Source organism: Stylophora pistillata, chromosome 3, assembly GCF_964205215.1.
Source record: "Stylophora pistillata chromosome 3, jaStyPist1.2, whole genome shotgun sequence".
Lineage (NCBI taxonomy): Eukaryota > Metazoa > Cnidaria > Anthozoa > Scleractinia > Pocilloporidae > Stylophora > Stylophora pistillata.
This window is the reverse complement of record NC_142521.1, coordinates 31797632-31865964: the sequence shown is the minus strand read 5'-3', so window position 1 is coordinate 31865964 and position 68333 is coordinate 31797632. Positions and strand designations below refer to the sequence as shown.

At 37.0% G+C, this 68333-nt stretch overlaps 5 protein-coding genes and 1 long non-coding RNA gene across 10 annotated transcripts in view; all 6 read left to right on the top strand.

Annotated features, from left to right (window-relative positions):
• LOC148735653 (death domain-containing ATP nucleosidase-like) overlaps positions 1-198 on the top strand; it is a 24786-nt gene extending 24588 nt beyond the window's left edge. The window contains exon 6 of the mRNA XM_088754306.1: positions 1-198. This exon is cut by the window's left edge and continues 278 nt beyond it. The gene's annotated coding sequence lies outside the window, so the exon portion shown is untranslated.
• Positions 199-8361: 8163 nt separating this feature from the next.
• LOC148735652 (death domain-containing ATP nucleosidase-like) lies at positions 8362-20532 on the top strand. Of its 4 annotated transcripts, none has more exons than XM_088754283.1 (5): positions 8362-8500; positions 15472-16162; positions 17716-17901; positions 18426-18476; positions 19223-20532. In XM_088754283.1, the coding sequence occupies exons 2-5, from the start codon at positions 15484-15486 to the stop codon at positions 19504-19506; spliced, it is 1200 nt and encodes a 399-aa protein (XP_088610409.1). In that variant the 5' UTR covers positions 8362-8500; positions 15472-15483; the 3' UTR covers positions 19507-20532. The 4 variants fall into 4 exon arrangements, with proteins under 4 accessions (XP_088610409.1, XP_088610406.1, XP_088610410.1 ...); XM_088754280.1 differs by having other exon boundaries at positions 17611-17901; XM_088754281.1 differs by lacking the exon at positions 8362-8500 and adding an exon at positions 14603-14752 and having other exon boundaries at positions 17611-17901.
• Positions 20533-21654: 1122 nt separating this feature from the next.
• Positions 21655-27834, top strand: LOC148735651 (cleavage and polyadenylation specificity factor subunit 3-like). The gene is made up of 6 exons (XM_088754285.1): positions 21655-21813; positions 22205-22268; positions 23246-23343; positions 24333-24378; positions 24996-25048; positions 25464-27834. Exons 1-6 carry the CDS (start codon positions 21737-21739, stop codon positions 25567-25569), a joined length of 444 nt encoding a protein of 147 aa, XP_088610411.1. The 5' UTR covers positions 21655-21736; the 3' UTR covers positions 25570-27834.
• A 3161-nt stretch (positions 27835-30995) lies between these two features.
• LOC148735650 (uncharacterized) lies at positions 30996-34716 on the top strand. Its single transcript, XR_015999013.1, has 2 exons — positions 30996-31873; positions 33289-34716. It is a non-coding gene; the product is annotated as an uncharacterized LOC148735650 (long non-coding RNA).
• A 434-nt stretch (positions 34717-35150) lies between these two features.
• On the top strand, positions 35151-48507 carry LOC111347255 (death domain-containing ATP nucleosidase). The gene is made up of 5 exons (XM_088754279.1): positions 35151-35324; positions 43545-44286; positions 44715-44900; positions 45531-45596; positions 48049-48507. The coding sequence occupies exons 2-5, from the start codon at positions 43557-43559 to the stop codon at positions 48327-48329; spliced, it is 1263 nt and encodes a 420-aa protein (XP_088610405.1). The 5' UTR covers positions 35151-35324; positions 43545-43556; the 3' UTR covers positions 48330-48507.
• A 7454-nt stretch (positions 48508-55961) lies between these two features.
• On the top strand, positions 55962-68047 carry LOC111329614 (death domain-containing ATP nucleosidase). Of its 2 annotated transcripts, XM_088755134.1 has the most exons (5): positions 55962-56101; positions 62981-63671; positions 65229-65414; positions 65939-65989; positions 66739-68047. In XM_088755134.1, exons 2-5 carry the CDS (start codon positions 62993-62995, stop codon positions 67020-67022), a joined length of 1200 nt encoding a protein of 399 aa, XP_088611260.1. In that variant the 5' UTR covers positions 55962-56101; positions 62981-62992; the 3' UTR covers positions 67023-68047. The 2 variants fall into 2 exon arrangements, with proteins under 2 accessions (XP_088611260.1, XP_088611261.1); XM_088755135.1 differs by lacking the exon at positions 65229-65414.
• The last annotated feature ends 286 nt before the right edge of the window (positions 68048-68333 follow it).

Here is a 68333-nt window from a genome sequence, read left to right as displayed (position 1 = left end):
TTAACATGCGATTTTATAACACTTTTGCACACAGGATAATACGTGGGTGCGCGTAGATATGGAATTTACGAGTGAGTGCAAATAAAATCATTTATAGTTCGATCGATCAGCGCGTAAACTGCATGTTATAACTCACGCGTTCGCGATTTCAATCAGTAAAGAAGTTTACAATTAAGTAAATGAAGTGTGCGTTCCTAATGGTTGTCTAACTTCAATCAGATTGGTAAAAAAGAGCTCATGCTCATTTGATCAGTCAGACGCATGGCCAAATCTAGTTTATCATCTATCAGGAGCTGTAATAGTTTAGTCACATTACACCGCCTTACACGTGATCCTCTGAATGTCTACAGAGTACACCAAAACCTTAAAAATAACTTTTATTTTTACGTTTTGGTCTTTGTTCGGCATCCTCACTGATTTCGGTGGATGAGAGCTCAAATAACTGCTTTTTAAATTGTCCTTGAAGGTCAGTATCACTTTTTTTTATCCATTTTTCTATTTTGTTGTATTTTCCTTCCTTGTCAGGGTTTAGCAAGTTTTATTTTCGATATGGAGAGTAACATTGCCTCTGACTTCATCATCTCCCTATGGTTTAAAGTGACCAACGACGATTGCTTTCTTTCCCTGACAAAATTTAGGGAGTAAACATCTAACAAGAGCAATAACTTAGCGAGCAGCAATGAAAACGTACTGCGACCATGCATGTGTTTCACGCGTGTGTTACACGAGACAAGTGGAGAAATGAAGTGGAGAAATGTAACCGCTGACCGCGTTCGCAACGATCACATAACAATGAACAATAAACAACAGTTTACACGAGAAAGTGTCAAAATTATCAGTTTCTACTCTAGAGTCTCTTCGACACTTGTTCATGTTTCGTGAAGAGACAGTAATGTATTCTTAGTATAAGCGGGGGTGTGGAGATGAATGATTTAACCACTATCTATATCTCACTGATACGATCTGTTCTTGAATATTGCTGTGTAATATGGCACCACGCCCTCCCATCCTACCTTTCACAAGAGCTAGAACGAATACAGAAGCGTGCTCTTAAAATCATAGTACCTACTTTATCTTACCCAGAAGCTCTGCAATTCCTTAATTTAAGAACATTAGTTGAAAGACGTAGTGAACTTTGTGTTAAAACTCTTGAAAATATCTCAAGAGGAGGGCCACTTTTTAAACATCTCCTGAAAGAAAGAAAGCAAGTGCATCAGTATCAATTGAGGAACGCTAGCAATTTTTCAGTGACTAAATGCAGGACCGCAGCTTTTTCCCAAGGACTATTTTAGCCTTCAACAAATAAGAGTTTCTTTTCATATATATTTGCATACCCACATAGTTAAATGTTAGTTCTTAGTTATTTAATTAATTATCTTGTATTTTTAAACCCATTGTAGCCCAGTCCCTATCCACGCATGTAATTTTATATATTTGTTAAATAATTGTAACCACTTTGTAATTCAGATTTTCTGTGAAAATAAGAGAAATAAACTTATCTACCTACCTACCTACCTAAGGTCTTTTACTCCGGGGGGACTTTTCAAGATATCTCAGTATTTGATCACATTTCATGCAGCGGACTGGAAACGTTATTGCTGAAAATTTCAGCTGACTTTGAATTTCAGTTGACCAAAATTTTAATTCATTTCATGGAGTAGTATGAGATAAATTGCTTTTAAACTGTTATGATAACATTCATTAGCAATGGGTTTTATTCCTTCAGCTTTATCATATTGCGAGTCAACCAAACACCTCACTTTATACACCCTTCCTATGAGTCCTTTTTTGGCTGGAACCCTGTAATTATTCATATTCCCTCATCCGATGAAAAAGAATAGGAGCTTAAATCACCAGTGGAACCTGGCAAAGGAGACCCATTGAACAGTTCGTACTCGCACTGTTACTGTGTGATGATAAGGAAACTGAAGGTTTCAGAACACCTACTCATAGTTTACCATGTTCTCGAGCAATGCATGGGATTCATTCTCAATTGTCATAAATACGTCATCAATGACATAAACATTCTCTCCAAGTTAGATTTAAAGCCACTTTTTGAATTCTTTAAGTAAATTTTGATTTTCAGTTGTGGGTTCAGAAGTTTTAAAATTCTCAGTAATAATGACGAAAATATAAACAATTTTCTCAGAGTAACTTCAAAATAATTCAGCTATCGTATACTTGAAATTTTCTATAAAGGATCAGGTTGAAGAGTCGATCGATTAAATTATCAGTTACTTGACTTCATAAAGTATGCGTCACTGAAAGGTGAGTTAATACTGATTTGGTTACCAACAGATCATCTTATAGAGAGTTGGAAAAATAGTTACAGCATGCAATGAAAGGGTTAATTAACGTTAAAAACAAGGATAATAAATGTTTTTATTACAATCACCTCTTACATATGCGTAAGGTTGAGACAGTTAAATACAAACCTCGTGTCAGCAGATAGAAAGAGTAGAAAGGAAAAATGAAGTATAGTGTGCTCAATTCTCCTGTTATTATTAAGATTATTATTATTATTATTATTATTAAGATTGAGATAGTTAAATACAAACCTCGTGTCAGCAGATAGAAAGAGTAGAAAGGAAAAATGAAGTATAGTGTGCTCAATTCTCCTGTTATTATTAAGATTATTATTATTATTATTATTATTAAGATTGAAATAGTTAAATACAAACCTCGTGTCAGCAGATAGAAAGAGTAGAAAGGAAAAATGAAGTAAAGTGTGCTCAATTCTCCTGTTATTACTATTTAAGTAAAGTGGAAAAATAATAACATTTGCATCAATATATTAGGTTACGAAAAGAAGTGTTTCTTTCATTTCAAGTTTCTGAGTTCATTTGTGAATTCAAAATGAAATGAGGTAGTTATTTCTTTCAGATAATAATGGTAAAAACCGTTATGTTTATTTAAGGACTTATTTACAACAATACATATCAAAAGATTATAACTAACGAAAACCTTCGCAACCGTTGTAAAGTCAAATTGGTAAGCGATGAAAAGAAAATTTTAAGAAGTTAGCTCCAAGACTGACTTTCAATAGTTGTATCATCTACAACTAAGATTAAGTTGGTCTAAAACAATTCAAGGAAGTGCTTACAATTGACAATTTAGCTTAGGTAAGCGTTTGTATATTGGATTTGAGTGAAACATTGATGTAAAATTTCCACTTAAATTATTTCTTGGCTAAGTGCGTTGAAACCTGTGATCACCTTTAAATTAAATTTGAGGAACTTTACAATTTTATGAAGCTTTTCAAGGGGAAATTGTAACGCATGTCACAGACGGTATAAAAAAATATTTTCATAGGTTTAGACTATCAAAACGCAAAATAAGTACTTGAGAATAATTGAAAAATACCTTCAATAATTCTTATCGTCATAAATTCCCAATAGAAAGATTTATGAAAGAAAATGACATTAAATTATGAATTTTAGGAAAGTCATTAATTATAAACTTTCTTATTTGTTAGAGAAAATACCCTCCGTACATAATAAAAACTTTTACCTTTTTGAAATCGCTATGGAACATATAAGTAGTGATAACCGTATAATTAGAAAACTATATTTTGGTATTGTGAGTTATGGTAAATTATTTTAGTAAAATGTTTTAGCAACTTTTAAAGGATAGGTCATACCAACTGACTATCAAAGTCATTCATCACACCTTTTTCTCCTTGAAACAAAAATCCAGTGTGCATTTTGTTTAACTAAAGCATAAAAGTCTATGATGCAAGATGAATGTATTTCTGGCAGTCTTTTATTTTTTGAATAAACTCCTGTGATGTTAATGTCCAGTTTTTTACACCAATCTGGAATTTTTTCAAAATTGATATCTGGTATCCAAGTAACGGCATTCCTTCGAATGGTGAATTTTGCTTCAAACAGGTTCTATTGTTAGCTTTTTCCTTTTAAGTTTTATTTGTTGTTGTTGCTTCCATGAAAAGGGAAATGGAGGAGGAGTATAATAAGGTTAAATATCAGTCTTTTCATCGACAGATCTTGGCGCTGCACCATCAGAATCATCGGTTTGTGGAGGCAAACCAAACCTTGGTGCACCCTTTCGTATCAATGCTTTCATGATTAAACCTATAGATGCTAAGCGTGCAAGCATAAAAGCCGCCTATCTGTTGTACTTTACGAAATCTTATCAAAACCTTAAAAATAATCATGAATTTTATTAGGGAATTTTTTTGACGACTTATAACTTCCTTAGAAATTTCCTGCCTTAATTAACTTTGATGATAATTCTAAGGAGATTGCTTTACATATACTTAACTTACGAAGCTGTGAGGCAGAAATCAAAATTTTTGTTTCCGAACAGTCTTAACTAATTCACACATCGGTTCAAATAAGACAAATGAGTTAACTCTCGCGATTTGGTGACGCTTGCTTTGACTCCCGGGTTTTTTATTATTCTTAAGAATGTAGCTTTCGATACAATGAATATATGAAGTTCATATATTTGGAACTGCGGTATTAAATACGTATGATGCACGATCCGGCTTCGCAGTAGATAGCACTATTTATGCAATAGCGAAAAATCAGACCTGAAAAAAATCAGGCCTGTAAGGGATTCGAACCACTGACCTCTGCGATACTAGTGCAGCGCTCTACCAATTGAGCTAACAAGCCAACTGGGAGCAGGCCGTTAAGTTGATTCGTAATAAACCCGTGATGATAAATTAGATTCAATGAATATATGAAGTTCATATATTTTGAACTGCGGTATTAAATACGCATGATGCACGATCCGGCTTCGCAGTAGATAGCGCTATTTATGCAATAGCGAAAATCAGACCTGAGAAAAATCAGGCCTGTACGGGATTCGAACCACTGACCTCTGCGATACTAGTGCAGCGCTCTACCAATTGAGCTAACAAGCCAACTGGGAGTAGGCCGTTAAGTTGATTCGTAATAAACCCGTGATGATAAATTAGATACAATGAATGTATGAAGTTCATATATTTTGAACTGCGGTATTAAATACGCATGATGCACGATCCTTCGCAGTAGATAGCGCTATTTATGCAATAGCGAAAATCAGACCTGAAAAAAATCAGGCCCGTACAATACACAAACTACATACGAAGTATAATCGTGTGTCATCACGGTATTGTTCACAAGAGTCAAAGTACGGACATTTTCATTGTAAAGAGAAAGTGAAGGTGCGAAGAGAAAGTGGTGTATTTTCATGGATTGTGGGCGTTACGGAAGACGGAAGCGCCAACCATTGTTTCTCAGATGTGATTTGTACCGAGAGAGGGTTTTATCAGTTTTTGATTGACTATATCATATATAAAGATGAAAAAGTTAAATCCGTTGATTTAAACCACTCAATATTATTTGCTTAAAATTTGAACATCAGTAAATACTGGGAGAGCTAAGTCATGCGTTTAACCGTTTGACTTGGTCTTCAGTCATTCTTATTACTCCTCAATAATTCGGCCATCTACTCGATCGATTTCCTTCGACCGAGTTAAAGTGAGGAACATTTTTAATAATTACAGTCAAAAGATACTGATCCGGATATTTTAGGCGAGTTAAGTTTTAGAAGCCAGGATCGGATCGATATACAAGCTATCCGCACACTGACTGTACGAATCTCAATTGATCTTGTCGAATAGTTCCAAAATTTGATTTCGGTTTTTGTTGTCGCGAAATAGTTGTGAACAATCAAGTAGACGACAACAAGTTTCAAATCAATCCTGTATTTAGGGAGTAAACATCTAACAAGAGCAATAACTTAGCGAGCAGCAATGAAAACGTACTGCGACCATGCATGTGTTTCACGCGTGTGTTACACGAGACAAGTGGAGAATTGTAACCGCTGACCGCGTTCGCAACGATCACATAACAATGAACAATAAACAACAGTTTACACGAGAAAGTGTCAAAATTATCAGTTTCTACTCTAGAGTCTCTTCGACACTTGTTCATGTTTCGTGAAGAGACAGTAATGTATTCTTAGTATAAGCGGAAGCGCCAAGTGACTCATTCGATGTGATTTGCACCGAAACAAAGGATTTTACTCCATTCTTGAATCATAATATATCGTAGATGGCCATCCAAGAGCGAAAGCCGTCGATTTCATGGCTTACAACCATTCATTTCAATTTTTTTATGTACGCATGTGGGAACTGATTTATCAGTTGTGCTTCAGTGATTGTAAGAATCTTGAAAGATCAAATATATGATCTCTGACTAATGTTATGAATTTTTTTTTTTAGTCATGTAAGCATATTTTATCCATCTAATCGGTGTTTCTGAAAAGAAAGATTATGAAATTGTGAGTTTCACTCCTAAATCATACGAAGCATTGCACCCACCTGAACTGAAAATTATAAATCAATGATCAAAGCGAAGATTCCTCAGCTAACAGCTTCACTCCTAACTGACTATGCTTTGATCGCACTAGTGCAGAGAGAGAGAGAGAGAGATTAACTAATAGAAGCATTGCGCCTACATGTCCTGTAGAATGATCGATCAATGCCTTACAGTAAGAATTACTCACAGTAGTGCAGAGAAAGAGAAAAAACTGTATTAGAAGCATTGCACCTACATGTCCTGTAGAATGATCGATCGATGCCTTTCAGTAAGAATTACTCACAGTAGTGCAGAGAAAGAGAAAAAACTATATCAGAAGCATTGCACCTACATGTCCTGTAGAATGATCAATCAGTGCCTTTCAGTAAGAATTACTCACAGTAGTGCAGAGAAAGAGAAAAAGCTAGATCATAAACATTGCACCTACATGTCCTGTAGAATGATCAATCAATGCCTTTCAGTAAGAATTACTCACAGTAGTGCAGAGAAAGAGAAAAAACTATATCAGAAGCATTGCACCTACATGTCCTGTAGAATGATCAATCAATGCCTTACAGTAAGAATTACTCACAGTAGTGCAGAGAAAGAGAAAAAGCTATATCAGAAACATTGCACCTACATGTCCTGTAGAATGATCAATCAATGCCTTACAGCAAGAATTACTCAGCAAAAAACATCTCTCAAAACTGGCATATACCTTAATCACAGTAGTGAACAACACTGAAGGGAAAAACTAATTACCAGAAGCATTGCACATGCACGTAATGTAAGATGATCTTTCTGAGCCGAACAGTAACGATTCACGAGCAAAAGACGCTTCACTCTTAACTTGAATATATCTCGATCATATTAGTGTAGAACAAAGGAAAATATTACCATCAGGTGTCCCCGCTTCGACTGTATTTCAAATGTTCCGCTTTCAATGATGTCTCGTGATCTCTAATTTCGGTAAATTTGGTTGTTGAATCTGTAGCCAAGTTGATGTATCTACTCTCTCTTTCGGTGTTGTATGATTTACTTCAAAATATTTTTTCGAAATGTTTCAATCGACCTTTGTGAAGAGTTTGATCGTTTACGATTTGCGGGAGAAACATTTGAAGCACGCCGCAGCTAGAAAAAGGTCACGAAATCGAGCAATCTTTGACAATAACGTTGAAACAGCTTGGGATGCAAGTCCTATGCTGCTATCACATACGAGAAATAGCTTTATCGTTACGAGATAGTACATTGAATTTCATTTTTCTTGAGACTTAATTCACTTTGGCAACAAAATTAGATTTAAAGCTAACCAAGTTAATGAAATGAGTGAAATGCAACTGACTAAGAGTGACGCACTGAATAGTTATAATAGTGATATATATAATGTACTGGTCGCCATAAGTGTGTCCAAATTTGTGGATTGTATGCGCTGGTTTAGCATTTTATCGACATAAAAAATGGAAAGTTTAAATTTCAAACAAGTCTATTTCAAATATCAGTACATTGGGTGTATTGTAGTATATCATAATCAGCACGTTCGATTAATTTACAAATAAACCTTTCCGTTATTATTTACAGGTGTTCATTTGAGCTGAACGGCCGGATTCCGCCTGATGTAAGGCGGGATCTTTTTTGCAGTTTAATCACGACAGGGTAATCATGTCTTTAGTAAAATTTTGATTCATCTCACTGAGTAACGTGAGGTTTAGTTGCTGATCAATGTTTTTGCGTTCAACGCGTAGATAAAGCATATCAATCACCTCGTCACGGTCTGTAGGATATGTGTCTTCAATTAAAAAAAAAAATTATTGAAAAAAAAAAAATCTTGAATAGGGAAAGCTCCGAAAGTAGAGTAAAAAACCTCTGCATAGTACCACACAAAAAACGATTGGTTACGAAAACGGAATTTATCAGTCAGGTCTTCCTATTTGTTTCTTGTCTTAGCCATGAACTCCCGAGTGAGGTTACAGCCTGAATTCAGATTGAAGTTAGCTATGCTTGGTCAGGCAACCTAATAAATTATTCACGCATTTGCAAGTCTGTAATGAAGCTTTCTGAGAGGTGGGAAACTTTACGAGTAGTTCGATACACAATTTACCATACTAGCAGCGTACAAAGCGCTATCGTTTGGCTCCACCGTTTTATTCACAAGAGTCAACTACGGACATTTTTATTGCAAAGAGAAAGTGAAGGTGAGAAGAGAAAGTGATATATTTGGACTGCCAAGCGTCATTCTTTACACGTGATTTGTGCCGAGCTGGGAGTTTATCGATTTCTGCGAAAAACTGTGTTAATGATAGACATGTAAGAGCCATTGATGAAGAAATTTTAAAACCAATTTTTTTATTCACATGACGCGTAAATGATGAAAACAGTAGAGAAATTACGCGAATCATTTTCAAAATTGCATTTACCCGTTTGACTTGGTCTTCAGTCGCTCTTATCACTCCTCGATCGATAGTCCGTTCAATCGATTCCCTTTCGACCTTGTAAAAGTGCTGAATATTTTCAGTTGGTGATTGCATTTGCAGCATTACCGAACATTTTAGACGAATTAAGTCTTAAGCTGGTGCAGCGATGGTCGACGCTTGACCAGACGCTGAAACTGTTCGCTTGAGTTAATCTGAATTTTAAAGCAACGATAGGGGACAGGATCGGATCGACATGTAGCTGTCCGTTCTTCGCTAGAAGAATCTCAAAAAATCTTGTCAACTATGTCCGCTTTAGGATATGGTTTGTGAAGAAGAAGCAGCGTGTTTTTTTTTTTTTTTTTTTTTTTGCCAAGAGAGAGCCTCCAAGCATGACTTGTTCGATCTGATGCGATTTGCACTGAAGCAAATAGAATTAAAACAATTGCTGTGTGATAGCTATGTTGCAGATGGACATGCAAGAGCGTGATTGGCGTTGACTTTCATAGCCTACAACCACTCAGCTCCATTTCTTTCAAGTTTATCACGACACCTGAAGGATTTTAACGCTAGGCGATGGAATCTTAGACAAGGAGAATTGATTCATAACTTGTGCTTTGAGTGTAGGAAAGATCGCATATGTCCAAATTTTCATTTTTCGTCCATGTTTCTTGAGATCTTATCAACGCAATGAATTTCTTTATTAGACCTGTATGCAATTTTACTTATCTCCTTGGTCTCTCTACTTGAACGATTGCGAAGTTGTGAGGCAGACATCAAAATTTTTGTTTTCGAATCTTCACTGATTCGCGCTTCGGTTCACTCAATACAAACGAGTGAACTCTAGCGATTTGTTTACGCTTGCTTTCACGGTCTCCAGGCCTTTGAATTATTTTTATGAATGTAGCTTTAATGGCAGTCGTAGCTATGGTCCTTTTCTCAGATGGATTTTATAGACATCGCAGTATTTGATCGTATTTCATGCACCACAGTGGAAACGAAGTTCCTGCAAATTCCAGCTGACTTCGAATTTCAATTGACCAAAACTTGAACTCATTTTTAAAGATGAATTACTTTTTAACTGTTTTCATAACATTCATTATCAATTGCTATCATCCCTTTATCTTTATCATTTTGCGAGTCAACCAAACATCCCACTTTATACACCCTTCCCATTAACTGTCTCTTGCAGTGATAGATTGATTGGTATCCTTTTTTGACTTGAACCTTGTGATTATTCATGTAGTAGCTTCATCCTCTGAATTTACAAGAATAGGAGCTTAAATCACCAGTAGAACCTGACAAAGGAGATCGATTGAACACCACTCGCACTGTTACTGTGTGGTGATAAGAAAATGAGGAATTCAGAACAGTTACTTATAGTTTAACTTGTTGTCAAGTAATTCATGGATTCATTCTCAATTGTCATAAATATGTCGTCAATATATAGCACAAACGTTCTCTCAAAGTTAGTTTTTAACGTCACTTTTTGAATCCTTTAAATAAAATTTGATTTTTAGCTGTGGTTTCAGTAGTTTTGAAATTCTCAGTAATGATGACGAAAATATAAACAATTTTCTCAAAGTTACTTCAAAATAATTCAGCTATCGTATACTTGAATTTTTCTCAAAAGGATTTGTTTGGAGAATTCATCGATGAAATTATCAGTTAATTGATTCCATAAAGTATGCACCACTGAAAGGTGAGTTTATAGTGAATTAGTTACCAACGGATCATCTTAAACAGAGTGGCCAAAATAGTTACAGCATGCAGTGAAAGGGCTAATCAACGTGAAAAATAAGGATGATAAATGTTCTTATTACAATTACCTTTTGCATATGCATAAGGTTGAGACAGTTAAATATCAACCTCGTGTCAGTAAATACAAAGAATATGAAGGAAAAATGAAGTATTATGACCTCAATTCTCCTGTTATTATCATTCAAGTAAGTAAAGTGGAAAAGAATAACATTTGTATTAATATATTCGGTTACAAAAAGAAGTGTTTCTTTTATTGCAGATCTCTGAGTTCAGTTGTGAAAATGAAATGAGCCATTTAGTTATTTCAGATAATAATGGTAAAAACCATTATGTTTATATAAGGACTGAATTACAATTGTACATATCAAAAGATTTAAATCAACAGTAAAAAACTTTCGCAACCGTTGTAAAACCAAATCGGTAAGCGATGAAAAGAAGAGTTTAAGAAGTTAGCTGCAAGACTGACTTTCAATAGTTATATCATCTACAACGAAGATTAAGTTGGTCTAAAACAATTCAAGGAAATGCTCACAATTGACCATTTAACTTATATAGGTGCTTGTATTTTGGATTTGAGTGAAACATTGATGTACAACTTCCACTGTAATTATTTCTTGGCTAAGTGCGTTGAAGCCTGTGATCATCTATAAATTGAATTTGATAAACTATACAAATTTTATGAAGATATTCAATAGGAAATTGCAACGCCTGTCACTGACAGCATAACAGAATTTATCATAGATTTAGACTCTATCAAAACGCAAAATAAGTATTTGAGAATCATTGGAAAATATCCTAACAAATTCTCATTGCCATAAATTTCTAATAGAAAGATTTTATGAAAGAAAATGACATGTAAATTAAGAATTTTGGGAAAGTCATTAATTATAAACTTTTACACCAATCTATGAATGGACTATTTTAAAAAGTAACACAGGTCTCCGAGTAATAGCATTCCTTCGAATTGTGATTTTGCTCCAATCAGGTCTGTTGTCAGCCCTCTCCTTTTTTAATTTGTTTTCCTTTTATTTTCAAGAAACGAGAAATGGAAGAGGAGTATAAGAGGGTGAAACATGAGGTTTTCCAGCGCTAAATTTTGGTGCTGCACCATCAGAATTATCGGTTTGTGGTGGTAATAAACCAAACCTTAGTGCACCCTTTCCTGTCAATGCTTTCACGATTAAAGAAATACCTATAGGTGCTAAACGTGCACCGAGAAATACGCCTTCATGTGATTTAGTTGGTTTATTTTTTTTAACTTGCTGCTACTTTATAGTACATCAACAATGTTTTTTTTTTTTTTTTGCTGTAAGCATATTTTATGTTTTATCAACTGGTGTTTTTTTCTTTGAGGGATTAAAAGCTGACTATCTGTTGCACGAAATATTTCATCACTACCTAGATATCCTAATTCACCCAAAACACCTTGCACCAAATAAGGAAGAAACTTTCCGGCTATCTTTGTGGCAAAAGAGAGAGCTTTTGCTCCCAAACTTACCAAAACAGAACAGAAACATCCTCTCTCTTGAATTACACTTCTTATTTGTAATTTTGAAATCTTGATGTCAAAACCTGTTTTACTTTTTGTGCTTTTAGAAGTTTAATTATTTATTTGTTGTTTATTAAGCAAAACCTGATGATTACCAACAAAATTTTCATGAGATAACCTTAAAGTAATGAGACTCTTTTTCTCATGTGCACTTTGAATTAAGTTTTCTCCATTCATTTTCCTTTGAATTTACGTTATATGGATGATACATTATTCTCATATATAATAAGATTATACAATTTTCATATTCAAACAATGACCAATTTATTATCAATTTTCTCAATCTTACAAGTTATTCATGTAGAATCACGGAATGAATCCTGTAATCACCTTTACATGCTGCGTGCACTCTACAAAGAAATAGTTTTTGGCTTTGGATCTCTTGTAAGGTTATCTGCCTGATATGTAAGGTTGAATCAAATTAGATTTGGTGTAAAGACTATAATATTTATTTAAATTCAACTGCCTACCTGTAATATGATAATCATTTCTTATCACACCTACCATAAATCATTGATTATACGTGCCTTGTGCTAGCATCAAATTCTTTCTTTGCATAAAACATACCATTTCCATATTCCATACCACAACCACTAAAGTAGAATTATCTCCGCCTGCATTCAAGTTAAAGGTGTGCATTGCATATGGGTTTTGATCTGTATCATTTGTTTTTTCTCTGTGACGATCGGATATAAGAAATTATAAAAAAACTGGATCATTCGATAATGCAATTCAAGACTTTTCATTGGCTTAGCCATTATGATATATGGGCCTATATACCATAATCTACAAATATGGTATGCGTACGCGTCAGCTTAAAATTAAAAGGGAACTAAAAATTTTGATAAAATTTAATAATTTCATTTAACGTTTTTAATAAAACAATTATTCCACTCGTGCTTGTTGGATATATATATATATCTTATTAACCAAGCGCCAGGGCCGTACTGGGAGAATATCGGCCCGAGGTCTTGACAGTACGGACCGAGCGCAGCGAGGTCCGCACAAAAAAGACCGAGGGCAGATATTCTTCCAGTACGGTCCCGAGCAAGCTTGGTTAATAAGAGATTTATTAAACGACTGAAGGTCAAAGGGACACAAGTGCGGTATCATTCGGGACCATTCGGGGCAGTGCCCGGTCCAATACTTAGAGAATATTGGACCGGCAATAGAGCACTTTGATTGGTTGATTTTAGTTATTGGCCCTCTGACTGCCCGAGTCGTGGTATAAGAGATGATTATAGCCAACTAGGCACTACGCGCCTCGTTGGCTATTTATCATCTCATATCCAACGCGCGCCCGTGGAATAATTGTTAAATATCTTTTACATCATCTATACTTGCTGGAATCTTAAAGAAACCGGACATTGAGCAAAGTACGGTTTGGTTATTTCTCAATGTTATTGAGTTCAACGCGAGGAGAAGGCATATTAATCATGTCTCTACAGGTCTGTAGGATATGCAATTCCAGGGTTAAAACGCAAAAGACCAAAAAATTTGTTCGGAGGCAGTGCCCCAAGCTGTGGGGCTATGGCGAGTGAAAAAAATATTTGGCGACCAGCAGATTTTTTTGTTGAAATTAATTGGAAGGAAAAGAACACTGGGAAAAATGTATCGATCCTTTGTCGAATGATCAAACGAACAAACGCCACTATCTCCTGTCTTTCTCTTTTTCTCCCTCGCCCTTTCGTAACTCCCGGATACGCATAAACCCAAATGGAGCACCAATTTCGTTTGAGATCAACTTTCTTTTACATTACATGCAGTATCTGAGTCTAAACTTCAACTTCGCAGTAAGAAGTATGGTGACTAAATATCAGGTGACTCGAGATGTCATTTACAATACGGAGTGTTTTAATACCAATACTTCAGCTCTCTAGTCAAATGAAGAGATTTTTTGAGTTAATTAATCGACCGAAATTGCTTTAAACATGATTATTTACTGGATCTCAGCAATTTTCTAGTAAACCATTTCTGCTTCCTGAGATCAGAGGGGATCATACTATGAGGAGAAATTAGATACTTGATACTGTTTGGATTAAAGGTTAGAATCGTTTGTTGCGAGATTAAAAAGACGAGATTAAAAGGCGAGGTAAAATGGAGATCTGCGTGGATTTGGATTTTCCTTGTCTCAGTGTGGTGGATGTGGTTAAAATAAACATTGCCCTTTCTTAGAAATGCATGAGAGGTCAATAAAAATCAAAGATGTATTTTCAAGCTGAACGTAAGTTCTTTATGGTAGATACAAGGTTTGCCTCATTGAAAGTTCCCCCCAACGAGTTCACCCATAATACTAAGACGACTTCTTCCCATCTATTCATTGCTTTTTTCATCAGTTTTCCTGTAAGTTGTCAGTAAGCACGCTATGTAGGACCTTAGTTTCTCTCGAATATTTGCAGTCATGCTCTTTTACAGCTCATCCTGTACATATCCCGGCGTCCCTTAGGACTCATTTATAAGCAACAATGGAGCCTTTCTGACTAGTCTTTACGGCTGGTCCGCTGGTTGCAAATACCCTGACCAGATTAACAAGGAAACAATATTGCTCCTTATAATCGCATAAATTACTAAGCCCTCTGGCCTCGTTTTCGTGCTCTTTGACCATGCAGTCCCTGAAGCCTCTGACTTGATTCTCAGCCATACGGATTACCCCGCGATTGTTCTTCTCACCATTTCGACTCTTTCTTGACTCAGAAGAAACGAATTTGTGATTCCTACTGCAGAAGGTTAGTTACGAATTGGGATGACTCGAATCTACCGAGTTTACGGTAGGTACGAGTATAACTTTTTGGCATGTTCCCACCAATGGCGTAGCTCCGCTTTCTGCATATAAACCCACATAGAACTCACAATCCCTCCAATCGCTCTTACGAAGGGCTAACGCTCGAAACGTCAGCTTTTTTATTCGTTACGGTGGCCACTTTACAATTTCAACTTAGTTGATTTGACCAGATTACCCCACCGACGCAGCACCACTCAGTTTCTTTAGAAACTTTTAGCCTTTATTCATTTAAAACATGTTGTCGAATTGTTTCAATCGGCCGGCCTTTGGGAAGAGCTTTCATCGTTTACGATCAGCATCCAACTCCTATGCTACAACTACAGTTAAGTGGAATCTGTTCATCGGCCTTATCCTCACAAATAAAAAGAGCTTTTTCGAGAGATGAGTATATGCTAAATTTAGTTTAACTCGAATCTTTCATTTCATTAACAAAAGTAGACTTAAACTTGACCACATGAGTGGGTATATTTTTAAACGGCGATAGTTTGACACTGAGTGAAGAATTGTATGAACTGATTGCAATAATTATATAAGTGAGTCGAGTTTTGTGGAATGTATTCGTAGATTTAGCATTTTATCATATGAGAAAGGTACTGAGCATACGGGTTGGTGAAACTAACTCATTTTCAGGTCGCCTGAAGAGATTTTTGTGTTTATTCTTAGGCCCTATGAAACATGGCAAACCGGGAGCCCCCGAAAGTTACAGTTCGAGTGCTAGAGAAAAATGAACTCACTGGGATGGAAAAGCGTTGGGAAGATATCGAGAAAGAATTCTTGCCTGTTGATATTATTCTCCTGACAGTGAAGGACGAGGAGCGCTTAAGTTGCCTCACGTTCCTCAGCCGGATCGCAATGGGTTATAACAGCTCGGTTGGTGATGTGTACTTCGGGTATATTGAAGGGTCAGTTCCTCTAAAGATCGCAGTAATTCAGTGCTCGATGGGTTCCAGTAATCCTGATGGTTCCCTGATTAAAGTCAAAGATGCAGTCCCAGTCTTAAGGCCCAAAGCGGTGTTCTGTGTTGGTTTCTGTGGTGGATTAAACACGAAGAAGGCCGAGCTCGGGGATGTAATTGTATCCTCAAAGTTGATAACCTATGCTTTCAACAAACAAGGAAACAACGGGATCATAGATCGATCCCGTATAGTTGATCCAAGTAGGAATATAGCTACTCTTATCCCGAATATTGGAGACGGTTGGAAAGCTCCTTTGGTAAACGCAGAAGATCTGAACGTGACGGTACGTAATGATGGCGTGTTTCTCAGTGGTCCTGAGGTTGTTGATAATAAAGAACGTCGGGATCAATTGATGAAGCGATTTCCCGATGCAACTGCCATCGAAATGGAAGGCGAAGGTATTGTTTGAATCACTCCATAACTTGATCAAGAGCTCTAATAGATCCCATAGAAACAATTGCAGAAGGAAAATGTACTTAAGAGGGCATCCATGCAAAAATCAAACAAAAATAGAATTTTTGTGAAAAGGCCCAAATTGAAATTGTCTTTATTTTTGCACACAAGTAGCTCAAATAATAAGCTAAGAAACACTGTGTGTTTTTCCTCCCTCAAACCTTTTCTTTTCAGTATTTTCAAGAAAAAGGAACGTTTTGCTTTTACCCCCCTGGAATTGATGGATCGGGTCATAAAAGGTCGCTCGATCCGCGTTTCAAGTATTTTGCATCTAGGGAATCTAACCGAAGTTTGCTCTTTCACAGACTCTTCCACTTCTGTAAAATTTAAGTTCTGTAGCAATTGTTGTTTAGTAACTTTAAGTCACACGAAAAAACCTGCAAAAAGATGCTGGTGAAAATAACCTCTCTTAACCATTTGTCATTTGTCTGAATTCCATCAAACTCTGTATGTAAATTTCCGAAGGAACAGGATTCAAAATTACATAAAATTTAGCGTGGGCGAATGTGCTCTTGAAGTAGGAATCTCTTCAAAATAACGCACTGAAGAAATAAAATCACGCAATATGTTAATTGCGTGACCAAAACCTAAGGAGCATTTCTGTCTTCGAAATAACTTCGGATTGAATGGGAAAACTTATTTAAAGTTGAGTAACATAAGATTGCACTTTACCGTTCAATTTCCTTTTTTTTTTTTTTTTGCAGAGATATTTTTTCATTGTTCTGTCTAGTACGTAGTACGAATATGCACAAGAACGAGTGATCATGAAGAGCAGACGATTAGAGCTTAGCTGGTCCCTCGCATACGCATCTTGGGCTTTTCCTCCTTGTTTAACTTGTCATATGTCTTTACCTGTCCCTTTCAATTAGCAATGGACCAAGGGGTGGTTCGGTCGACATAACTTACGTAAAAAAGAAATAATAAGCTTAAATATCCATTAGCTCTAATTTTGCCCTTATGTTTTCCTTAGTGTGGTTTTTTTTTTAATTTAGGAAAAAATACTCAGCGTTTCTTGTCTGATTAAGGCAAAAATAGGGACAATTTCAATTTTTGAGCCTTGCCTCAAATATTACATTTTTGTCTGATTTTTGCACGGAAGTCCTATTACGATAGTTACAACGCTTTAAATTTTTTCTCTTAGCCAAAGGCGCTGTATACCAGCAGCCGTTCCTTTTTAGCGGTTTTTTTTTTTTTTTGCATTTCTGTTGTTCGGGAAGCAAGTCAACCCTTCTCTCTCTTCAATCGTTGTCTCTGCTTTATACTGAATCAAAAGCCGTTTTCTGTTGGCTTCGTATTCGTATGCGTTATCTTTGCTTGCTGAAAACGACAGGATACATAGAATATATGTGAACGTTAAAAGGAGGAAAGACGAATTAATCATTTTCCTTTTAAGGATTTGTATGTAGAATACTGAGTATAAGAAAAAGAACGATATTTCACCGCCTTCTTTGTCTGCGATACATAAAGTTCGTGACAGAAAATGTTCCATTCTTGGTAGGTCTATTTCCCGCCGCCCGTAACCTTGGCATCGAATGGATAGTCATCAAAGGAGTGTCAGACTACGCTGATGGTAACAAATCTGGCACTGACTCTTGGAGACTATTTGCCAGTGTAATGGCAGCCTCGCTTGTTGCACACTTTTTATGTCGAGGACATTTGTTTAAGGACTGGCCTCACTATCGCAGTAAGTGACTATATTTATGATGTATGATCGACTGATTCCGCAAGACCTGCAAAAAGCGATGCTGCGCTGCGTTTATATTAGTTAATTTTTAAACAGTTGATTGTCCAGATATATGCATTAAACATATGTCTATGAACTAGTAGTATTTTTGTTCTGAGACTGAGGAACCAGTTCGGTTCTGAGGGCTAAAATTGTGTTTTAATTTCCTGTGCGCCGTTCCCCTTTCTCCACCTATCATGACAATGGTACCATGAGGATGACGGATAACAAAAATAGTTCCCAATAATCAGAAAGAAACAGTCATCCAGTTGTCTATCAATCCTTAAAACAACAATAACTTAGATAATATCAAAAGGTAAACTTTGGGCACCTTTTGGCGTTAGTAATTCTGCAATCTAGAACAGCCAGATGAGCATAAATAGAGTGCGGCAAAACATTTTGTGCTAAGTCTATTAAGTCTCGCGAAGATTTTGAAAGACTTTTTACTGTAAGGGCATGATATAACTTTCTTTTCATGTTCTTAGATCTAAAGAGACGGTTGTCGTCCACTCATTCGGGAGCAGAGGACACCCGAGGTAATTATTGTTTCCAAAGTGAACGCATACACTCTTGAATACTCTCTGAAGGGAGCTTAAAGTGCTTAATAAACCCAGATTATTACCTATGCTGCATGGAGGTGAGGAACAGACCAAGTGCTTCTCTATACTCGAGCTTAGATCTGAAAAGTGCAGAACAGACGCTCGAGCAGAACAGTGCAGTGATAAGAGGGTAAAGGTTGAGCTGCATAAAAAGGGTTGAGGACTTAAAGATACACAATCTGTCTTTAGTAGCAAAGCCGTGCAGCAGCAGGACAAATACAACTATCGTATTATTTTAAAGGCTGTGAACAAGACAATATCGAGAACAAAATATTACAATTAGGACTCTGTAGAGGTACTGATCAATTTTCCTCCCTTAGTCATTTCGTTTCAATAGCATCGCATTTGAGAAAAAAAAAAACTAATCATGGTAACATGAGACGAGAGATTGTTTGCTAGAAAACGTAATTTGTGATTTCCTTGTTGGAGATGGTTGTCGGGTTGTACGCCAATGATCAGATCCTAATGAGTTTGGAAAGCTTTCTAAGTAGCTTCTTTTGGGAAAAGTCATTTACCCTCTACTGCAAACGTCTCCTCGCCTAAGCCTGACATTCCGTAAGGCCAACCATTCGATATCGCATCATACCAAAAACATAAATCACCTTTCCCTACATTTGTTCACCTTATTGCTAGATCGTTAAAGCTTCCTTTTTAACTTTTTCCTTTCCCATTATTAACCTCAGCTAAGGTTAAGGCTGGAAAACCAACAGACGAAGAGTTAGAGGAGCTGTCTCAGAAAATTGGAGTAAAATGGGAGTCATTGGGGAGACGCCTAGGATTCGACGACGCCGCAATAACTTGCTTTTGTCACGACAATAGGAGGCTGCAAAAGAAGGCTCACAGTATGTTAAAAGATTGGAAACTAAACAAAGGCGAGGGTGCCACTTACACAGTTTTGTACGATGCTCTGTGTCACAAATTGGTAGGATGTAAACTTTTAGCGGAAAACTTTTGTTGTGATTTGTAGAAAATGCCGTTCCTTATTTAGTCACTTCATTGATCCTCTCTTGATTATAAAGATGAGTCATTTCTCTATTATTTCATATGTATGTCTGAAAACTGCATAGAGTGTCTGTATTGACGGGCATTCGCACTTAGTAAGTCTTTCATTTTACTTGCACCTAAGGATATGGAAAATTTAGCTTTGGAGAACAGATCACGGTTCGCTCTTATTTTTTCAGTGAAGAACCGTTGCTAAAGAACATCAAATATGGTAACACGCGAGACATCTTAATTAACCCTTTACACTTTGATATTAGAAAGCATTTTTTACTTTACTATTCTCTCGGTCTATTCACTCCTTACTTTTCTCTTAAGCGACACTGTAAGGAGAAATTAGATACTGGACAATTTAGGTTGAGGGGTTCACCGTTTATGGCGAACTCAGAATATGAAGTAACAGTTTGATCTTGCATAGAGTTAGATTTTCCTTGTATCAGCCGTGTGATGGATATAAATACAGTCGAATCCCAATAACTCGAACCCTTGTAATGTCAAACCTTGCGCTAAATCCAACCAAACTCAGCCGATATCCACTGGATTTCCGTCGTACATTTACTTAATTTTATCCTCGATGACTCGAACCCCCGGCTATTTCAAATCAGTCTTCCCTTCCCTTCCCTTCCCTTCAGGTCATTCTAGTAACAAACGGTGTACTGCAGTACAATGCATTTACGTTACGTTGCAATTTCTGATGTAATTTATTGATCCATTTGAATTCCACTTCTCTACAATTAAATTTGAAAAACGGTAAACACCGTTTTTCTATTTTTCTGGGTCCTTTGTTTCACTCCCGATAACTCGAATAAGTCGATACGTCAAAACTTTTTCAATTTCCCTTGAGGGTTCGAGTTATCGGAATTCAAATGCCTGCCTATAACACTTAGTGGCCTTGGGATAAAGTTTGCATGAGCTGAGCTGTCACTTTGTCATTGTCAAATGTGGAAGGTCAATAAAGATCAATTATAAATGAGGAATGATTCCTCAGCCTGAATTTCCATGACTTTTTATGATTTCTGGAGGTTTCGCCTCATTGCAATTTCGCCCCCAACAAGTTCACTCTTATTATGACCAGCTCTCCCAGTCAAATTAAAGAAGTTCACCGCAATGCTTTTCTAATGTTTGGGGTTTCCCAAATATAAAACCGGTTTCTTCTCAACTAAAGCCATATCATAGTTCTTTAAGCGTGTCAATCAATCCAATCAATCAATCCTTATTTAAATTATTAAATCCTTATTAAATTATTAAATCCTTATTAAATCGTTATGTATTTATTTATACACGTGATACCTGGGAGTACAGAAGTTCTCGTTAAAACTTGTACGTGTATGTACAATTAGAAAGAAAACATAATTTCTGTAAGAATACAAATAATAAGTAGAACTATTAAATAACTAAAAACAGGATCGAAGATCGTAGACAAGAGCTATCATCAAAAATTTACAATATCAACAATATTAACAATAACAATATTTACAATCACTACCGCTAAGCCATGTGGGCTTTTAAGTGAACGCTTGAATGAAACATACAGAAATGCTTGAATACAGAAAACATACAGAAATCAGTGTCACCTTCATGCTGCAACGCACAAGTTCGCGATTGACTCAGCAAAATGACCTGCCGGATTTTAATCATTAATATTCAAGCTACGTTTTTTTTTACAAGTTGAAGTCGATCTTCGGAAAAGCTAACTTGGTTAAAGCTAAACTCAAACAAAAAATATTTTCACTATGTAGATTCAACCAACCGCTGGATCTGCATTAGTAACAACCACATATCGGTCTGAAGTTTCAGTCTTACAACAAACGTTTCTCAAAATAAAAAGTTGAGATTTGTTTTTCATTGTATTTACAATTTTGCCACTTGCTTGTTCATCAAACTCGTACTTTTTTTGATGAGTTCCCCATTGAGTCATCAGTAAACGCGCTATGCGTGCCTATCATGTCTAACTGTCGGAAGGAATAAGGGGGGTATTAATTGTGGTGCTGCGTCAGGTGGGAAGGGGAGGGGTTACAAGGTAATCTAGTTTTAACGACTGAGTTGGAAGTATAAATTACCCTCGTTTCGAGTATCAAGAAGGGCTATCGCTCGAAACGTCAGCATCAAAAACTCTCAGTTAATCTTCTGATACATTACGTGTGTTTTACACCACCTTATCTTTGCACTGATCGCGGACGCAAGTTGTCAGTTTTAAAATGGCGGCGACAGTGAAGAGAAAACCGGAATCGATTGTGCCGCCAGAAGAAAGTGATTTGCTCAGAATAACTCCACTGTAAGTTGCTCGTTACCATACATCTCAAGGTAGCCGTGTAAAGAAGTCCATAGTCTAGTGTTTGATTGGTTCCGATCTGTTGTTGGTTGTTGTTGAAGCCTGCATAAGAGCATGCGGATGCACGTGTGCTAACCACCAAAACTATTTAGTAACCCATCGCGATCGATTTCAGGCGTCCTTCCCCTTAGTTAACTTAGAAACTTCTTTTTAACCGATGCTGTCAGATGTGCTAGCGGACCTGCCGCTGCAAATGAACAGTCGATTAACGCAGCAAAATATAATTTTTACACTCATCATCATTGTTATGATTTTCTGGGAAGCATCTGGCTACTTTCTCAAATTGTTTGGGAATGGATCTGACATTAAACTCTTTACCGGTATGTTTGCTTAGGGGAGCTGGACAAGAAGTAGGTCGGTCATGTCACATCCTGGAATTCAAAGGAAAGAAAGTGATGGTAAGTAATTACAACGTACTCAACCCTTTCACCAGCAGGATTTAAAGGCTACATGTAATTCTTCTGACTGTTTTGCGTTCATTTCTGTCTTGACTGTTTGAGACCCAGTAGCCTAATGAGTGAGCACTGGACTCCAGGTCAAGAAGTCTCAGTTGGAGACCTGGTCTGGTCATTGCATTGTGTTCTTGGGAAAAAAACACTTTACTCTCCCAGTGCTTGTTTCTATCCCAAGCCCAGTCATTCGAAGGCCGATATGCACAAACTCAGGGTTAAATTTGAATCCATATTTCTTTATTTCTCTATTCAAGAGTCTTCTTGTGATAATTTTCCCTATTCTTTTTAAAACATCCAATCATCAAATTGTAAACAAAAAGAATAAAATGTACTGAATTTTTTTTAAAGGTCTCAGATCTGAAATAAAATATCCCTGCCACTAACCCTGGGTTATCTCAACCAAGCTTTGAGCAATCCAGCCTAGGAATTTGACTGGGTAGCAGCAAATTGTCAGGGAACCCTAATAAAATGCAAGGAAGGGAGGGCTAATGTTTCAAAGGACTAGTATCCCATCTGTGGGGGAGGGGGAAATATGCTCCAGCTAAATGGGCTGTTTGGCTTAAATTTTTCTGTCTCAACTGGTCCTGACAAGGTGTCATTGCATTAGTAAGTATTGCTTTGTTGAGAATTTTCCCACTCCTTGTTGCCTTTAGGTATGTAATAGCTCCTATTTCTGGTGTATGACAATCTGTAATTTGAAATCATTCTGAGTCCTCAAGGTTATTGATCAATTCTCTTGTGAACATTGAGGGTCATGCAGGCACAAATAGAACAAAATTTTAAAGAGAGGAATCCTTTGAAAAGATGAACAAATAATGTTCATTGAGACATGTATTTCTGCATAAGGAATACAATAACAGATTACACACAGCTGTACTAATCACTCCCTCTTTTAACTCTTTTTAACATTTCCCACTTTTTAGCTGGACTGTGGAATTCATCCCGGAATGTCAGGAATGGAGTCTCTACCTTTTCTTGATGAAATTGATACAGCAGAAATTGATCTTCTCCTTGTCAGTCAGTGAGTGGTGTATTGAAAAAAATATTATTTGTCTTAACGGAAGTCTACTCATCTTTATCAAATCACAGTTAACCACCAACAAACCATTGCACAGTCTAATGGTCACCTGACCTAAGGATCAAAGAGTACTTGAAACCCTTAAATGAGTGATTGAACAGAACAGGGCCAAGTTCTACAAAGGGGGGATACATGTTATTCTATCCAACAGATAAGATGCTATCCAGTGGTGAAAAGTACTAGGCTATCAAATGGAAAGAGATTTATCTAGTGGATGGTGTTATCCAACCTTAGATCAAGATGAGGCCAGGGTCTGGAAAGGTTTTTTCCTCTGTTAGATGGGTGAGGGGAACTACATGTACACATGTACATTGCATATATAGAGATGTGTGTAAATAATTCAATACAAGCTGTTAATAGAGCCTACAAGCACATGATGAAGAAAACATTTGTGTGTACTTTACAAGGTTAATCCACCTCCTATCAATGGTATTTGATAAGATAGTTACTGTAAAAATCAATCTTTTATTCCTTTTTTGAGCAAATGAGAAGGGGTGCGAGCTTAAAGGAGGGTTTAGGAAGAGGAGAACTTGATGAAACAGTTAAGCATCAATCAGGGCTGTGGTTTAGCAGCATCCATTGGCCCATGGCACCTTACTTTTGCTCTTGGACGACTCAGAAGTCTTAGTTTTTTTTTTATAAAAAGCATATGCTGGGCACCCTGGATTTCAGAGTTTCAGGGCACTGGGCTCCCTTCAATTTTTCTTAGAGCACAGTCTTGTCAATATTTTATTCTTTAACTGAGCATTAAGGGAGGGGCAGGGAGTAGAACTTGAAAACCAGAAAAAAACTTATGGTTTAAAATAACATGAGTTGTACAAGTGTATGTATCAAGGAGTAGGGGTTATGTGTAATTTAAATTATCTAGTTAAAGTATTAAAATCACTTTCAAACCTATGTGCAAAAGAAATTTTTCTGTTGTCTATTTCCAGCTTTCATCTAGATCATTGTGGATCACTACCATGGTTTTTGGAAAAGGTAAAAATAGCCACCATAATGTTCTGATGCATGTACATTGAGATGGAATCTGCTGTTCATTTAATTGTATATTTAAAACTTACAATGTCAATATCTTGAAAAAACCTATTCAAGTTCATAAAGGCTGATAGTTTCGAAAGAAACTGTTTGGGGCTGCATCGGTGGGAGTAACGAAATAATTTGGATATATCAACAAAGTTGAAATGGTAAATTGGCCACCGTAACCACTACAAAAGCTGACGTTTCGAGCGTTAGCCCTTCGTCGGAGCGAAGAGTTCAGTAGAGTTAGTTTAATTCTCTGTCTTGTTTCACCTCCACAGCAATGTTCAGTGCTCTTTTAGGAAATCTGTTTCCCTTCATACCCTGACATCAGTATGCATATTCTCCATACTCTTCTCTATACATTTCTCATGGTGCCAACAAGAAGAATTTGTTTAACAGTCACGACTGTTTTTAGATGGCGATCATTTCGAATCTCATGACCCTGGTGTGTAATTCATGTCTAACACGGTAAGGAGAAATTAGGTGGTAGCTACTCTCAGGGATTGTTGGGTTAGGTCTTAAGATTAGATTCCATTTTATTTTATCACTCGAGGATTTTTTCATTATTTTTTTAGACAATATTCAAAGGAAGAGTCTTCATGACACATGCAACCAAAGCAATATACAGGTAAAATGCATTATTTAGATGATACAGATGAAGATTACTTATTAGGATATACCACACAGGTGGCTGGTGTGGAAGTGATGAGTATTTTGCACCTCTGAGCAGCCTAAGAGACAAATTTACACCTTAAGAGTTTAATTTCAGACCATTTTTCAGTATATTTGACAGAAATAAAGCTTGAAACTAAAACGTTTTGGTATGTGCTTTTGTTAACTCTCAGAGCCTGGCGAGGTTAAAGGCTTCAGTGAGTAAACCATGAAAATCAGTAATAATAGTTAAGTTTGGCAAAAGTTAGTCAGTTGATTATTTTAATTACAACTAATCTTTCAAAGGGTATTTATCTATTCAACCTTGCAATGTAGAAGAAAACAGAAAGAACTCATTTACATGGTGATTAAATTATTTTTCTTTCTTTCAGACTAATAGCTGTTCCTGTGGAGAATATATTGAGGAAATTTCTGATAGTGAATGTCTCATCAGGATGTTTCTTGTGTATGCTACCGAATCCTTATGAAAAAGACTGAGTAGCAATTTTTTTCTTATGTATGAGTAACATGTAAATACGTGTTTTAACGCTGCATGTGCACTAGAAAAAAATTACAAGGAGCTCTCAATAGTTCTCAATAGAGATTCAGGGCACCCAGCACAACTCCTATATGAAAAACTTAGGTTAATGTGGTGACCCAAAGGCAAGTGTTAGTTGTCTGAGGTACCTAGGCTGCACCCTTACGGCACAGCCCTGATGTTTAAACCACTTTCTTTGAAATTTTAAATAGCCACTCTTAAGCAATAGGGGAGTCATTTTATGCAATTTAGAGCTCTTGAAATTGAATATCTCTGTGCTTTACAAGGCACAGAAATCTTGTTCTTTTGCTAAGCCTAAATGTTCTTGTTAATTTTGGGCTGTTTTTGTACAGTTTTTCACTCTGTGGAAAGTATATAGTGCTATATAAATATTTGTTTTACCCAAAGTGATTGATATAAATTGTTACAAAGTAAATAAATAAGATGTATTTACAGTGTGTGTTAGGGCAATGAGTGACTTCTTCAAACTTAATCACCTGCAGTATAGCAAGTATACGTAGCAGTATGTAAAAGCTGTTACCATTTTTCAAAGTTTTGTATTGTTACATAGTAAATAAATAGGATGTATTTACTATGTATGTTAGATCCAAAAGGTACACTCTACAGTGCATAGGAAATACGTAGCAGTATGTAAAAGCTATGTTACCATTTTTCAAAGTTTTGTATTGTTACATAGTAAATAAATAGGCTGTATTTACTATGTATGTTACATCAAAAGTTACACTCTACATTGCTTAGGAAATACATAGCAGTATGTAAAAGCTATGTTACCATTTTTCAAAGTTTTGTATTGTTACATAGTAAATAAATAGGATGTATTCACTATGTATGTTAGATCCAAAAGTTACACTCTACATTGCATAGGAAATACATAGCAGTATGTAAAAGCTATGTTACAATATTTCAGAGATTTTTATTGTTATATAGTAAATAAGTAGGATGTCTATACTATGTATGTCAAGATAAAAAATCAGCCCATGTAACACATAGGTAATAAATAGCTATTTAAAAAGTATGTGAAGTTCGAAAATAGATTTTACATAGACATTTAAAACCCATCAATTTTTTCAATAGATTCTTCATAGTATCAACATAACCTTTACCTGCCCTACAATATGTGGTTTGCATGCAAAATAGTATTTACATAGGCAGTCTCAAGCACTGCATAGGTAAAACATAGCTAAACATATTAAAAACATACTATTAGCTTAGGCTTTAAATATGTCTGATTCTACAAGGGTCGATTCTCTTTTGACAGTTGAAGTGACGAATTTTTTTTTTCATTTTTTCTTTTTAATTATTTTATTCACAACCTTACAAATTACAAATACAGTCACTTACGTAACTTACAGTACAATACGACTACTCACATTATTTACAGTGTAACAACGGTTTACGCTACTTACAAAACAGTTCAAAGCTTACACTACTATTGTTAGATTCTACTATTACAACAAAGTGCCACTGTTACTAGTTTTACAGTATTATAATACACTATACTATAAAATACTAACACAGATATTACTACTTCTAGTATTGCAATTAGCTTAACCAGTTACTTATTTATTAGCCACTTTTTATTAAATTTATCTAAAGTATTATTCTTCATACACACATATTTTTTTTCTGTTTTAAACTCATTTTTAACCTTTAACTTGAAGCCAGTTATATTGGGCAATATTTGAGTTCTTCTGCAATCCCATAAATATATCTTAGCTATCAGTAATAAGTAATTAAGTAAAGGGCATTTCGTGATTATAATACCTACAATAACATCTTTCAAGGTAAGGTGTACAAATTATTTTGAAAGACTGTAAAAATAAGATTCAAAATCTCTCCAAAAACTTTTTGTTTTTATGCAATCAAAAAGAAGATGGCTCAAGGTTTCTGATTCAGACTTGCAAAAGGAGCATTTATCTTCTGTGATGAATCCTATCTTAAATAGCTTGGTGTTAGTGAATAATATGGAATTTAGGACCTTGTACTGGAAGGCTCTCACGTAAGGTTCAAAGCTCACTGTGTGAGGCAAGATAAACACTTATTTTTAATTGTTCTTCGTTTAAGTTGAAATCACGTTTTAAAACTTGTGCATTGTTTGGAGATTTTTCTTTTGTGCTTAGGAGCAGAGTGTAATAATGTTTTGATGTCTTTTCCAAAACATCAAAGACCTTGTTGTTGATCATTAAAGAGTGGGAGATTTCCAACACGGGGTTAGTGTTTGTTTTTAAGTGGGACGGTATAGCATGTCGAAGACCCGCCCAAACCAAGAAGTTTGTTTTGTTGATATTATTGAAAATAACATTCTAGGAGTCTATATTATTTAATTTAAATAAGAGATCGTTTACGTAAATAATGCCGGATTCGAAACATTTTTTTTAAAAGACGGACTTGTTATTGATACGAATTACTTTATTGTTCCAAATTATATTTTGCCAGTCTTTTTCTGTATCAAATTCAATTCAGAATTCGGACCACCATTGAAGAAGTTCGGTATAGAACTGTGAGCGAATAGGGATGTCTTTTACATCGTAATTACAGCGAAATAAGAAAAAACCACCAGACTGTTTCAGTATGTGACGAATACTTTTAATGATTGCAGCTAAAAGATACTGATCTGAATATCTTAGTCGAGTTAAGTCTATAGCCAAAGCGGTGATTGTTCACGCTTGACCAAAACGCAAAGAAATACATTAAAAACGTCTTGAGCATAACATAACTGAAACTGCTCAGTAAAGTTATTCTGAATTTTAAAGCGAGAGACTAAAATCTTTATGAGGCAGAATCATATCGATGTACCAGCTATCCGTGCTTCAATTGTAAGAATCTCTAAAAATCTTGTCTAACGTTTCCAATTTCGACTTTTGTTCATGTTTTGTGAAGTGAAAGTACTGTGCAGTATTTATAGTAGAAGCGGAAGCGCCAAGCATTACTCGTTCGATGTGATTTGCACTGAACCCAAGGGATTTTTTCATAATCCCTAAGTCACAATTTTCTCTTAGATGGACATCCAAGAGCGTGAACCGTAGATTTCATGGCTTACAACCACTAATTCCCATTTGTTTAATGTACGCAAGACATAGATGACTTGAAACAACAACAAACATTTGAAACATATGTATGAACTGCGGTTATGAAACGTATATGTGCACGATCCTTCGCAGTAAAGCACTATTTGAGCAATAGCGAAAATCAGACCTGAAAAAAATTTCAGGCCTGTACGGGACTCGAACCACTGACCTCTGCGATACTAGTGCAGCGCTCTACCAATTGAGCTAACAAGCCAACTGGGAGCAGGCCATCAAATTAATTCGACATGAACCCGTAGATGATAAATCAAACAACAACAAACATATGAAACATATGAAACATATGTATGAACTGCGGTTATGAAACGTATATGTGCACGATCCTTCGCAGTAAAGCACTATTTGAGCAATAGTGAAAATCAGACCTGAAAAAAAAAAAAATTTCAGGCCTGTACGGGACTCGAACCACTGACCTCTGCGATACTAGTGCAGCGCTCTACCAATTGAGCTAACAAGCCAACTGGGAGCAGGCCATCAAATTAATTCGACATGAACCCGTAGATGATAAATCAAAAAATAGATGACTTGATTGGTAAGCGATTAAATTTTAAGTCGTGAGAATTGATTTATCAAATATATTATCTCTGACTAATGTTATGAGTTTCTTTGCAAGTCATGTAAGCAGTTTTATCAATCTATCCGGTATCTCTGTGTTGAAAGATTATGAAATTGTGAGGTAGACATCAAAAATTTAGTTTTCGAATAGTCTTAATCGGTATTCGGTTCTCACTATACAACTGAGGTATGTTAATCTTGCGATTTGCTTTTATAACACCTACTTTGACCCTTGGGCTTCGAGTTATCTGAGTAACTATTCATAGCTGTTGCAGTTATAATTTCTTTTTCTCAGAGGATTTTAAGGCATCCTAGTATTTTCGCATATTCGTGAAGCATGTAGTGAGGGATTCCCAGCAAAAAGCAACACTCCCAACTGCCATACACCTTGATCACACTAGTGTAGAGCAAGGGAAAAATTAATGACTAGAAGTATTGTACATGCCTGTACTACAGAATAATCAGTCAATGCCTAACGGTAAGGATTCATTAGCTAGAGGCTTCACTCCTTACTGACATATGTCTTAATTATAGTAGTGTAGAGCGAGGGAAAAGATTAATCAATAGAAGCATGGCACATACATGTGCTATAAAAGGATCAATCTAAGCCAAACAGCAACGATTCATCAGAAAAAATCTTCACTCCTGATTAGCATACACCTTGATCAAAGTTGTGTAGAACAACGAAACAAAATTGATCACTAGAAGTATTGCACCTACATATATTGTACAATAATCCGCCAATACCTAACAATTAGGATTCCCTAGCTAGAGGCTTTACTCCTAACTGGCTTTTACCTTGATCACAGTAGTGTAGAGTAAGAGAAACAAAAATATCATTAGATGCACTGCATCTACATCTACTGTAAAACAATGAATCAATACCTAACAGTAGGGAATCCTCCGCTAAAAGCTTCACTTCTAAATGACATATACCTTCATCACAGAAGTATAGCAAAGGGGAATAACTAGTCATTCGAATCATTGCACCTCTACCTGTACTAAAAATTATGAATCAGTGCCTAAAGCAAGGATTCAGTCAGCTAAAATCCTCTCTCCTAACTGGCTTTACTTTGATCACACTGGTGCAGAGAGAGAGATTAACTAATTATTACAAGCATTGAACCTACATGTCCCGCAGAATGATCAATCAATGCCTTACAGTAAGAATTACTCAACAAAAAACATCACTCAGAACTGGCATATACCTTAATCATAGTACATATGCTGAACAGCAATTAACTGGAAAAACTAATTACCAGAAGCATTGCACATCCATGTAATTTAAAATGATCTTTCTGAGCTTAACAGTTGCAATTCACTAGCAAAAGAAGCTTCACTCTCTAAGCTTGAATATATCTCGATCATATTAGTGTAGAGAAAAGAAAAGTATTACTGTCAGGTGTCCCTGCTTCGTTTGTATTTTAAATGTTCCGCTTTCATCGATGTCTCGTGATCTCTTATTTCGATCAATTTAGCTGTTTGATCCGTGGCCAAGTTGATGTATCTACTCTTTTTTTCCGCGTTGTATGATTTACTTTAAAGTGTGTTTTCGAATTGTTTCAATCGACCTTTGTGAAGATTTTTGATCGTTTACGATTTGCGGGAGTAACATTTGAAGCACACCGCAGCTGGAAAAGGTCACGGAATTGAGCAATCTTTGAAAAGTACATTGAAAATAGTAATAATATAATGCACTGATTGCTATAAATGTGTCCAGTTTTGTGGAATATATTCGTAGGTTTACCATTTTATCGACATAAAAAACGGAAAGTTCTAATTTCAAACAAGTCTATTTCAAACAATAGTACATTGGGTGTATTGTGATGATCAGCGCATCGGATTAATTTGTAAATAAACAATTCTTTCATTATTTACATGTTGGTTTGAGCCGGAAGGCCGAATTTAGGCCAAAGTAAGGCGGGATTTTGTCGTTCCGTGTAATCACGTCAGGGTCATTGTGTCTTCAGCCAGAATTTATTCATCTCAAGAACCAAGGTGGGGTTAAGTTATTTATCAAAGTTGTTGTGTTTAACGCGAGGAGAATGCATACAAATCGTCTCGTTACGGTCTGTGGTATATACAATTTCAGGGTTTGGGATTTGCATAGTGCCACATAAAAACGATTGGTTACGAAAACGGAGGGTGGGAAGCTTAAGGGGGTGGAGTGGGGCGAGGACTACCTTCACTTGCCTCTTCCTCCACCCGTCCCCCAATCCATTCCTCGACTACTAGTAAGTTTTCTTTTCATTTGAAGGCAAAAGTCTCTTTGTGACTAAGCTATTTAAAGATTTAACGGAATATATTAGTCAGGTCTTCCTACTTGTCTATTATCTCAGCCATTAACGATCATTAACTGCATGCCGTGTGAGGCTACAGCCTCAGGTCAAGATGAAGTTAGCTTTGCTTGGTCAAGCAATCTGATAAATTATTCATACATTTGCAAGCCTGTAACGAAGCTTTCTCAGAAGTGGGAAATTTTTACGAGTAGTTCGATACACGATTCATCATACTCGCAGCGTACGAAGTATTATCCTGTAGCTCCACCGTTTTGTTCGCAAGAGTCAACTACAGACAACTATATTGCAAAGAGAAACTGAAGGTGAGAAGAGAAAGTGATATATTTTGACTGCCAAGCGTCAGTCTTTGGATGTGATTTGTGCCGAGACAAAGGGAGTTTTATCAATTTCTGAGAAAACCGTGTTAATGATAGACATGTAAGAGCCATCGACGAAGAAATTTTAAATCCCATTTTTTTTTCAATTAACACGACACGTAAATGATTAAAATAGAAGAGGAATCACGCCAATTATTTTCAAAATTGCATTTACCTGTTTGACTTGGTCTTCAGTCCTTTCGCTCCTCGATATTCCATTCGCTTAATCGATTCCCTTTCGACCTAGTAAAAATGCCAAATGATTTTTGGTAATTGATTTTGCAGCATTAAGATACTGATCCGAATATCTTAGGCGAATTAAGACTTAAGCTAGTACAACGATAGTCGACGCTTGACCAGACGCTGAAACTGTTCGCTAAAGTTAATCTGAATTTTACAGCAACGATACGGGACACGATCAGATCGATACACCAGCTGCCCGTCCTTCGCTTGAAAGAATCTCAAAAAAAATCTTGTGAACCATGCCCGCTTTAGGATATGTTTTGTGAAGAAGAAGCAATGTATTTTCTTTTTGTGAAGAAGGAGGCGCCAAGCATGACTTGTTCGATGCGCGCGATTTGCACTGAAGCAAATAGATTTAACAGAATTGCTGTGTGATATCTATGTTGTAGATAGACATGCAAGAGCGTGATTGCCGTTGATTTTCATGGCCCACAACCACTAAGTCCCATTTCTTTCAAATTTATCACGACGCATGAATGATTTTAATGCTAGGTGGTAGAATGTTAGACAAGGAAAACTGATTTATAACTTGTGCCTTGACTGTAGGAGAGATCAAATATGTCAAATTTTCATTTTTAATTCTTCCATATTTCTTGAACTCTTATCAACCCAAGGAATTTGTTGACTAGACTTGTGTGTAACTTTACTTATCTCTTTTGTCTCTCTATGTTGAACGATTACGAAGTTGTGAAGCAGACATCAAAATTCCTGTTTTCGAACAATCTTAACTCATTCGCGCTTTGGTTCATTCAAGACAAATGAGTTAACTCTTGCAATTCGGTCACGCTTGCTTGTCTCCAGGGCTTCAAATTATTTATATTATAAATGTATCTTAATGGTAGCCGTTGCTATGGTCTTTTTCTCTGGGTGGATTTTATGAGCATCACAGTATTTGATCATATTTCATGCAGCATAAAGGAATGTAATTGCTGAAAATTTCAGTTATTGACCAAAATTTAACTCATTTAATGGAGCAGTATGGAGATGAATTGCTTTTTAACTGTTATCATAACAATTGGTATCATAACAATTGGTATCATCCCTTCATCTTTATCATTCTTCGAGTCAACCAAACATCCCACTCTATACACCCTTCCCATTTTTTCTGTCTCTTGCAGTGATAAAGTGACGCTATCATCAACAGTGGGACCTAACAAAGGAGATCAATTGAGCACTATGTACTCACACTGTTACTGTGTGATGATTAGGAAATGTGGGTTTCAGAACAGCTACTCATAGTTTGACTTGTTCTAAGGCAATTCATGGGATTCATTCCCTGTAGTCATAAATATGTCATCAATAGCATAAATAGTCTCTCCAAGATAGCTTTAAAGCCAGTGTTTGAATTCTTCATGTAATTTTGATTTTTAGCTGTGGTTTCAGTGGTTTTAAAATTCTCAGTAATAATGAAGAAGATAAACAGATTTCTCAAAGTAACCTCATATTAATTCAGCTATCGTATACTTGACTTTTTCTCTAAATGATCAGGTTGGGGAATTGATCGATGAAATTATCATTTACTTGATTTCATAAAGTATACGCCACTGAAAGGCGAGCTAATGGTGATTTAGTTACCAACGGATCATCTCACATAGAGTTGCCAAAATAGGTACAGCATGTAATGAAAGGGTCAATTAATGTGAAAAACAAGGATATTAAATGTTTTTATCACAGTTATCTATTACATATACAGAAGGTTGAGACAGTTATATACCAACCTCCTGTCGGCAACTATAAAGTGTATGAAGGAAAAATTAAGTATAATGTGGTCAATTCTCCAGTTATTATCAAGTTAAGTAAAGAGGAAAAAGAATAACATTTGCATCATTATACTCGGTTATGAAAAGAAGTACGTGTTTCTTTCATTGAAAATCTCTGAATTTAGCTGTAAAAATGAAATGAGCTAGTTATCTATTTTAGGTAACAATGGTAAAAACCATTATGTTTAGATAAGGACGTTATTGCATCAATAAATATCAAAAGATTAAAACCGACTAAAACCTTCGCAACCGTTGTAGAATCAAATTGGTGAGTGACGAAAAGAAGAGTTTAAGAAGTTAGCTGCAAGACCGTCTGACTTTCATTAATTGTATCATCTACAGCGAAGATTAAGTTAGTCTAAAACAATTCATTTCCTACCCTGAATGATCTTAATTTCTTTATCCCGGACAACCCTGACATTAGATTACATATTCTCCTTACCAGTCTCTATACATTGCCTAAGGCGCTGACGAGGTTAATTTGTTTCACAATCAAGAGCTTCTTTAGTTGGTGATCGTTTCCTTCATTCTCGTGAGCTCACATTTGATTGAGGGGTCACGCTACAGGGAGAAATTAGATACTTGATATTGTTTGGATCAAAGGTTTAATCGTTTGTGGCGAATATTAATTAAAACACGAGGTAAAAGCGTGATCTGCATAGATTTAGATTTTCCATGTCTCAGTGCAGGGATATGCTCAAAATATACATTGGCCTTAGAAAGAAGTTTGTCATAGCCAAATGTGCTTGAAAGGTCAATAAAAATCAGATGTATTTTCAAGCTGAACGTACATGTTTCTTTAATGTAGATACAAGTATTGCCTCATTGAAAATTTGCACCCAACAAGTTCGCCCTTAATACTACGACGACTTCTTCCCATCTGAACAATGCTTTTTCATGAATTTCCCTATAAGTCGTCAGTAAGCATGCTGTGTGGCACCATATTTTCGCTTGACTTTTGTAGTCATACTCACCAACAGCTCATCGTCTACAGATCCCAGCGTCCCCTAGGACCCTAATTTACGAGCAAACCTGCAGCATTTCCGACTAGTCTTAACCACTGGTCTGCTTCATTGGCTAGGTGCAAATACCCTGACCATAATAACAAGAAATAAAGTATATTGATCAGAATGCAAAAGTTACATAGCTCTCTGGCCTCGTTTTCACGCTTCTTTGACCATGCGGTTCTAGAAGCCTCCGTAGGTCTACGTCGTTAAGGCACTCCTTTAAATTATTCATATCTTCGCAATATTATGTTGCAAAGCTGTGTCAGCTCTAGGAATCTGTACTAGTGCTTCATCATAGAATAAGCAAACCTTTCAGCTTTGTCCTGTGGCTTCGCAGTTTTCTTTACAAGAATCAAGTACAGATCATATTATAAAAAGAAACTGAAGGTGAGAAGAGAAAGTAATATATTTTGAATGTAAACAACACCAAGCATTATCTGTTTGACGTGCCATGCAGAGGCGAAGGTAGCTTACTAATTTATCAATAAGAACTCTGTCATAGATGGCCATCTCAGATCACAAGCATTTGATTTTTATCCTCACAGACACTCAAGCCCCTCGCTAAAAAATTATATGAAAAGTAATTCAGGTAGACGATAAAGGATAGAAGGTTAGATTGTGAAAATTAATTCACTCATTTTCAAATTTCTACTCACCCTCTGACTTGATTTTCATCCGAGCTTATTACTCCTCGATTGCTCTCCCCTTTTCGACCCCTTTCTAACTCAGAAGCAACCAGTTTGATTCCGATTGCAGAAAGTTCGATAAAAATTCGGTTGACTCGAATCTACCGAGCTCACGACGAGAACGGTAATAACGACGCTTGACCACGCGCAAACTCCAATCACGCCGAATACTTTCAAACTTCAAGCAAATGAAAACACTAAAACTTCAAGCAAACGAATACACTAAAATGTCAAACGCTGCAAGTACCTGAAAGAGCTCGGTTTAATTATACTGAAATTCATAGCAGCTTAAAAGATGTTTTATCCTCTAGGAGAAAGCATTAGTAAGATATAGATGTATGTCCCTGCTTCGATTTTATTTCAAATATTCCGCTTTCATAGTTGTCTCACTACCTCTAATTTCGGCAAATCTGGCTGTTGGACCGGTAGCCACGTTTATCAATCTTTTTCTTTCGGTGTTGTATGATTTGCTTTAAAATATGTTTTCGAATTGTTCCAATCGGCCTTTGAGAAGAGCTTCGATCATTTATGATTTGCGAGAGAAACATTTGAAGCACGTAGCAGCTAGAAGGTCAAATAGCGCGGGATTGTATTGTAATCTTTATTTAGACACGATCAATTCATCAGCCTATAAAAATACATATCACATTCGCTAAGATATTTAAAATTAAAACCACATACTATAACACTAAAGCTGTTTTCCGGATGAAGGTCCTATGCTACTGTCGCAGCTGAGTAGACTCTGTTCACTCTTTTCACATGATAAATAGCTTCATCGTTACGAGATAAAGAGAAATTTCACATTATTTTCTTGAATTCTTTATTTTTACAAGAAAGTTAGATTTAAATCTAGCCAAGTTAGTGAAATGAGTGAGACGCAATTAGTATCTACGCAGTGAATCATATAATATACTGGTAGCCGTAAATGTTTCAAAATTTGTGGAATGTATTAGTTTGTAGGTTGAGAATTTTATTGAAAAAAAAATTGATATTTCAAACAAGTCTATTGCAAATAACAGAACATACGGTGTATTGCGCTGTATCATGATCAGGGCATTCGACTAACTTATTAAACCATTCCGTCACTAATTACATATGTTCATTCGAACTGTACGGCCGAATTGAGGCCTAAGTAAGGCAGGAATTTTTTTAGCCTAATCACATCAGGTAATTATGTCTGGCTCGTGTCAAGTTCGTTTCCTGGATTCGTATTTCAGTTGACTAGAGCAATAATTTATCTCATGGAACAGGGTGGGGTTAAGTTACTAATCAATGTTATAGCATTCAAAGCCAGAGAAATGCAAATCAATCGTGGGGTTACGGTCTGAAGGATATGTTTGGGTAACGTTCTTACCACTCTTTAATGGTCCGTCCGCTCAATCGATTCCCTTTCAACCATGCCGAAAAGTGCGAATATTTTGATGATTGCATTTGCAGCAATTAAGATACTGATCCGGCTACTTTGGGCGAATTAAAGTCTTCAGCTAATGGTGCGATAGTCCACGCTAGACCAGACGCAAACATATACACGAGAACGTTAATTTTAAGCATAACACAACACCTGCAACTGTTCGGTAAAGTTAATCTGAAATTTACAACAGCCTTAGGGGACAGCGGGATCAGATCGATACACTGGCTGTCCGTCCTTCGCTTGGAAAAGAAATCTCGAAAAATCTTGTCAGCTACGCACACTTTAAGATGTGTTTTGAGAAGAGGAAGCTATGTATTTTCTGCGCAAAGGAAAGCGCCTAGCATAACTTGTGATTTGCACTGAAGCAAAGGAATTTTGGTCAATTCCTGATCGATAACTATGTTGTAGATGGACATGCAAAGCGAGATTGCCGTTGATTTTCATGGCTAACAACCGCTTAGTACCATTTCTTTCAAATTTATCAAGGAATGATTTTAACGCTAGGCATAAAAAGTTTAGAGAGGGAGAATTGATTTATGAGTTGTGCTTTGACTACAGGAAAGATCAAATGTGCCAAATTTTCATTTTTCTTCGATGTTTCTTGAAATCTTATGAACGCAATGAATTTGTTTTCCGTAGACCTGTATACAAGTTTATCTCCTTTGTCTCTCTGTGTTGAATGATTTCAAAGTTATGAGGCAGACATCGAAATTTTTCTTTCCAAACAGTCTTAACTTATTCGCGCATCGGTTCACAGAAGACAAATGAGTTCACTATTGCGATTTTGGTGACACTTGCTTTGCCTTGTTCTTAAGAACGTAGCTTTCATAGCATTTGCAGCTGCGGTCTTCTCTAAGAGATTTTAAGGGTATCTCAGTAATTGAAAGTAGAGTATAGTGGAAACGTAATTGCTGCGGCAAATTTCAGAAGACTTCCAACTTCAATTGACTAAAAATTAGAACTCATTTCATGGAGCAGTGCAGAGAGGAGTTGCTTAATAACTTTTATCATAACAATTATTAGCAATTATCATTCCTTCATCTTTATCATTTTGTGAGTCAACCAAACATCCAACTTTATACACCCTTCCCATTAACTGTCTCTTGCAATAAAATGTGTCTTTTTTTGGCTGTATTTATTCATGTAGTCTCGGCCTTCTGAATGTAAAGGAATAGGAGCATAAATAACCAGTGGAACCTGACAAAGGAGATCGATTGAACACCACTCGCATTGTTACTGTGTGATGATCAGAAACGAGGGTTTCAAAACAGCTACCCATACTTTAACTTGTTCTCGAGAAATTCGTGAGATTCATTTTCACTTGTCATAAACCTGCCATCATTGGCAAAAGCATTCTCTGACAGTTAACTTTAAAGCCATTTTTTTCGTTCCACTTTTACCAATTCACCCTTCTTCATCCAAGATTACAAAAAAAAAAAAAATTACCAGAGTTTTACAAATTTTCAAAAGCCATTTTTATAAACGTTAAGTTAAGTACATTTTGATTTATATCTGTGGTTTCAGTAGTTTTAAATTCTCATCAGTAATAATGAAAATGATGTGAAAAAAATTTTTAAGGTAACTTCAAAATAATTACGCGATCCTATATTTGAATATTTCTCAAAGGATCAGGTTCGAGAATTAATCGATTAAACTATCAGTTACTTGATTTCATAGAGTGTGCTTACTAAAAAGACGAGTTAATAGAGATTTAGCTACTAATGGATCATCTTATACCGTGTTTCCAAAATACTTACAGCATTCAATGAATGGTTAAATGCTAAAAATAAGGATTATAAAATGAGTGTATGTAAAGATGTGTGTGTGTGTACGTACGTACATACCTACATAGAATCATTGCACCTAAATCTACTGTAAAATGATCAATCAATGCCTAACAGTGGGAATTTCACAGCTAAGAGCTTTACTCCTTACTAGCATATACCTTGATCAGGGTAGTTTAGCACAAGAGACAAAACTAATCATAACAAGCATGGAACCTACATGTATTGATATTCCTGAGCAAAAAAGCTATGGCACTCCTAACAAGCATATAACTTGATCACAGTTGTGCAGAGCAAGGAAAAGCATGGATTACTAGAAGTATTGCCTAAAAATGACTGATCAGAGCTCAACAATAAGGACACTTCTGAAGAAAAGCTTCACCCTAAACTGGAAATTACTTTGATCACAGTTGCGTAGAGCAAGAGAAAATTGATCATTAGAAGCATTGTGTCTACATGTAATCTACAATGATCAGACAGGGCCAAACAGTAAACATTCCTCTACTGAAAGCTTCACTCGTAACTGCCATTTACCCTGATCACAGTGGTATTGAGCAAAGGAAAAAATACTAATCATAAGAAGCACTGCACATCAATTTACAGTAAAACCATCAATCAATACCCAACAGAAAGGATTCCATGGCAAAAAGCTTCACTCCTAACTGGCATATACCTTGATCACAGTAGTATACAGCAAGGGAAAACAACTAATCTTTAGAAGTATAGCACGTACATGTACCGAAAAATGATTAATTAATGCCTAACAGAAAGGATTCATCAGCAGAAAAGCTTTACTCCTGACTGGCATCTACCCTGATCACAGAAGAGTTGGGCAAGGGAAAAATTAATAATCAACAGCATTGCACCTACAGATAATGTTAAATGATCATGAATGAGCATGCAATCTTGCGCATACTCGTTAAGATCAGAAACTTTTAGGTTGTAGCTTACCAAAAATATCAAAGCTGGATCGACTTTCCCCTTCAGGAAACAAGCGACGCAAATTATGGACTGTGAATTGAACAAAGGGAATTGGATGTCCACTTTGACTTTCGTTCGCAGAGAAAAGCACACTAAAATTCGCTCTCCAAGCTTTCCGTTAGTTAAGATCTTCCGCCTAAACACTCTGACATGCGTGGTGAGAGAATGGGCTCTCAAAGATATCTGGGACTAACCAATGTTGGTAACCAGGCTTTTTCGACTGGCAGAAAGTAATTACCTGATGCAAATGTACCTCCCTCGATTTCCTATTTTGCTGTTCTTATACAAGATTCTCAAAAAAAAAATGCGTAAAGAGGGGGACATGAGGGGTTCAGAATACCACAACACGGCAAACAAATAGAACAAACACCGTATCACTGTAAGAAATATTAGTAACACACCGACACCACTTTATAGTCTCACAATTTACCTCGTCTGGTTTCACTCATCTTAACCCCGGGTTGGTCTTTGGCTGGCCGATAGTGCATGTGGTAGAGTTCCAGTGGTCAAGTAAAATATTAAAAGAACACTGCCCGGGTTAATCAACTAATGCTTATTTAAAATTAGCTCGGATGTATTGCTTACTTCGTTGGACAATCAGCCATGGGTTATCAAAATCTAGTTTTAAAAGTTAAAGAATAACTTGCAACAATAGAAATGGTTTATTTCAACGAAAACCGTCGGTTTGAAATTACAAACACTGTGTACCGTAAGGTTTGAGTTTTTCTCCACCACAATACCGCATTACAAAAAGGGTCAACACCACAACACTGCAAACCCCGAGGTCCCCCTCAAAAAGCTTCTATCCGTGTTTTAACCTTCTCTGTGGTGAATGATTTGGCAGGGCTTCTCCATGTTAAAGTGGTCAGTACCAGTTATGAATGGAGAGTGGTAAGGGACTGCGCAATAATTATCAGGAGGGGGGGGGGCGAAAGACGAGCCTTGCAAGGAGATATATTACACAATACCCTCCCTCTCAACAAAGGCAAATTAGCTTTGACCCCCTCCAAATCTCCCAAAAGTTATGACGAACCCCCCCCCCCCCCAGCCAGCATCTACAGATAAATTCAGTTCAGACACTAATCTCAACTGGCATTCAAGATATTATCGCTCAACTAATTGAGGACCTTCAAACTGCATCAAAAAAAACACAAGGCCGCCTATTCTATTGGTTCCAAAACCAACGTATCAAAATTCAGGAGAAAGAAGGAAGACGAAAGGAAAGCAAGAAAAAGGAGTTCTTTGGCTGTGGAAAATCGAAAGAGTAGAGCTTCTGTTATTTTTATTTCACTGGGCGTGGCACCAGTTGATGGTGAGCATAAGCCAGAGAAGTATGGAGTGCCACAGATCGATAACGTTGATTTAGATGTTCCTTGTTAGTTTACGTCTCGCACTGATGAAGCTTGTTCAGTTAGGAGACCTGTTAAATTCTAAATGCTTCATTGGAGAAACAGAAGAGTTAGTAGAAGAGTTTTTATCATCAACCTCTTACACACCAACATAAACATATGTCATTTTGATAATCTTGCCAAGTTAATTTCACTTGAGAATGACTATATGTTCTATCTTATTATTGATGTCATATAAGCCATGTTTTATTCATATCAAATCAGTCCAGAAAGTAATGGCTACAACTTTCAGTGAAATATCTTTGGTAGTCAGTTTTTCAGCTGCTCCCCCCCCTCCCACTTTCCCAGGAATTTACATGTTACCCCCTCCTTAAAGCTGTGAGTTTACATTATGCCCCCCTCGTTTTACTGCCCCCCTCCCGATAATTATTGTACATTCCCTAAGCTATTATTATTATCTTTTTAATCCTGGCAGAGTAAACTTGCTGATAAAAAAGTAACCAGCTTTAATGAGGGTGTGAATGGGGTTAACCGACTAGCGACAAATGGCGAAAAATACTACCGACTACCGACAGAGCGAGAAAAAAATTACCGACTACCGACAGAAAAACGATTAACCACTACCGACTTTCAATATTTGTATCATCTACAGTAAGTAAGTAAGTAAGTAAGTAAAAGTTTATTTAAAGAGGGTAGCACTAAAAAAATTCGTACAAAAATACTAACAAACCCGTGGCCCCCTAAAATTATGTACAATACGGATGTAAAAAACTATGTAAGTAAAAAACTATAACAAAGATTAAGATGGTTTAAAACAATTCAAGGAGGTACTTACAATTGACAAACTAGCTTATACGTATGATGCACGATCCTCGCAGTAGATAGCGCTATTTATGCAATAGCAAAAAACTAGCTTATGTTAGGTGCTTATATATTGGATTTGAGTGAAACTTTGCTGTACAAGTTCCACTATAATTATTTCTTGGCTGAGTGTGCTGAAGCCTGTGATCATCTATAAATTGAATTTGATGCACCATACAAATACATGATTATACAAGAATACATTTAGAATCTATCAAAACGCAAAATAAGTACTTGAGAATAATTGGAAAATATCCTCAATAAGTCTTATCGTCGTAAATTCCATCTAATAACTTTCGGACAAGAAGACCAAGGATTAAAAATGTACCTGACATTGTAAATTTTAAGCGTAGCATTTCTAGCAACTTTTTCATTCAATTCTTTTAGTATTTTATTGTCGCTTCTAATCAATTTTTGATTTAGTTTTTATACCTATTTTTTCTTTCTAGGAACCTTACATTTCACTGTATGTAGTCTCATTTACCATCTTTAATCTAAGTTAGGACCTTTCTGAAAACACAGAGATGTGATAAAAGTTTCCTAATAGAAGATTATAAGTAAACAAAATGGAAGTTGTCAAGACTGAATGTTTCGTAGCCGGGCTTTTTATTAGTGGCAATTTAAACCAAGAGGGTCTTGATCTGAATTCAAAGGTCTTAAGAATGATGTTTGGTATAATTATGGAAAAGTTAAACTTGCCAAAACGATTGGATTCGTTGCATTTGGTTACCAGGGCAACCGAAAGTGAAGCTGTCTGCCAGCCTTTAAAACAGTTGCTTTTTTCTTAATCGCGCGAAATAAACCAAGCAAAAATCACACATTCATTCTGAAACTAGAATCGTTTGAGAGCAGAACAAAAGATTTCCACTTTCTCTTCGAAATCCAACTTCACTGCCCCCTTGATATGTTGAGTTATGCAAGTTTCTCATTCAAATGAAATTTTAACTACTGTAAAAAGCAATAGAGCTATTTCTTTAATTTTGCTCTAGTTCTCGAATTGACAGTCGCCCTGGTAACATGTAAATTACCAACATACTGAGTTAATAAGCTATTGTTGTGGTCAATTTTGCAACTGCTTCATGCCTCAAAGTACTCTACAAGCCCACTTAAGTGAATATTTCTGGGCAATCAGCGCGAGAAAAAGTAGTATTTTAGCACCTTGTTAATCCATCATCAGTATTATTGGTCATAAAATACAACATAAAAATGTATCGAACAAATCGATTACTGACTACCGTCGATGGCTCTACATTCAGATATTGTTTTTAAATAACGAGGTAATACTTTGAAATACTGACAATTTAAAGATTTTGAAAAATTTTCAGCCCATTTATCAAAGCTATATTGATTTATTCAATAGCCATTCCCCCTGTTGTTCTTTAAATCTCCCCAGACCGTCCAAATACCTAAACATCTCTACAGAGTGAATACCTGTACGTAAGCGAGTCAATAAGTAAACTATTACTTATACACTGAGATTGCTGACGTTAGCTCACTACCAGACTGCCTGAAATAATTTTATTGTATGTTCCTAGGCCGTATGAATAATGGCAAACCGGGACAATACTACCCATGCTGATGTAGAGGGTATTGGAGAACCTCCGAAAATAAAGTTTAGAGTGTTAAAGAAAAAGAATCTCCCCGCGAAAACAACGCCTTGGAAAGATATCCAAGAATTTCTGCCTGTTGATTTTCTCCTGTTAACAGTAAAGGACTGTGAACACCTAAGTTGCCTCTCATTTCTCAAAAGCATCGTGAGGAGTTACGAAATTACTCTTGGCTTTGTGTACTTCGGGTATAGTCGCAACAAAGATTCTTCGAAAGAGCCGAATTCGCCCAAATTTGCAGTGATTCAATGCTCAATGGGTGCCACCGGTCCTGGTGGCTCATTAGTTGTAGTCCAGAGTGCAGTTCCAGTCTTAAGGCCCAAAGCAGTCATCTGTGTGGGTTACTGTGGTAGCTTGTGCAAGACGAAAGCCAAGCTTGGTGATGTGGTTATATCTTCAAAGTTGATAACCTACGCTTACACCAAGAAAAGGAAGTGTGGGATCGAAGAACGCGGCAGTGTTGTTCCTCCAAATAAGTATATGGCTGGCCTTATCAAGGGCGCCGGTGCCGGATGGAAAGCACCTTTAAAAAACGAAAAAGATCTGGAAGTGGCAGTACGCAGTGATGGCGTATTTCTCAGTGGCCCTGAGGTGATCGATGACCCAAAAAGTCAAAAAGAATTGAAGATGCGATTTCCTCAAGGAACTGCCATCGAGATGGAAGGCGAAGGTATTGTTTAAAGCACTTCATAACTTTACTTAGAGCCCCAAATCCAATAACCCTAATGCGGAAAAGTTAATCAAACATTTTTCTGTGTACCATCAGTAGGTCTTCATATTTTGTCCGTTGTGTATGTTTGTCTTTTTTTTTTTTTTTTTGATAAGGAAGGCCAGGCTTGCCGTTTGTTTTCTTGAGGTTTGCATCCTGGAAAAATTGAATAGTTAATTTACATGACATCATGACACCGTTAACACATAGCTAAACGTTACATGCTAAATGATACGAAAAAATTATTTCCCTTAGCCCTTGAAGATTTGTGCTTAGCACAGATCATAGGCATTGCAACGAATCGTTAAATTTTGCAATTCATTCATCCGATAATTTTCAAAAACCACAACGTTAAATCGTGTATTAACAGGAAATAAACTCTTCTATAGGTCTTTACACAGCCGCTCATAAACATGGAATTGAATGGCTAGTTATCAAAGGAGTTTCAGACTTCGCTGACGGTAGCAAATCTAGCACTGATTCTTGGAGGCCATTCGCAAGTGTAATGGCAGCCTCAGTTGTTTTTCATATGCTAAATGACACTTATGTGTTTGAGGACTGGGCTCACTATGAAGGTAAGTGACTCTGATATACGATACCTTATGTTACTTTATGTGAATAATTATTGTTTTCTTATCACGTTGCGGTTGCATACAGCTAGTCTTTAGTGAGTAATCGACCAATTACCCACAATCTATAAGACGTGTTTTTTTGACGCATTTGGGTTATCTTTTACCATTCATTGGATTGAGCATCTTTGGTCTTTGCATGAGCATTTTTGTTCGTTTCAATTTTGGGAGGGACCTGTTAGGTATCAAGAGTTACAATTCGTGTTTCCCATCTATCTTCACCTCCTACGCGCTTTTTCCTTCAACCTCCCGTCTCCACAGCCCTTCCTTTACCGCCCATGGCAACTATAATCGTGTCCAAACATCAGAAAGAAAAACTTTGAGTGTTTCATTCAATTGTTGGTTAATTCAGGCAATAGCTTTTCAATCCTAAAAAAAGGAGTTAGTTCTTTTAGTGTTATTCTTGATTCAGATGATCGCATGAGTAACAGAAGGCGTGATGAAACATTTTGTGCTAAGTCTAATCGAGTTTCAGGAAGCAAATGAGAGAATTATCGATGTAACTGCAAAACAGGGAGGAAAAATTACTTTAGACTGTTTGTTACAGTACTGATGATATCCTTGTCGCGTTTTTAGATCCATCAAAGCGAAAGAGACGGTCGTCAACTACTGATGATGATACGAGAGCAAAGGTGACCAGAGGTAACTATTTTTTGCAAAGTGTCAAAAGTCTGAATTTGCTAACAGATACTTTCGAATAGTCTCTGAAAGAAACTTCAGAGGATTGAATAATCCGAAGTTTTAACTATGGGAAACTTGAATTATTGCAATGTCATTTTAGATTTGTAACCATGAGAGGTCTTGGTCCCTATCTCAGAAAAGCCATGGCTCTTTTAAGCGTCATATATTATGTCTTCTCTCCAGTGCCAGTTATACTTTCGGCTTTAAAACGATTGCTGGTTTCAATTTATCAACACAATTTATCGGAGGAGACTGAGTTTCTGACATCCAGCATATGGGGAGGGGTGTGGTTGAGCTCTACAAAGGTGTTAAAGACTTGAATATTTACAATTCCCTATTTGTAACAGAGCTATGACAGTACTGGGACAATTACAACGTTCGTATCATTTTATAAGCCATGATCTGAATAAGACGATGTCGAGAACAATATTTCATATATTACCACGTAACTGTGGCTAAATATGGTATTCAATTCGCTTACTACCGCATAAATTATGTGACAAATGAGAAGATTTAGGACCTTGCCTGGAATTGCGAACCCAGTTACTGAAAGAGTTTGCGGTCCTTAATACCAAAAGTTCTGGCTTATCACCTTGAACAAATGAAAAATTATCACCGTGAACAAATGAAAAATTATGCAACTTCGGCAATTTCGTACGCTACAACGCGATACAATCCCGCTTTTAAAATTTTTGTGCTAGCCGGATAGTCATTCATCTCTCAGAAAATATTAGTTTCTTGCTATGTTCTTACGCTTATGCCAGAAGAGTGACCCGTTGAAATAGAGTACTTCGCGTCTCTTTCGCGGAGGTAAAATAGAGGTCAACTTCAGTGGCCTATGAAGAGGTCTGCCATATATACCTAAAAATTATAATATACATCAACTTAAAGATTTATTCTTGTATTTCAATTCCTCCAATTCTCTATCTTGGCCCGCCATAAGCGGCACGTCCAGGTTTAAAAGAGTTTGGGCTATTTTGTCAAAATTGCAATGCGAACCCCTGAACAACTGTCATGACCCATTTAAAGCCCTTTAAAAAGGTCTTGTATGATATTTTTACAAACCAAAATATATGTCATCTTAAAGATTTATCCTTTTAGTTTAATTCCTCAAAGTTTCTTTCTTGGCTCGCCATAAACGGCGCGTCCAGCTTTCAAAGAGTTCGGGCTAAAAAATAACAAAAAATGTACATGACCTCTTGCGTGACAGCCGTTCAACGGATCGCATTACATTTTTGTCGTTTTAGTCCGAACTCTTTTCAAGCTGGACGCGCCGCCTATGGCAGGCCGAGAAAGAAACTTTGAGGATTTAAACTAAAGGGATAAAGCTTAAAGAAGATATATATTTTGATTTGTAAATATATCATACAAGACCTTTTTCGAGGCCTTTAAATGGGTCGTGACAGCTGTTCAGGGGTTCGCATTGCAATTTTGACAAAATAGCCCAAACTCTTTTAAACCTGGACGTGCCGCTGGAGGAATTGAAATACAAGGATAAAGCTTTAAGATGATGTACATTATGATTTGTAAGTATATAGGGAAGACCTGTTCGTTGGCCACTGAAATTTACCTTTATTTCAACGGGTCGCTATTCAAACTTAAACGTAACAACAGAACAAGAAATTTATATTTTCTGAGAGATGAATGACTATCCGGCTAGCACACAAAATTTAAAAGCGGGGTTGCATCGCGTTGTAGCGTGCGAAGTTGCCGAAGTTGCATAATTTTTCAATAGGGACCTTACGCCGTCAGGACGGCAACGCCACGGAAGACGTCGATTAAAAAATTAATTTCTACTTTTAGTTAGAATTTCGAAAATAGGGACCTTACGCAGTAGGACGGCAACGCCACGGAAGACGCCGATTAAAAAATTAATTTCTACTTTTAGTTAGAATTTCGATAATGACTGCATGTGTTTACCACCTCATAGGGCACCAGACCTCAACCTCAACATAACGCATAAAAGTAGCGTTGAGGGCTAAATGGAAATTAAAATAATTTGCCGTCGCGGTTTCGGTTCGCATATGACGCAAATTTTGGTGATTTCACGTTGTTGTTTTGCAAAGGGCGGCTAAGAAATGAACAAAGTTTTAAAACGCACGTGCTGGGCTATTGTTCTTCCAATTAGATCTTTTGTTCTTTCACGTTCCCGTTGCTGTCGCCGTCGTGGTTTGCTTAAGGTCCTTGTTGGTTTACGGGAGGGGACAACGCCCATTCAGGCGTATTTTGAACTTTCCGATTTTTCGGAGAGAAAAAAGCGCGATAGAACTTTTTGACTTAATTTTCCGAAAAAGGTTCCTTAAAAGGTTCCTTTAGAAAAAATAAAACGAATTACGAAATTTTGGAACTGTCGGCGGATTCTCGAGAAGTACCATTTTTCTAATTTTCCTTCCCATTTCATTATTATCCTCAGTCACGGTTAAAGCTGGCGGACCATCAGATGAGGAGTTAGAAGAGCTTTCTCTGGAAATTCCTGTAAAATGGAAGAAATTAGGAGGACGCCTAGGATTTAAAAATGCCGAAATAACTGCATTTCATATAAATAATGAAGAGTTAGGCGAGAAGGCTTATGCTATGTTACTGGCTTGGAAACGAAAGGAAGCCTCAGATGCCACTTACAGAGTTTTGTACGATGCCTTGTGTCACAAACTAGTACAATGTAAATCTCTTGCACAACGGTTTTGCTGCGAATGAGATTGTAGAAGTTGTTTCTCTCTAGTCATCCTCTTTAAAAGATTGATCAATTTCTTCATAACTTCATTTTTGTTTGAGTACTTCATAGAAATAAACATTTTATCGACATTTAATTTTATCAATCCTCGAAAAAGAGAGTGGAACAACTGTTGTTTTGTAATAAACCTTAGCTATTGTGTTTCGCCCTATTGACTTAATGTTGTGGACAAACGCTTCTCAAAATATAAAAACTATTGCAACTTAACAATCAACGATGGTTTTGCGTGATCTGTACTCTTATGGACAACGATATTCGTCATCACAGTGGTCAAAACGTTGTGGACTCACGCGTCATCCATGTCTGAGAGCTGACATATACATTGTGAGACACGTTGACGCGAGCAGGGTTGTTTGTACTCTTAATCCTCAACAAAAGAAAATTAGCCAATCAGATTGCAAAATTACTGGCAGTTGTGTTAAAACGCTTTTTTTGTTTTCAATCCATGTACTTACAATTTCGATCCCTGTCCGTTCATCTACCTCATGCTTTATTTTTAATTTTCCTATAAAGCCTTCAGTAAGCGCGCTGTGCGTGCCTATTTTGTTGATACAATAAATGTCATAAATACAAAAGGGAGTAGGTTTCTACAAAATATGTAATGCAACTATGCTCAAAACGTCAGAAACTCTGAACATGGATTAAATCAAATCATCTTAATACAATAAGTGAGTTTTACACCACACAATGTATTTCGCTGACTGCGGACGCTAGTTTTCAGTTTCAAAATGGCGGCGGCAGTGAAAAGAAACCTGAATCCATTGTACCGCCAGAAGAAAGTGATTTCCTTAGAATAACTCAACTGTAAGTTGCTCGTTTTCCCTCTTCAAAATAAACCTACAAAGAAGTCAGTATCAGTACTAATCATCAAGACTTTTACCAATATAAGTTTTTCAATGTTTTCTCTTTTTGTCTGTACGTCATACGAGTGCCTGTTGTTTGCCTATGTTTACTTACTTTTCTGCTCCCATGTCTTTCTTTCCACTTCGCTTCGAGGTGATCTGTCTCTAACTGCTGGCAGATATCTACCTGCTTGCTTGCCAGCCTTTCGCGGTCTTCATCTGCCTTCTTGTCCGTCCGTCTGTCCGTATATCCGTCGGTATGCCCTTCTGACTGTTTGTCATATATCTTAGAGGTTACACTACAACAAAACGTCTCAACTGCCTTGTTGGTTTTTAAACTGCATGTGTAAGTTTTGTCTTTCTCGAGCAAAACATAAACAGGTTGGTCTAACAGATCAGTACGGTCACATTAGTATTTTGATAGTTGTCGGGGCCGAAAAAAATAGAACGTCCAGCCCGGCAACGATGTAATGAATCATAACATCTGTAAAAGAATTATGTATGAGGTGATGGATGGCATTCTCATAGACAGATCTAGGAATTGCTGATAATCTATTACGTAAAAAGAGTACGACTCGTAGTGACTTTAAAGTTTGTCTTACTGCAACATTTATCGCATTTTTTTCAATGTTTAGTCAAGACTTACCTGCCTAGTAAAGAACTATTAGAGGAGATTTCGTATAAAATCGCTTAACGCTGGAAACCACTTGGACAACGTCTAAAGATTGAGGAACCTAGGCTGGTCGCGTTTCACAAAGAAAATTTAGCACACACTGAAAAGACATATCAAATATTGTTTTACTGGAAAAAAAAAAGAGGGTTCCAACATGACCTACCTTGTCTTACTGAGATGAAGTCCTGTGTCATCCCTAGGTAAACCGCAAGGATCTGGCGGAATATGTCTGCCTTCAATGAGAGAATTAAGTGACTTTTAGTCACTGAAAATAAGTTATGGTATGAGTGTTTTAGAGGTAATGATACTCATAGCAGGTTTTTGCATATTTTTTTAAGCTGTAATCTCATAGCAAACTTAGGTTTCTTAGTCAAACGTTTTTTTTTTTTAATCTTTGTTTCATTTTTAATGTGTATATTGCGTAAATTGTTCCAGACCTATTTTTACAGAAGTCATATGCAAATGATCGAAACTATCCTCTAATATATTTGCCTGAGGTGCACACAGCAAAACTTGAATGGAATTATTAACTCGTTTAAAGTTTTGACAACATCTTTCTGCGAAGTAAGTGTAGAGTCCGTAAATCTACCAAGAACATTTAACGAATCATAGCACCCAGAAAAGCCCTAACTCCAATAAACCTTCATGATAATTCAAGTGAGATTGCTCAGGCTATAGCCGCGAATTCCTCCTGGTGATGTTGTCCTCAAAACAATAAGAGTTCTTTGATAAAAGAAACCCATGCTAAGTGGAGAGCATCATGGAAACCCATGCTAAGTGGACAGCATCATGGAAACCCATGCTAAGTGGACAGCATCATGGAAACCCATGCTAAGTGGACAGCATCATGGAAACCCATGCTGAGTGGACAGCATCATGGAAACCCATGCTGAGTGGACAGCATCATGGAAACCCATGCTGAGTGGACAGCATCATGGAAACCCATGCTGAGTGGACAGCATCATGGAAACCCATGCTGAGTGGACAGCATCATGGAAACCCATGCTGAGTGGACAGCATCATGGAAACCCATGCTGAGTGGACAACATCATGGAAACCCATGCTGAGTGGACAGCATCATGGAAACCCATGCTAAGTGGACAGCATCATGGAAACCCATGCTGAGTGGACAGCATCATGGAAACCCATGCTAAGTGGACAGCATCATTGAAACCCTTGCTGAGTGGACAGCATCATGGAAACCCATGCTGAGTGGACAGCATCATGGAAACCCATGCTGAGTGGACAGCATCATGGAAACCCATGCTGAGTGGACAGCATCATGGAAACCCATGCTGAGTGGACAGCATCATGCAAACCCATGCTGGGTGGACAGCATCATGGAAACCCATGCTGAGTGGACAGCATCATGGAAACCCATGCTGAGTGGACAGCATCATGGAAACCCATGCTGAGTGGACAGCATCATGGAAACCCATGCTAAGTGGACAGCATCATGGAAACCCATGCTGAGTGGACAGCATCATGGAAACCCATGCTGAGTGGACAGCATCATGGAAACCCATGCTGAGTGGACAGCATCATGGAAACCCATGCTGAGTGGACAGCATCATGGAAACCCATGCTGAGTGGACGAGGCTTAAATTTGGGTTTGTATTAAGGAGCTCTCTATCTTGCAAGGACTTCTTCTTTATCGTAAAAAAAAAATTAAATTGACCCGACCACTGTAAAGAGTTAGCTTTTTGTCCTATGCTGTTTCTTTCCATTTAAAGACAATAGCTTCTCCTTAACGGGGTCGAATACCGTGTAATTTATCAGGCAGGTCTTCCTATTTGTTTACTGCCTCAGCCATAAATTTCTTCCCTCTTGTCGAGGAGAGGATTCCCGTGCCACCGTTAAAGTAAAGTTTTGTTTCCATATTTGTTAACTTGAAACACTTTCGTTCTTTTGGATTTTCTAGAATCTATTTTTTTCTCCACTTTCATGGATTATGAGACTTGAAAGCCATTTTCAGATTTTCTCTGTCCCGATCGTCAGTATTACATCGAACGCAGTCCTCAAACGTTCTAGGATTCCTTCATGACGTGCACCGTTATTTCCTAAGAGTAATACTGCAACCTTTCTGCCTAGTTTCAACAACCAGTTAGTTTTTATGACACAAATGTACCGACAAGGCCAACAAGGAAAAAATATTGCTTATCATATACACAAGTATAGAGCGCTCAAGTAAGTAAAAAGCTTTTTCAGGTCTCGTTGTCGTGCTTCTTTTCCTTAGCCAAAAAAAATTTTTTCAAGCGTTACCTCCACCTTACTTCAATCCCTGAATGGAAAAGAATGCGCAAAAGCTTTGATGCTCTGGAGCCGCCATCATGAATCTACGTCAAAATGACCTAAGCTATGCATGATTAAGATAATCCGATAAATTATTCATGTATACATTTGCAAGTCTGAAACGAAGCTTTTTGAAAGGTGGGTAACTTTACGAGTAGTTCCTTCAATACACAAACTACATACGAAGTATAATCGTGTGTCATCACGGTCTTGCTCACAAGAGTCAAAGTACGGACATTTTCATTGTAAAGAGAAAGTGAAGGTGCGAAGAGAAAGTGATGTATTTTGATTGTGGGCGTTACTAAAGACGAAAGCGCCAACCATTGTTTCTCAGATGTGATTTGTACCGAGGGAGGGTTTCATCAGTTTTTGACTAACTATATCATATATAAAGATCAAAAATTTAAATCCGTTGATTTAAACCACTCAATATCATTTGCTTAAAAACCGCCGCCTGGTTAGCTCAATTGGGAGAGCGCCGGACTGCTGTGCGGGAGCTCGAGAGTTCAATACCGGCCGGACCAACACTCAGGGTCTTAAAATTAACTGAGAAGAATATGCTTCCTTTCTTTAACATCAAGAAATGGTTAGATATTCTAGTCTTCTCGGGTAGGGACGAATAAATGGAGGTCCCGTCTCCTGCAGGGTTGGGGTAGGAGACGTTAATTTCCCACGCACGAGATTACTGTCTGATGGATGTCCTCTCTGGGGTGGGTTAGGTGGGTAGTTACAGGGCCGTTCTGAAAACCACTTCTGTGAGAACGCACCCTGTCTAAAGATTATTATCTATCTATCTTAAAATTTGAACAACAGTAAATACTGAGAGCTAAGTCATGCGTTTAACCGTTTGACTTGGTCTTCAGTCATTCTTGTTACTCCTCAATAATTCGGCCATCTACTCGATCGATTTCCTTCGACCGAGTTAAAGTGACGAACATTTTTAATAATTATAGTCAAAAGATACTGATCCGGATATTTTAGGCGAGTTAAGTTTTAGAAGCCAGGATCAGATCGATATACAAGCTATCCGCGCACCGATTGTACGAATCTCAATTGATCTTGTCGAATAGTCCCAAAATTTGATTTCGGTTTTTGTTGTCGCGAAATAGTTGTGAACAATCAAGTAGACGACAACAAGTTTCAAATCAATCCTGTATTTAGGGAGTAAACATCTAACAAGAGCAATAACTTAGCGAGCAGCAATGAAAACGTACTGCGACCATGTGTTTCACGCGTCTGTTACACGAGACTAGTGGAGAATTTTAACCGCTGACCGCGTTCGCAACGATCACATAACGATGAACAACAAAATACAGTTTACGCGAGGAAGTGTCAAAATTATCAGTTTCTACTCTACAGTCTCTTCGACATTTGTTCATGTTTCGTGAAGAGACAGTAATGTATTCTTAGTATAGGCGGAAGCGCCAAGTGACTCATTCGATGTGATTTGCACCGAAACAAAGGATTTTACTCCATTCTTGAATCATAATATATCGTAGATGGCCATCCAAGAGCGAAAGCCGTCGATTTCATGGCTTACAACCACTCATTTCAATTTTTTATGTACGCATGTGGGAACTGATTTATCAGTTGTGCTTCAGTGACTGTAAGAATCTTGAAAGATCAAATATATGATCTCTGACTAATGTTATGAATTTTTTGCCAGTCATGTAAGCATATTTTATCCATTTAATCGGTGTTTCTGAAAAGAAAGATTATGAAATTGTAAGTTTCACTCCTAAATCATACGAAGCATTGCACCCACCTGAACTGAAAATTATAAATCAATGACCAAAGCGAGGATTCCTCAGCTAACAGCTTCACTCCTGACTATGCTTTGATTGCACTAGTGTATAGAGAGAGAGATAAACTAACTATTAAAAGCATTACACCTACATGTCCTATAGAATGATCAATCAACGCTTTACAGCAAGAATTACTCACAGTAGTGCAGAGAAAGAGAAAAAACTATATCAGAAGCATTGCACCTACATGTCCTGCAGAATGATCAATCAATGCCTTTCAGTAAGAATTACTCGCAGTAGTGCAGAGAAAGAGAAAAAACTATATCAGAAGCATTGCACCTACATGTCCAGTAGAATGATCAATCAATGCCTTTCAGTAAGAATTACTCGCAGTAGTGCAGAGAAAGAGAAAAAACTATATCAGAAGCATTGCACCTACATGTCCTGCAGAATGATCAATCAATGCCTTTCAGTAAGAATTACTCGCAGTAGTGCAGAGAAAGAGAAAAAACTATATCAGAAGCATTGCACCTACATGTTCAGTAGAATGATCAATCAATGCCTTTCAGTAAGAATTACTCACAGTAGTGCAGAGAAAGAGAAAAAACTATATCAGAAGCATTACACCTACATGTCCTATAGAATGATCAATCAATGCGTTACAGCAAGAATTAATCAGCAAAAAACATCTCTCAAAACTGGCATATACCTTAATCACAGTAGTGAACAACACTGAAGGGAAAAACCTAGTTACCAGAAGCATTGCGCATGCACGTAATGTAAGATGATCTTTCTGAGCCGAACAGTAACGATTCACGAGCAAAAGACGCTTCACTCTTAACTTGAATATATCTCGATCATATTAGTGTAGAACAAAGGAAAATATTACCATCAGGTGTCCCCGCTTCGACTGTATTTCAAATGTTCAGCTTTCATTGATGTCTCGTGATCTCTAATTTCGGTAAATTTGGTTGTTCAATCTGTAGCCAAGTTGATGTATCTACTCTCTCTTTCGGTGTTGTATGATTTACTTAAAAATATTTTTCGAAATGTTTCAATCGATCTTTGTGAAGAGTTTGATCGTTTACGATTGGCGGGAGAAACATTTGAAGCACGCTGCAGCTAGAAAAAGGTCACGAAATCGAGCAATCTTTGACAATAAAGTTGAAATAGCTTGGGATGTAAGTCCTATGCTGCTATCACACACGAGAAATAGCTTTATCGTTACGAGATAGTACATTGAATTTCATTTTTCTTGAGACTTAATTCACTTTAGCAACAAAATTAGATCTAAAGCTAACCAAGTTAATGAAATGAGTGAAATGCAACTGACTAGTAGTGACGCACTGAATAGTTATAATAGTGATATATATAATGTACTGGTCGCCATAAGTGTGTCCAAATTTGTGGCTTGTATGCGCTGGTTTAGCATTTTATCGACATAAAAAATGGAAAGTTTAAATTTCAAGCAAGTCTATTTCAAATATCAGTACATTGGGTGTATTGTAGTATATCATAATCAGCACGTTCGATTAATTTACAAATAAACCTTTCCGTTATTATTTACATGTGCTCATTTGAGCTGAACGGCCGGATTCCGCCTGAAGTAAGGCGGGATTTTTTTTGCAGTTTACTCGCGACAGGGTAATCATGTCTTTAGTAAAATTTTGATTCATCTCATGGAGCAACGTGAGGTTTAGTTACTGATAAATGTTTTTGCGTTCAACGCGTAAATAATGCATATCAATCGCCTCGTCACGGTCTGTAGGATATGTGTCTTCAATTTTTGAAAAAAAATTATTGAAAAAAAAAAATCTTGAATAGAGAAAGCTCCGAAAGTGGAGTAAAATACCTCTGCATAGTACCACACAAAAAACGATTGGTTATGAAAACGGAATTTATCAGTCAAGTCTTCCTATTTGTTTCTTGTCTTAGCTATTAACTCCCGAGTGAGATTACAGCCTGAATTCAGATTGAAGTTAGCTATGCTTGGTCAAGCAACCTAATAAATTATTCATGCATTTGCAAGTCTGTAATGAAGCTTTCTGAGAAGTGGGAAACTTTACGAGTAGTTCGATACACAATTTACCATACTCGCAGCGTACGAGACGCTATCGTTTGGCTCCACCGTTTTATTCACACGAGTCAACTACGGACATTTTCATTGCAAAGAGAAAGTGAAGGTGAGAAGAGAAAGTGATATATTTGGACTACCAAGCGTCATTCTTTACACGTGATTTGCGCCGAGCTGGGAGTTTTATCGATTTCTGAGAAAAACTGTGTTAATGATAGACATGTAAGAGCCAATGATGAAGAAATTTTAAATTTAATTTTTTTATTCACATGACGCGTAAATGATGAAAACAGTAGAGAAATTATGCGAATCATTTTCAAAATTGCATTTACCCGTTTGACTAGGTCTTCAGTCGCTCTTATCACTCCTCGATCGATAGTTCGTTCAGTCGATTCCCTTTCTACCTAGTAAAAGTGCTGAATATCTTCAGTTGGTGATTGTATTTGCAGCATTACCGAACATTTTAGACGAATTAAGTCTTAAGCTAGTGCAGCGATAGTCGACGCTTGACCAGACGCTGAAACTGTTCGCTTAAGTTAATCTGAATCTAATAGCAACGATAGGGGACAGGATCGGATCAATATGTAGCTGTCCGTTCTTAGCTAGAAGAATCTCAAAAAATCTTGTCAACTATGTCCGCTTTAGGATATGGTTTGTGAAGAAGAAGCAACGTGTTTTTTTTTTTTTTGCCAAGAGAGGCTCCAAGCATGACTTGTTCGATCTGATGCGATTTGCACTGAAGCAAATAGAATTAAAACAATTGCTTTGTGATAGCTATGTTGTAGATGGACATGCATGAGCGTGATTGGCGTTGACTTTCATAGCCTACAACCACTCGGTTCCATTTTTTTCAAATTTATCACGACACCTGAAGGATTTTAACGCTAGGCGATGGAATCTTAGACAAGGAGAATTGATTTATAACTTGTGCTTTGAATGTAGGAAAGATCGCATATGTCCAAATTTTCATTTTTCGTCCATGTTTCTTGAGATCTTATCAACGCAATGAGTTTCTTTATAAGACCTGTACGCAATTTTACTTATCTCCTTGGTCTCTCTACTTGAACGATTACGAAGTTGTGAGGCATACATTAAAATTTTTGTTTTCGAATCTTCACTGATTCGCGCTTCGGTTCACTCAATACAAACGAGTGAACTCTAGCGATTTGTTTACGCTTGCTTTCACGGTCTCCAGGGCTTTGAATTATTTTTATGAATGTAGCTTTAATGGCAGTCGTAGCTATGGTCCTTTTTTCTGATGGATTTTATAGACATCGCAGTATTTGATCGTATTTCATGCACCACAGTGGAAACGAAGTTCCTGCAAATTCCAGCTGACTTCGAATTTCAATTGACCAAAATTTGAAGTCATTTTTAAAGATTAATTAATTTTTAACTGTTTTCATAACATTCATTATCAATTGCTATCATCCCTTCATCTTTATAATTTTGCATGTTAACCAAACATCCCACTTTATACACCCTTCCCATTAACTGTCTCTTGCATTGATAGATTGATTGGTATCCTTTTTTGGCTTGAACCTTGTGATTATTCATGTAGCTTCATCCTCTGAATTTACAAGAATAGGAACTTAAATCACCAGTAGAACCTGACAAAGGAGATCGATTCAACACCACTCGCACTGTTACCGTGTGGTGATAAGAAAATGAGGATTTCAGAACAGTTACTTATAGTTAAACTTGTTGTCAAGTAATTCATGGATTCATTCTCAATTGTCATAAATATGTCGTCAATATATAGCACAAACGTTCCCTCAAAGTTAGTTTTTAACGTCACTTTTTGAATCCTTTAAATAAATTTTGATTTTTAGCTGTGGTTTCAGTAGTTTTAAAATTCTCAGTAATGATGACGAAAGTATAAACAATTTTCTCAAAGTTACTTCAAAATAATTCAGCTATCGTATACTTGAATTTTTCTCAAAAGGATTTGTTTGGAGAATTGATCGATTAAATTATCAGTTACTTGATTCCATAAAGTATGCACCACTGAAAGGTGAGTTTATAGTGAATTAGTTACCAACGGATCGTCTTAAACAGAGTGGCCAAAATAGTTACAGTATGCAATGAAAGGGCTAATTAACGTGAAAAATAAGGATGATAAATGTTTTTATTACAATTACCTTTTGCATATGCATAAGGTTGAGACAGTTAAATATCAACCTCGTGTCAGTAAATACAAAGAATACGAAGGAAAAATGAAGTATTATGAGCTCAATTCTCCTGTTATTATCATTCAAGTAAGTAAAGTGGAATAGAATAACATTTGCATCAATATATTCGGTCACAAAAAGAAGTGTTTCTTTCATTGCAGATCTCTGAGTTCTGTTGTGAAAATGAAATGAGCCAGTTATTTATTTCAGATAATAATGGTAAAAACCATTATGTTTATATAAGGACTCAATTACAACAATAAAAACTTTCGCAACCGTTGTAAAACCAAATCGGTAAGCGATGAAAAGAAGAGTTTAAGAAGTTAGCTGCAAGACTGACTTTCAATAGTTATATCATCTACAACGAAGATTAAGTTGGTCTAAAACAATTCAAGGAAGTGCTCAAAATTGACCATTTAACTTATATAGGTGCTTGTATATTGGATTTGAGTGAAACATTGATGTACAACTTCCACTGTAATTATTTCTTGGCTAAGTGTGTTGAAGCCTGTGATCATCTATAAATTGAATTTGATAAACTATACAAATTTTATGAACATTTTCAAGAGGAAATTTTAACGCCTGTCACTGACAGCATAACAGAATTGATCATAGATTTAGACTCTATCAAAACGCAAAATAAGTATTTGAGAATAATTGGAAAATATCCTAACAAATTCTTATCGCCATAAATTCCTAATAGAAAGATTTTATGAAAGAAAATGACATGTAAATTAAGAATTTTAGGAAAGTCATTAATAATAAACTTTTTCACCAATCTATCAATGGAATATTTTCAAAAGTAACATCAGGTCTCCGAGTAATGGCGTTCCTTCGAATTGTGATTTTGCCCCAATCAGGTCTGTTGTCAGCCCTCTCCTTTTTTAATTTTTTTTCCTTTTATTTTCAAGAAACGAGAAATGGAAGAGGAGTATAAGAGGGTGAAACATGAGTCTTTCCAGCGCTAAATGTTGGTGCTGCACCATCAGAATTATCGGTTTGTGGTGGTAAACCAAACCTTAGTGCACCCTTTCCTGTCAATGCTTTCACGATTAAAGAAATACCTATAGGTGCTAAACGTGCACCGAGAAGTACGCCTTATTGTGATTTAGTTGTGATTTTTTTTTTTTTTCTGTAAGCATATTTTATGTTTTATCAACTAGTGTTTTTTTTCTTTGAGGGATTAAAAGCTGACTATCTGTTGTACAAAATATTTCATCACTACCTAGATATCCTAATTCACCCAAAGCACCTTGCTCCAAATAAGGAAGAAACTTTCCGGCTATCTTTGTGGTAAAAGAGAGAGCTTTTGCTCCCAAACTTACCAAAACAGAACACAAACATCCTCTCTCTTGAATTACACTTCTTATTTGTAATTTTGAAATCTTAATGTCAAAACCTGTTTTACTTTTTGTGCTTTTAGAAGTTTAATTATTTAATTGTTGTTTCTTAAGCAAAACCTGATGATTACCAACAAAATTCTCATAAGATAACCTTAAAGTAATGAGACTCTTTTTCTCATGTGCACTTTGAATTAAGTTTTCTCCATTCATTTTCCTTTGAATTTACGTTATATGTATGATACATTATTCTCATATATAATAAGATTATACAGTTTTCATATTCAAACAATGACCAATTTATTATCAATTTTCTTAATCTTACAAGTTATTCATGTAGAATCACGGAATGAATCCTGTAATCACCTTTACATGCTGCGTGCACTCTACAAAGAAATAGTTTTTGGCTTTGGATCTCTTGTAAGGTTATCTGCCTGATATGTAAGGTTGAATCAAATTAGATTTGATGTAAAGACTATAATATTTATTTAAATTCAACTGCCTACCTGTAATATGATAATCATTTCTTATCACACCTACCATAAATCATTGATTATACGTGCCTTGTGCTAGCATCAAATTCTTTCTTTGCATAAAACATACCATTTCCATATTCCATACCACAACCACTAAAGTAGAATTATCTCCGCCTGCATTCAAGTTAAAGGTGTGCATTGCATATGGGTTTTGATCTGTATCATTTGTTTTTTCTCTGTGACGATCGGATATAAGAAATTATTAAAAACTGGATCATTCGATAATGCAATTAGAGACTTTTCATTGGCTTAGCCATTATGATATATGGGCCAATATACCATAATCTACAAATATGGTATGCGTACGCGTCAGCTTAAAATTAAAAGGGAACTAAAAATTTTGATAAAATTTAATAATTTCATTTAACGTTTTTAATAAAACAATTATTCCCCTCGTGCTTGTTGGATATATATATATCTTATTAACCAAGCGCCAGGGCCGTACTGGGAGAATATCGGCCCGAGGTCTTGACAGGACGGACCGAGCGCAGCGAGGTCCGCACTAAAAAGACCGAGGGCAGATATTCTTCCAGTACGGTCCCGAGCAAGCTTGGTTAATAAGAGATTTATTAAACGACTGAAGTTCAAAGGGACACAAGTGCGGTATCATTCGGGACCATTCGGGACAGTGCCCGGTCCAATACTTAGAGAATATTGGACCGGCAATAGAGCACTTTGATTGGTTGATTTTAGTTATTGGCCCCCTGACTGCCCGAGTCGTGTTATAAGAGATGATTATAGCCAACTAGGCACTACGCGCCTCGTTGGCTATTTATCATCTCATATCCAACGCGCGCCCGTGGAATAATTGTTAAATATCTTTCACATCATCTATACTTGCTGGAATCTTAAAGAAACCGGACATGGAGCAAAGTATGGTTTGGTTATCTCTCAATGTTATTGAGTTCAACGCGAGGAGAAGGCATATTAATCATGTCTCTACAGGTCTGTAGGATATGCAATTCCAGGGTTAAAACACAGAAGACCAAAAAATTTGTTCGGAGGCAGTGCCCCAAGCTGTGGGGCTATGGCGAGTGAAAAAAATATTCGGCGACCAGCAGATTTTTTTGTTGAAATTAATTGGAAGGAAAAGAACACTGGGAAAATGTATCGATCCTTTGTCGAATGATCAAACGAACAAACGCCACTATCTCCTGTCTTTCTCTTTTTCTCTCTCGCCCTTTCGTAACTCCTGGATACGCATAAACCTAAATGGAGCACCAATTTCGTTTGAGATCAACTTTCTTTTACATTACATGCAGTATCTGAGTCTAAACTTCAACTTCGCAGTAAGAAGTATGGTGACTAAATATCAGGTGACTCGAGATGTCAATTACAATACGGAGTGTTTTAATACCAATACTTCAGCTCACTAGTCAAATGAAGAGATTTCTTGGGTTAATTAATCGACCGAAATTGCTTTAAACATGATTATTTACTGGATCTCAGCAATTTTGTAGTAAACCATTTCTGCTTCCTGACATCAGAGGGGATCATACTATAAGGAGAAATTAGATACTTGATACTGTTTGGATTAAAGGTTAGAATCGTTTGTTGCGAGATTAAAAAGACGAGATTAAAAGGCGAGGTGAAATGGAGATCTGCGTGGATTTGGATTTTCCTTGTCTCAGTGTGGTGGATATGTTTAAAATAAACATTGCCCTTTCTTAGAAATGCATGAGAGGTCAATAAAAATCAAAGATGTATTTTCAAGCTGAACGTAAGTTCTTTATGGTAGATACAAGGTTTGCCTCATTGAAAGTTCCCCCCAACGAGTTCACCCATAATACTAAGACGACTTCTTCCCATCTATTCATTGCTTTTTTCATGAGTTTTCCTGCAAGTTGTCAGTAAGAACGCTATGTAGGACCTTAGTTTCTCTTGAATATTTGCAGTCATGCTCTTTTGCAGCTCATCCTATACATATCCCGGCGTCCCTTAGGACTCATTTATAAGCAACAATGGAGCCTTTCTGACTAGTCTTTACGGCTGGTCCGCTGGTTGCAAATACCCTGACCAGATTAACAAGGAAACAATATTGCTCATTATAATCGCATAAATTACTAAGCCCTCTGGCCTCGTTTTCGTGCTCTTTGACCATGCAGTCCCTGAAGCCTCTGACTTGATTCTCAGCCATACGGATTATCCCGCGATTGTTCTTCTCACCATTTCGACTCTTTCTTGACTCAGAAGAAACGAATTTGTGATTCCTACTGCAGAAGGTTAGTTACGAATTGGGATGACTCGAGTCTACCGAGTTTACGGTAGGTACGAGTATAACTTTTTGGCATGTTCCCACCAATGGCGTAGCTCCGCTTTCTGCATATAAACCCACATACAACTCACAATCCCTCCAATCGCTCTTACGAAGGGCTAACGCTCGAAACGTCAGCTTTTTTATTCGTTACGGTGGCCACTTTATAATTTCAACTTAGTTGATTTGACCAGATTACCCCACCGACGCAGCACCACTCAGTTTCTTTAGAAACTTTTAGCCTTTATTCATTTAAAACATGTTGTCGAATTGTTTCAATCGGCCGGCCTTTGGGAAGAGCTTTCATCGTTTACGATCAGCATCCAACTCCTATGCTACAACTACAGTTAAGTGGAATCTGTTCATCGGCCTTATCCTCACAAATAAAAAGAGCTTTTTCGAGAGATGAGTATATGCTAAATTTAGTTTAACTTGAATCTTTCATTTCGTTAACAAAAGTAGACTTAAACTTGACCCCATGAGTGGGTATATTTTTAAACGGCGATAGTTTGACACTGAGTGAAGAATATTATGAACTGATTGCAATAATTATATAAGTGAGTCGAGTTTTGTGGAATGTATTCGTAGATTTAGCATTTTATCATATGAGAAAGGTACTGAGCATACGGGTTGGTGAAACTAACTCATTTTCAGGTCGCCTGAAGAGATTTTTGTCTTTATTCTTAGGCCCTATGAAACATGGCAAACCGGGAGCCCCCGAAAGTTACATTTCGAGTGCTACAGAAAAATGAACTCACTGGGATGGAAAAGCGTTGGGAAGATATCGAGAAAGAATTCTTGCCTGTTGATATTATTCTCCTGACAGTGAAGGACGAGGAGCGCTTAAGTTGCCTCACGTTCCTCAGCCGGATCGCAATGGGTTATAACAGCTCGGTTGGTGATGTGTACTTCGGGTATATTGAAGGGTCAGTTCCTCTAAAGATCGCAGTAATTCAGTGCTCGATGGGTTCCAGTAATCCTGATGGTTCCCTGATTAAAGTCAAAGATGCAGTCCCAGTCTTAAGGCCCAAAGCGGTGTTCTGTGTTGGTTACTGTGGTGGATTAAACACGAAGAAGGCCAAGCTCGGGGATGTAATTGTATCCTCAAAGTTGATAACCTATGCTTTCAACAAACAAGGAAACAACGGGATCATAGATAGATCCCGTATAGTTGATCCAAGTAGGAATATAGCTACTCTTATCCCGAATATTGGAGACGGTTGGAAAGCTCCTTTGGTAAACGCAGAAGATCTGAACGTGACGGTACGTAATGATGGCGTGTTTCTCAGTGGTCCTGAGGTTGTTGATAATAAAGAACGTCGGGATCAATTGATGAAGCGATTTCCCGATGCAACTGCCATCGAAATGGAAGGCGAAGGTATTGTTTGAATCACTCCATAACTTGATAAAGAGCTCTAATAGATCCCATAGAAACAATTGCAGAAGGAAAATGTACTTAAGAGGGCATCCATGCAAAAATCAAACAAAAATAGAATTTTTGTGAAAAGGCCCAAATTGAAATTGTCTTTATTTTTGCACACAAGTAGCTCAAATAATAAGCTAAGAAACACTGTGTGTTTTTCTTCCCTCAAACCTTTTCTTTTCAGTATTTTCAAGAAAAAGGAACGTTTTGCTTTTACCCCCCTGGAATTGATGGATCGGGTCATAAAAGGTCGCTCGATCCGCGTTTCAAGTATTTTGCATCTAGGGAATCTAACCGAAGTTTGCTCTTTCACAGACTCTTCCACTTTTGTAAAATATAAGTTCTGTAGCAATTGTTGTTTAGTAACTTTAAGTCACACGAAAAAACCTGTAAAAAGATGCTGGTGAAAATAACCTCTCTTAACCATTTGTCATTTGTCTGAATTCCATCAAACTCTGTATGTAAATTTCCGAAGGAACAGGATTCAAAATTACATAAAATTTAGCGTGGGCGAATGTGCTCTTGAAGTAGGAATCTCTTCAAAATAATGCACTGAAGAAATAAAATCACGCAATATGTTAATTGCGTGACCAAAACCTAAGGAGCATTTCTGTCTTCGAAATAACTTCGGATTGAATGGGAAAACTTATTTAAAGTTGAGTAACATAAGATTGCATTTTACCGTTCAATTTCCTTTTTTTTTTTTTTTTTTTGCAGAGATATTTTTCATTGTTCTGTCTAGTACGTAGTACGAATATGCACAAGAACGAGTGATCATGATGAGCAGACGATTAGAGCTTAGCTGGTCCCTCGCATACGCATCTTGGGCTTTTCCTCCTTGTTTAACTTGTCATATGTCTTTACCTGTCCCTTTCAATTAGCAATGGACCAAGGGGTGGTTCGGTCGACATAACTTACGTAAAAAAGAAATAATAAGCTTAAATATACATTAGCTCTAATTTTGCCCTTATGTTTTCCTTAGTGTGTTTTTTTTTTAATTTAGGAAAAAATACTCAGCGTTTCTTGTCTGATTAAGGCAAAAATAGGGACAATTTCAATTTTTGAGCCTTGCCTCAAATATTACATTTTTGTCTGATTTTTGCACGGAAGTCCTATTAAGATAGTTACAACGCTTTAAATTTTTTCTCTTAGCCAAAGGCGCTGTATACCAGCAGCCGTTCCTTTTTAGCGGTTTTTTTTTTTTTTTTTTGCATTTCTGTTGTTCGGGAAGCAAGTCAACCCTTCTCTCTCTTCAATCGTTGTCTCTGCTTTATACTGAATCAAAAGCCGTTTTCCGTTGGCTTCATATTCGTATGCGTTATCTTTGCTTGCTGAAAACGACAGGATACATAGAATATATGTGAACGTTAAAAGGAGGAAAGACGAATTAATCATTTTCCTTTTAAGGATTTGTATGTAGAATACTGAGTATAAGAAAAAGAACGATATTTCACCGCCTTCTTTCTCTGCGATACATAAAGTTCGTGACAGAAAATGGTCCATTCTTGGTAGGTCTATTTCCCGCCGCCCGTAACTTTGGCATCGAATGGATAGTCATCAAAGGAGTGTCAGACTACGCTGATGGTAACAAATCTGGCACTGACTCTTGGAGACTATTTGCCAGTGTAATGGCAGCCTCGCTTGTTGCACACTTTTTATGTCGAGGACATTTGTTTAAGGACTGGCCTCACTATCGCAGTAAGTGACTATATTTATGATGTATGATCGACTGATTCCGCAAGACCTGCAAAAAGCGATGCTGCGCTGCGTTTATATTAGTTAATTTTTAAACAGTTGATTGTCCAGATATATGCATTAAACATATGTCTATGAACTAGTAGTATTTTTGTTCTGAGACTGAGGAACCAGTTCGGTTCTGAAGGCTAAAATTGTGTTTTAATTTCCTGTGCGCCGTTCCCCTTTCTCCACCTATCATGACAATGGTACCATGAGGATGACGGATAACAAAAATATTTCCCAATAATCAGAAAGAAACAGTCATCCAGTAGTCTATCAATCCTTAAAACAACAATAACTTAGATAATATCAAAAGGTAAACTTTGGGCACCTTTTGGCGTTAGTAATTCTGCAATCTAGAACAGCCAGATGAGCATAAATAGAGTGCGGCAAAACATTTTGTGCTAAGTCTATTAAGTCTCGCGAAGATTTTGAAAGACTTTTTACTGTAAGGGCATGATATAACTTTCTTTTCATGTTCTTAGATCTAAAGAGACGGTTTTCGTCCACTCATTCGGGAGCAGAGGACACCCGAGGTAATTATTGTTTCCAAAGTGAACGCATACACTCTTGAATACTCTCTGAAGGGAGCTTAAAGTGCTTAATAAACCCAGATTATTACCTATGCTGCATGGAGGTGAGGAACAGACCAAGTGCTTCTCTATACTCGAGCTTAGATCTGAAAAGTGCAGAACAGACGCTCGAGCAGAACAGTGCAGTGATAAGAGGGTAAAGGTTGAGCTGCATAAAAAGGGTTGAGGACTTAAAGATACACAATCTGTCTTTAGTAGCAAAGCCGTGCAGCAGCAGGACAAATACAACTATCGTATTATTTTAAAGGCTGTGAACAAGACAATATCGAGAACAAAATATTACATTTAGGACTCTGTAGAGGCACTGATCAATTTTCCTCCCTTAGTCATTTCGTTGCAGTAGCATCGCATTTGAGAAAAAAAAAAAAATCATGGTAACATGAGAGGAGAGATTGTTTGCTAGAAAACGTAATTTGTGATTTCCTTGTTGAAGATGGTTGTCGAGTCATACGCCAGTGATCAGATCCTAATGAGTTTGGAAAGCTTTCTAAGTAGCTTCTTTTGGGAAAAGTCGTTTACCCTCTACTGCAAGCGTCTCCTCGCCTAAGCCTGACATTCCTTAAGGCCAACCATTCGGTATCGCATCGTACCAAAAACATAAATCACCTTTCGCCACATTTGTTCACCTTTTGCTAGATCCTTAAAGCTTCCTTTTTAACTTTTTCCTTTTCCTTTCCCATTATTAACCTCAGCTAAGGTTAAGGCTGGAAAACCATCAAACGAAGAGTTGGAGGAGCTGTCTCAGCAAATTGGAGAAAACTGGGAGTCATTGGGGAGACGCCTAGGATTCGACGATGCCGCAATAACTTGCTTTTGTAACGACAATAGGAGGCTGCAAAAGAAGGCTCACAATATGTTAAAAGATTGGAAACTAAACAAAGGCGAGGGTGCCACTTACACAGTTTTGTACGATGCTCTGTGTCACAAATTGGTAGGATGTAAACTTCTAGCGGAAAACTTTTGTTGTGATTTATAGAAAATGCCGTTCCTTATTTAGTCACTTCATTGATCCTCTCTTGATTGTAAAGATGAGTCATTTCTATATTATTTCATATGTATGTCTGAACACTGCATAGAGTGTCTGTATTGACGGGCATTCGCACCTAGTAAGTCTTTCATTTTACTTGCACCTAAGGATATGGAAAATTTAGCTTTGGAGAACAGATCACGGTTCGTTCTTATTTTTTCAGTGAAGAACCGTTGCGAAAGAACATCAAATATGGTAACACGCGAGACATCTTTTTAACCCTTTACACTTTGATATTAGAAAGCATTTTTTTCTTTACTATTCTCTCGGTCTATTCACTCCTTACTTTTCTCTTAAGCGACACTGTAAGGAGAAATTAGATACTGGACAATTTAGGTTGAGGGGTTCACCGTTTATGGCGAACTCAGAATATGAAGTAACAGTTTGATCTTGCATAGAGTTAGATTTTCCTTGTATCAGCCGTGTGATGGATATAAATACAGTCGAATCCCAATAACTCGAACCCTGGTAATGTCAAACCTTGCGCTAAATCCAACCAAACTCAGCCGATATCCACTGGATTTCCGTCGTACATTTACTTAATTTTATCCTCGATGACTCGAACCCCCGGCTATTTCAAATCAGTCTTCCCTTCCCTTCCCTTCCCTTCAGGTCATTCTAGTAACAAACTGTGTACTGCAGTACAATGCATTTACGTTACGTTGCAATTTCTGCTGTAATTTATTGATCCATTTGAATTCCACTTCTCTACAATTAAATTTGAAAAACGGTAAACACCGTTTTTCTATTTTTCTGGGTCCTTTGTTTCACTCCCGATAACTCGAATAAGTCGATACGTCAAAACTTTTTCAATTTCCCTTGAGGGTTCGAGTTATCGGAATTCAAATGCCTGCCTATAACGCTTAGTGGCCTTGGGATAAAGTTTGCATGAGCTGAGCTGTCATTTTGTCATTGTCAAATGTGGAAGGTCAATAAAGATCAATTATAAATGAGGAATGACTCCTCAGCCTGAATTTCCATGACTTTTTATGATTTCTGGAGGTTTCGCCTCATTGCAATTTCGCCCCCAACAAGTTCACTCCTATTATGACCAGCTCTCCCAGTCAAATTAAAGAAGTTCACCGCCATGCTTTTCTAATGTTTGGGGTTTCCCAAATATAAAACCGGTTTCTTCTCAAATAAAGCCATATCATAGTTCTTTAAGCGTGTCAATCAATCCAATCAATCAATCCTTAATTAAATTATTAAATCCTTATTAAATCCTTATTAAATTATTAAATCCTTATTAAATTATTAAAT

Coding starts and splice junctions, on each gene's coding strand:
- LOC148735652 (XM_088754280.1), top strand. CDS start 15,484: ATGGCAAACCGGGAGCCCCCGAAAGTTACAGTTCGAGTGCTAGAGAAA. Junction 16,163..17,610: donor CATCGAAATGGAAGGCGAAG/GTATTGTTTGAA, acceptor TTTCCTTTTAAG/GATTTGTATGTAGAATACTG. Junction 18,477..19,222: donor GGGAGCAGAGGACACCCGAG/GTAATTATTGTT, acceptor TATTAACCTCAG/CTAAGGTTAAGGCTGGAAAA.
- LOC148735651 (XM_088754285.1), top strand. CDS start 21,737: ATGGCGGCGACAGTGAAGAGAAAACCGGAATCGATTGTGCCGCCAGAA. Junction 21,814..22,204: donor TTGCTCAGAATAACTCCACT/GTAAGTTGCTCG, acceptor ATGTTTGCTTAG/GGGAGCTGGACAAGAAGTAG. Junction 25,049..25,463: donor GCAACCAAAGCAATATACAG/GTAAAATGCATT, acceptor TCTTTCTTTCAG/ACTAATAGCTGTTCCTGTGG.
- LOC111347255 (XM_088754279.1), top strand. CDS start 43,557: ATGGCAAACCGGGACAATACTACCCATGCTGATGTAGAGGGTATTGGA. Junction 44,287..44,714: donor CATCGAGATGGAAGGCGAAG/GTATTGTTTAAA, acceptor ACTCTTCTATAG/GTCTTTACACAGCCGCTCAT. Junction 44,901..45,530: donor GGACTGGGCTCACTATGAAG/GTAAGTGACTCT, acceptor TCGCGTTTTTAG/ATCCATCAAAGCGAAAGAGA.
- LOC111329614 (XM_088755134.1), top strand. CDS start 62,993: ATGGCAAACCGGGAGCCCCCGAAAGTTACATTTCGAGTGCTACAGAAA. Junction 63,672..65,228: donor CATCGAAATGGAAGGCGAAG/GTATTGTTTGAA, acceptor CATTCTTGGTAG/GTCTATTTCCCGCCGCCCGT. Junction 65,990..66,738: donor GGGAGCAGAGGACACCCGAG/GTAATTATTGTT, acceptor TATTAACCTCAG/CTAAGGTTAAGGCTGGAAAA.